We start from the raw sequence: 70,041 nt of genomic DNA on the forward strand, positions 1-70,041 counted from the left end.
TCTTTCGCAACATCGACCAATATACAACTTCCGTCAACCGGATTTCTGAAGGTTATGCCCAAACCGATCATACCGTCCGACCGGTGATCGATGGTTACGCATGAGAAAGTAGCCACCAGGTGCACCACCACCAATCAGACAGGAAGTGTTCAATAAAAATGCGACCGATTGTATAAATGTTTCCAAAAAATCGTCCAACAACCGTATCGCGTTTTCTTCAAGACGTCTATACTTAGTAGCTCTTCCGATGGAATGACGTTTGAGTTTTGAATTAATTGTTTTTTTTATTTCGTTTTATAGAAACAATGTCGATATACAAGTTTAATTTATATATCCTGGTACCGGTGTTTGGTATTTAAAGATCAGCCTTGAGGTGATCGGATACTTGAACCACAGAGTTGATTTTGATGCACGATACGGTTCACGAGCGTAAGGGATGTGTAGTTGATTGATCTGATTAGAAGGAAATATTTGACGAGTGATTTTGTAATGCTTCCTGAATTTAGAATGGTAACACGGTAAACAACATACAACAATGTGCGCCCAAAATGGTTAACCAGTGGAATGGATTGTTACTCGTTGTGATGGTGCATGAAATGTTCTTTTTCAACTGCAAAGACACTGATCTTTCCACGAAACAGACGCATAAAAGTCGTCAAATCGTCTCAATCAATTCTGCACGCGTGTCGTCGGTCAACTAGCGCCTTTCTTATGACGGGATCAACTCTCATTCTGCATCGATCGAGACGAGACGGGTTTGAAAGAACTGCTCCAAACTACTACTTCACATGCTTTTAATTATTGCGAGAATGAATTTAAACTGCTATATTGGAAACTGCTACTCAGATTCCGTCCAAAATTCGACAATTGGAATGTTGTGGTATTATAATCGGACAATTGCAACTAAAACAAAACTTGTTAAATTATTTATTTATTTTACAATTTTAATTTATTTTACAATACATTGTAATAATTTATATTTTTAAATTTTAATTAATGGACGAAATTGATCATGTACAGAGCATTTCTAGTTCAAGTGCTTGTACACAGCTGTGAAACATGAATTCTGGTGCGGACTGGATTCGATCGAAAGATACCAAGAAGAATTTATGATACTGCATGTTGTGAAAGTGTCGCCTTACTCACGAGTTGTATGAACTTGTAATCTAAGTTCTAAGGCGTTCTTAATGGGATAAATAAGTAAAACTATTATAATCATAGCTTAGAATACATCGAAACTAATGCCATTTATTAGACGACATCCCATAGTCTTGTACCTCGTTATAAGGTCTGTGACAATAGTAGTACCATCTACAATAAGTAACTAGAAAAGTAGGAACAATAAGGGAAAGGAAATTCAAAAATATTTACAACAGTGGACAATAGCGAAATCAGGGAACAGACACGTCGAGCTCACTGTAAAAGCAATGGCATGCCCGTAAAAAAAATTGTTTCGCTCAAGTTCAGACGTGGAGTCGCTTATCGCTCTAACTCCGTCGAGTAGTTCAGTTATCGCTCAAACTACGACCTAGAGTTCATTTTTCAATCAGTCAGAACGTGGAGTTCTGTGATCATTCAAACTTCGGCATGGAGTTTCACCCAGTTGTTACATTATCTCCTCAGATATCAAATATATATAGTTATATAATCTGAATCTGCTGGTGAAGATCAAAGAAGTGGTCAAGGTGTGGACCGTACTCAGCAATAAGGAGGACTAATAAAGGTCAATAGCGCTGAAGATTTACGGATCTGAACCACAGTTTCTCTATAAGCAGTAATTAGGTTGACTATCTCTCTATTGTCTTCATTAATTTAAAAAAAATGGAAAACTATTTAATGATGATTACATATGACAATTAACATATTTCCAATAATCTCATTCGATCAAGACTCAGACATTATTTCTTGTTAATAATTGTTTTTATCAACATAAATTAAATAAAAACCAAGACAACAAACACATATACTAACTGTACTAAGTGTGATTCTGCACTTTTTTACAATCCCTTTTAACCTATTCGGTAAAACACTTCGCCGTCGGGGAATACCATACTATCTTCACAAACAGCGTTGAGGATCACTTCGGAAAGATTTCACTGGCGGCAATATTTATTCGGTACGTTCCAAACAAACATCGTCCCACACTTCTTGTTCAAGAACGTCACCACAATTTGCAATCTCAGTCCCGGTCAATTATCTCACCGTCGCCCTGCACGAAACTCTACACGGTTATGCAAATCGCACTACTACTTGAGGATCGCTTGCTGACCTCATCGCACTTGACAGACTGATAGTAAACATCGCCGACCAACGGTAGCGATTCGCCAGCAATCAGCACAAGTAATAATTCACCGAAATCAACACAAATGACAAATATGCCATAATTCCAGCTTCCATTGGGGGGATGGTTTATCAAAGGTTTCCTGCTGCGCAATCGGGAGCAGCCACTATCAGTTGCAAAGATGCGTGTACCACGATCAGTTGGTTCCCTGTCAATCCTGCCGTTGTTACTGGTGTTGGGTATTTGTTTGGGGCCTGTGCTTGGTGCTTCGCGGTGTACCCGAGTGTACGACAGTAATGTACAGTGTGGTTTGCCCGTGTTGCATCCTTCCGGTCTGCCGAAACATTCCTCCGAAGCGTTGCGTGGTGAATTTCCCTGGCATGTAGCGATCTTCCAGATTGAGTACCGCTTCCCGGTGTACAGTTGTGGAGGATCACTCATCAGCAACCGGTTCCTGCTTACCGCGGCTCATTGTGTGGTTAATCCGAATAATGGTTACACACTGAGCCCGGACAACTTCCTGCTACAGCTGGGTTACCATGAGTTAGGTTTGCCAGTGGAAGGATGTAGCCAGGAGATGGGTGTGAAACGGGTGTACGTGCATCCGGAGTTCCGTACCGGTACCTATCGTCATGATTTAGCCATTATCGAACTGGAACGACCGGTACAATTGAACGACCGCGTGCTCCCGGTGTGTCTAGATACGGAGGAAGAAGATCCGGCCTCTTTTTACAGGCAGATGGGCAAAGTTCCCGGTTGGGGCTATACTGAGTTTGATGAAGTGTCCACCCATTTACGCATGACCGAAGTGCCGACCGTCAACTACACGCGCTGTCTCGCTAGCAATACACAGGTGTTCTCCAACACAATCTACGACGGGATGTTCTGCGCTGGGTACGCAAATGGAACGAACGTGTGCAATGGTGATTCTGGCGGTGGGTTCGTCACCTATCGCAACGCACGTTGGGAGCTGCAAGGGATCGTGTCCTTTACCGCTTTGCGTGACACAGAAATGGCCGTCTGTGATACGCAGCAGTACGCTGCGTTTGTGAAGCTGCGCTACTATAGAGGCTGGATCGGAAGTGTGCTGGAAGGTAGCTGGCAGTGGTCTAAAAGTGACAAGTTGGTGCAATTAGACGACTTTGCCTCTGCCGAGAAACCGACGGAGATGCCTACCGACTGTGGCAAGCGCAAGATCAACAAGATACCACTGATCGTGAACGGTGTGCGTAGTATGGCTGGCGAGTGGCCCTGGCATGCGGCCATCTTTGTGGTGTCGAAACGTTCGCGTGACTATCTCTGCGGTGGGACGCTCATCAGTCAGCGGTACATCTTGACGGCGGCCAGCTGTGTCGCCGATTGGCACCACCGGAAGCGACCGTACATCGTGCAGCTGGGTCAGCACCAACTGTGGGAAAGTTCACTGACTGGTCGGGAAGTGCGCGTACTGGACATTGAAACCAGCGACGATAGCACGATGGCCCTGTTGAAGTTAGAGGTGGATGTACAGTTCGATGACTACATACAACCTATATGTCTGCCTGCTGGACAGCAAAACACTACAAACGATGAACTGCGGATCGGTACGAACGGGCTTATTGTGGGCTATGGTCAAACGGATCCCGACGGCTATCCGTCCGACCTCCTGCAGGCTACACTGATGCCCATCGTTGACAGCGGACTGTGTGCGATCTATCGCATCTTTGACAAGCGCGAGGCTCACAAGATGTTTTGTGCCGGACATGGCAACGGTAAGAACCGTGGTCTCCCAAATGCGAATCACTTCTTCTAATTGCATTTCCCTCCAGGTACTAATGCGTGTCGCGGTGACCAAGGCGGTGGGTTCTACGAAGAGTCGCAACAGGGCATCTGGACACTAACTGGCGTGATCGGTAAGATCAATGTGTATCGCAAGCGGTGTGATCCGTACGGGTATGTCGGAATGGCCAACGTGCTACACTATCTCGAGTGGATACTGGAACGACTGCGAAGTGCCTTGGCTGGGTCATCCGACACCATCGAGGTAGTGTCTCCGAAATCCAAGGAAAACTCGAAGGGTTGTCGACGTAAGCATCACCATCATCATCACCATGGATCGCACGAGCATGGCACCGTCACCAGTAGACCTCACAGGCAAAAGGGTGGTTCAGGAGAAAGTGGTTCTAGCGAGAACAGTAACGAAAGTCGCGAACCCTCCATTACTTCGGCCGTCAAGAACGTGATGCAGGCGAAGGTGGATTTGGTGAAGGACATACATGGTGTGGCGAGTTCCAAAATTAAGAAGATATTTGGTTGAATAAATTCGAATCATCGGGCATTTCTCTGCAGAAGCTTAATAAGATATCATTTCTCTTTACAATTCTATCAGATCTTTTCCCATGATATGTCTTGTGTGAAAAGAATTATTTCATCTATCTTTTCTGTTAGTGACCCTCTTTATCAATGCCACAAACCACAAACAGCTACAAGAGCTGGAATGATGGGATTCTTCGTGTTTGGCAGTACTTCCAACGCAAACGCAAACAACCCAAAATGAGGCTATCAATACAAAGTGCAAATTGTAAAATCTCTACCGTCCTGCTCTGCCTTGTTTAAACAAAAATCTGCTTCAACGCTAAACAAATAAACGCAAAACCCACACGCCCGGGGATGAGCTACAGAATCTCCAAAGCGGGAACTCCAGCAAAGCCAAACACAATTACGGGTCGTTAACTCGGTCGGCTTTTGTTTTCGTTCGTTCGTTATGTTTTGGTGTGCGCATTTGAAGTGTTCCGGTCCGTACCACTAATACGTGCACGCGACCGACAGAACCGAACGTACACAGTGCGGCAGGTGCCTCCACAAATCGGTTACAATAAAGATGGCCGCTGAGCCAGGTTTTAAAGTGGGAAAACGCAGGTAGTTGGTTCTGAATTACCAAATCACCTCTTCCTGCCAAACGTTGCTGTTATTTCAACGGGTGAGAAAAATGGCTCGGATTACCGCGCTAGTAGTACGACGGCTAAGTAGACAAATTCCCACCACCACCAGATCATCATTAAGCAACGCAACGAGCCAGTGGCAAGTTATGTTCCTGTCCAAAACGGAACAGATGTTTAGTGGGTCATGAAGTAATTGAGAGATTAGCGATGACTTAAGCATTCGGCTAAGTTAGCCATATTTTGGGTCCAGCACGCAGTGGCAGTGGATTAATGTCAGCTGTTTGGAGAATGTAATTTCGAAACATCACCTGCCCAAAATCAATGCCTCTATACAGTGACCTAGTAAAGGACGGCTAAAGATCGTGATCATAAAAAGAAATGAATTATGCTCAGCACGGCGAACAAGTTCTGGCCAGCCCAAGACGCTCTGTCCGCTTGATCCCATCTGTAACTCTTAATTGTTACCATTAATTTGATAACTTTCATACCTCTCACACGGATACCCGTTAGGATGATCAGTCATCTCTCGGCTAAAGGCTCCACGGTGGAATTCATTGAGCTCATTTTTTTTATTAGTTGTCTGCTAATGAATGTCACCCGTCGTGACGTTCAAACACGGTTCCGTGCCCGAATGGGCTTGGGTGTACTGTTTTACGACCGTGAGGAGAGAGCGATAATCGTTGAGAAGAATTTTATAATGCTGGGCTACCACTCGTCTTCACTGATTTTTTTTTTTTCGTTTTGGTTCCCCTTCCTAACCTAACTTCATCGTTACCAAGGTTCAACCGTGACCTCTTGGAGCCTTCCTTTATTGCTACGTTTGATGAATGTTGTTGCTGCATTCTCCCTGCCTTAGAGCTGCTTAGAACGAGAGCTTTTGATATCATAATTAAAACATACCGACCCCAAATTAGTTAATGAACCGCACGAATTTCTGCACCAGGTTTCCTGCCGTAAACGTTTCACTTTTGGGGAGGGGGCTTTTCGAAACGTGTCTGCTTTGGGTGGAAGCTCATCCGGGAAACCTGTTTTCCGCATCGCAACGAATCCGTTCCAGGTCCGTGCGTGGTTCGTGGCTCTTTTCTAGATTCCCCCATCCGTCCAATGAAACCTCCAAAAACTGCAAAAAAAATAAAACAATCTACGCACACTAACGGTACCCACCGGTGGATATTTTGAGCAACTTTTGCATCTCGCGACAGGTTTCATGTCGTTCCCAGCGGGCAGTGAGTAGTGACGAGCAGGGCAGAATTTGGGTTGGGTCACCGAAAGTGACGCGCAAAATACGTAGAATGCTTGCTGAAATGGGCCTACAAATGGTAAGCAAAACAGCGCCGCTCTTGTCGCCGCTGAACGGCATAACGACACCGCAAGCCTACGGCACACCAAAAACCTTTAGCTCGCGCGCGAGAGTGAGAGATTCCTGCCGGCAGATTGCTAAAGGTTGATGGTGAAAAGAAGAAAATATCACCCCACCCGGTTCGCTACACCGTTTGATATTTAAATCATGCGCCAATTGAGCGATCGTTCGGTCTTATGGCACCTTCCACTGCGACTTGTGTGTGTTTGCTTTTTCCACTTCTTGTTTCTCTGCCACAATGCCGGCAGTGGCCTTTTACACGCTCACTCTTCGCGGTTGAGTTGGCATTTAGCCACACAGCGAGGAGGTCTGATCGATTCAGGAAGGATGGTACGATGGCAGAGCAGGACACCCCACGTTCCGGGTCGGTTCATGTAGCCGCCCGGAGGACAACCGCATCTGGTACCGTCGCTCGATAATGATTAATTGCAATGTACCCCGCCATCGTGTAGGAAGTATTACATTTCATTACTCAATCGATTTGGTTGTGTGAAAATGACCCGGCGACAGGTTTTTGCTTTTCCGATTTGCTTTCCACCAATCGATCCGCGCCCCCGGGTCAGATGGCTGGGATGGCGTTTTGAAAAGGCGTTAGAAATGTGTCGTTGTACGGGAGGTTGCGAACTTCAGTCAGTCCCCGGCATCTCGATTGCGCAAGATTTGCACCGTAGCGTTAATTAGGAAACATTAGCAATATCTGTGTTTGCAACGGTTCTCTCATCTACTGGCGTTTGGCATAAACCTGTTAGCATGTACAAGCTTCAGATATTAAGTAATACCCTTTCATATGCTTCTTTGCCCAATGAAGATGTCATAGAGCTTTCTGCACGATTTTAAGCTTCTACTTTTGGACACTTTAGAAAATTGAATTTAAACATCACATCGCAGAAATGGAATTAAAAGTTTACTGAAACAGAGTCAACCCATTTCTGACACGCCCTATTGTTAACCGTTACACACCGGGTCTGCTCAAAATTCAGGTATCGCAGCGTAGAGTTAACGACTTCCAGAATTCATCCGCGCAAACAGCATCATCCGTCGACATGAAAAACAAATCATGAATCGTGTCAACATTTTCCCCGTCTCTACCCTTTTGCACCGGCGGGAACAGTTTCCCACAGTGACCATCCGAAGCTGAGAACGGATGAGGCGATAAACAAGATGAAACACCAAAAAAAAGGGGGAGAAGAGAATGAAATGTATGCATATGTATGTAACGGCTCCACGGTGACCTGCAGTGAGATGGGGGTACCGTGCCCGGTAGTATCGCAACAGTCGCTTTTTTGTATGTGGATGTCGGAAAACCTGTTCTCCTTATTTTGTGAGGGCTTGTTTTTCGGCTTTTAGTCATCGAGACTGACGGCGAGAGCGATTGTCCGTGTTCTGCAATGGTTGTTGACCCAATTTCTAGCCGCCATTCTCGTCGCTCGGATATTTAGTTGAATGCTTGCGTTGCTGCTTAATGCTGTTGGCTTTCTTATCATACACTTCAAACCGGCCACATGGACAATCGCCATTCCAATGATGCCGGCAAACTGAAAGGTGCCGTTACTCATTTGGGAAGCAGTTTCAGGTGCGGTTATGATAAATATGCTGCATGATTTTTCATCTTACATTCTCCCTCGCTTTATGCGTGGCGTTGCCCTTTTCTGTACACCCAAAACGTGGTGTACAGATGGCGCTAGATAAGTCGCCTGAATACCTACTTCACAAATTGTCCCACTCTTTCTCAAAACAAATAAATCAACATGTACAAAATTTAACTTTCTCGGTCTTCTATTGACTTGCAGGCACTTCGAATATCTTTGCCGTAAAATCTTCCGATGTGGAGAGGATAATGTTTCGCACCCTATCGTACACAACATCCTGGATGTCGTTCGTATGGCCGTCGAGAGTGAATCGTTTCGCACCGCTCCGGAAATCCCAGGCCTTGATCAAACCGCCAAGCGTACCAGCGCATATTGCATGATCTTTTAACCAGACCATCCTGCAAAAGGTAAACAGGGAACAGATGAGTATTAGCAGGTGGTTACCGATTAATAGTAGGCTTTTCCTTACCTTGTAATACCGGTAGGTTCTTCATCCACACACTCGACCCGTTTTGTCTGTCTTGCCACGTCCCAGATCGTAACCTTGCCCTGTAGCGTACCGGTTGCAGCGACTTTGATTTCAAATCCAGGATAATCAACCAGCACTGCCTCCAGCAGTGCATCGTTCGGTCCTGTTAGCATTCCCAGCACACCGTTCGTTCCCATAACGTACGAACTACCATCTTCCGCTCCGGTTACAAACAGTTGATTTTCCTGATCGATTGATAGCGTAATTATGTTCGCCTTGTGTCCAACGGTAGCATCCACTTCCATGACTGTTGTGCCCGATTTCAAATCCCACAGCTTAAAGTGTCCATTGCCATACCCAACTGCAAGCTTTTTTCCATCATGTGTCAGTTCTGCCGCTTCCGTTTTGTGATCCTGCCCCGGCAGTACTTTACAATCACCAGACGGTATACGCCAGACGTACACCTCACCCGAATCACATCCCGCCAGCAGCACATGTGCGGCGTTGTGCCATCGCATCCAGCACAAGTCGCCCACATTGAATTCCCATACTTTGCGATAGTTTTGCTGCACTTTAAACACCTGAATGTAACCGGCTATGTCGGCGGAGGCGACAAACACACCGTCGTAGCTAAATCCGACAGCCACCACTGAATCGGTATGATTCGTCACCTCGAATTGTACCTCGCCGGTGCGAATGTTCCACACGTACGCCTTATCGTCCTCGCCGCCAGTTACCGCCAGATCTTCCGTTGGATGAAGTGCTCCACAGAACACGGTGGCGGTATGCTTTGTGAATGTTAGCTTCGCATCATCCCGATCGCACGTTCTGAAGGAAACCGCACCTTCGTCACCCTCTTTCGCTTCTTCTTCGTCGTCTTCGTCAACTGAAACGCACGTACAATGAATCATTTAGCAACCAGATTGATGTAATGTTCCATGCAAATAATTAGCTTACGATTTGATTCTGCCTCCCAAGCGTCGAGCACTTCATCAGCGTCACCAAGTAAAATCACTTCTTCCTCATCCTCATGCTCCAGCAAATGTTCATCCATTGGCGATCGTGGCGGGGTATTTTCACGCATTTTAAAATACGCACTTTTTTAAAATAAACTACCGGAAAACACTCACGGCAAAGGCTGTTGTAACCAGAAAATTACACGATCGTAATTCCGCTGACTGCCATGTGGTTCGGGAGAGCAAAAACAATAACATCCAAAGAACGGAATTTCCAAACGCGCAGGTATAAACGCGACCATCGTATTTTGCCGGTTGTCGGATGTCGAACATCGTGTTTCGAACATTCCGTCGGAGTGGCGTAACGGTTTTCGAACATGTCGGAAATGTCTTCAAATATTTGAATTGTGTGTATTTGTAAAAATTGTTCCATAAAATGCTTCTTTGTAACGTAATGTCGAACGTAATTAGTAATTAAAAACATGTTACACGTCAAGATTCACTCATGTGTACTATCTATAACTCTACTAAGTTTGGTAATTGAATTCATGGTTTTTACTAACATAAAACTAAAAAAACATGATTCTCCTACCATTATGAGGCCCATTCGTTGAATATATGCAAACTGCTAGGCAAGGTACATTACTACTCCATAATGAAATTACACGAAGCAAAATTGCATTGGTCGAACTGTTTACGCCATAAATTATGTTGCATTTTCGGTGCACATGCTTGGAGAAACTGTTGCTGCTGCGCACACACCAATCATCCCGTTCACACGCGTACCCAACCGTTCGGGCACTGTCGTGCCGTTTCGCTTCTACTGCCGGTATGTTTTCATCCGTACACCCCTTGTACCAATACTTGTACCGCCGGCAGCATAAAATCAGCATAGTTTGCATTATGCGAAGCCAAGTCTGGCGGTATCGGGTGCCGCTAGTTCGCCACGCCAGTGTGTGAGTACCACCGTACCGAACCACATGTGCTCGGGGTTTTTTAGCTGCGTCGACGTGCGCATGGAGTGTCGTGGGGCAAACGTGTGCGTTTCATTCGGTGCCGTTTCGAATTCGTGCCGGGGGTTGTGGTTGGACGTGTTGCTAGCGCACTGCTTAGAATGCGAATCGGTCTCCGGTGCTGTACGCCATTCTGATGCTTCCGCTGTAGACTAATTCCTTCGGTTTTGTTTTTTGTATTATTCTTTTTCGCCCCACTGTTTCGTTCCGGTTCGTTTATGTTGTGCCGTTAAAACGTGTTAATCGACACAGTGGTCCGCGAGTGATCGGCACGGCGGCCGAGATTTTCGGTAGTGAAAAATTTGTTCGCCAGCATTACGTGCATATCCCATATACGTTCAACGTCAGCATCGTTCCGCGTAAAAACGCAGCACCGTACCAGCACCAATACCACACACCAACAACAAAAAATCCCCCTTTTTCCGACACGTTTGGCCGGTGATAGCGCAAGCGGCAAGAATAGGTAAAGTTGCGTGAGAAAAGTGAAATTTATCCCGCCCGTCGGTGATGTGTACACGTGGATACCCACCGCCGGGGGTGTATGGAATCGATAAAACGGCTGTTGGGTGTCGGTTGTTTTTACCGGACTTTACCGATTGACTGCTTTTGATGCAGTTTAGTTTTTGCAGTTCACGTGGCGAGCAATTGTATCGATAAGTTTCTCTTTATCGGTGGTTCGAAAGTTGAAAAAAAAACTTGTTCGAATTGCCCATTGCAACAACAACATGAACACTAGGTCGATACTACTACAGTTGGAATGGAACTAATAAGTAAGATCGCCCCGCGTATGGTTGGTAATTGTGAAATCATTATAAATTCCCCGTTTGCTGCGTCAACAGAAAACCCGGACAAAGAATTTGTTTATTCAGAATCGGATGAGGTTCTTGAGCCGTTCGCTGTCACTTGGGGTGGGAAGAGCGGATACAGACACGAATTGCAATGCGGTGCAGTGGAACCGTGCCCATTAGAACCCTTTCCTAATCGATTTTCCCAACTGTGATTCATACGGACGGTATAGCACTGCAGTGCAATAGGAGCACCGAAGGGTCATATGCTTTTCCTGAAGCGACGAAAGACGCTACGTCCGCTACGTGCGGAAACGGAATCGTTTTTCGTACACCGTTTGTGCGACATCAGCATTGGCCTGAATTGCCACCGGGAAGCCTTTTAAGTTTGACACAGTTCTCACAGCCGCGTGTTGAGTAGAGTTGTTTTTTTTTGTGTCAGGTTTTGTTTTTTTTCAATTTTTAAAACAAAAAAACAACAAACTGCGATGCATGTTGCGATAAACCATTCCTAACCGGTGGCTCAGTATGCTACCTTTAAAGAGCTACCAGCTGCCGCTAATCAGCTCTTATTTGTCCTCGCTAATGGACTGAAGTGGTTCGTATATGATGAGCGTGACGTTCGCTTGAATTCGCATTGAAAGACACCTTTGTCCGATGGTGTATTTCCGTGCCGGTCAAAAGCAAATACCGCCACCATGCGAGTTCTCCAGTTTTGGTGTTCCGTATTCATTCCTGCCCGTAATTGCTAAAGTGCGGCAGATCGCGAAGACGTTTGAAATAGTTTGCGGTACTGCGCATTGGATTATTTGCTTAGCAATGACAGTGTACAAGCGTGTTTCCACATCCCGGGCAAATCCCTGCACTGCCAGACCTTAGTAGCTGTACTTATGACCCAGGCTTAAGGGTCTCCCGGCCAACGAAATGGGTGTTTGGCTATGATTTTTTTTTTGCTCTCTCCACAATCGTCCACCGGGCGAGCTTCCCGAAGACGTTCGATGCCTGCGGAGCTGTGAACGAGAATAGTGTGAACGGATGATTTATAGTGCGACACCCGGCAAGTGGATGTGATTTTGATTGAATTATCCGGCTTAATGGATGGCGTTTGTTTGGTGGGTTTGTTGATTTCTTCGTACCGTATGCGCAACGGACAGACGAGGGCTAAACACATACGCTGCCCATGGAAGGGAGGAGAGTGCGAGACGGGGTAAAACGATTTTATAGGCGTAGATAAAGGATAACGTGGCATTAGAATAGCGAAGGGACACTACACCTATGCCTCGGTGGGTAATGCAAAGAGTTTCTAAGTATTTGATACGATTTAAGGAGTCGATCGGAAGAGTTATAACATGAAAAAAATTATGCGAAATATTACATGAAGTATTTCAGCTATTTATGTTTCATTCCCAAGAAGATGAATACATATGGTAGCCTTTCTAAATAAAAGTGACTTATTCGCTTAAATACGATTATAGGACCATTAAACATCACCATTACAACGAATGTAGAGAGAAATACGAAAAAAATCGCCTAACAACCTGTAGACGGTCGGAAAAGTTTCTAAAAATAGTGGATTGCATGCTTTCAGGCGCTGATAATCCATGCCATCGTAACCTTACGGTTTATTTGGTACAGTTCATTTGACCCTGTTCGAACTTTGACTTTCGTTCTAAGAAGCGACTTTGAAACAGAAGTTCGTACTCACCTTTTTACGTATGTTACATATTTTATTAAAAAACCTGGAATATTAGTCGTTTTGAAGGGGAAATACTAACAGGGCTATGAATGTCAAATAATATCAGGGAAATATTTAGGAAAAAAACATTTTGCTATTTAGCGATGTTACGCTATTTAGGAGTTTTAAGCCATGCTCTTCTCTTCAGCACCAGCAGAGTTACTGGATGTTTAAACAGCTTATACTCAAAACTTAAAAGGCAATATATTTTTTTTAAATTGTGAACATCATTTTGTAGAGGATAATCATCAACGATGCAACAAAGCCGTAGTTTTAAATTAATTTACATAAGCACAATCATTTCCCGAGATACGCGACACTAAATATGCAAATGCGGATGCGGATATGCGAATTTTAAAATTTTGGCAAGTTGTAATTTTATATTTTCACTTTAGTATTTTCCAAATTTATAATTTTTCAAAAAAAAAATTACAGTGCAACTCTTTACCAACAATGAGAGGAACTCTCGTTTCGGTTTCGGATAGGTTGAAATTTCTTTCGCTCCTAAACAGCTATGAGGTTCCGCCACACGCTGTGTACATTCCTAAACAGCTTAAGAGCTCTGCACACATTTGTTACCACATAGCGTTGTTCTGGGTATAATTGGTCAAATAACAAACAAGAAAGTGCCCAAAAGATGCCTTTCCGCCTTAATCCACCTGTTCAAAGTCGCTCCTACCGTTGCGATTCGCTGCAACACGTAACGGTGCGGTTTCCAAACATGGAAAGCATAAAAATGAGTAACGGGTTCTGCAACAAATTGCAACCAGGATGGGCTCAAAACTGCAGTTAATCAACACTCGAACACTGAAAACACTCTTCCCGATGGAGTATACTTCTTGATCAGTGTGTGTTGCCCTGTGCCGCGCGTTTACTTTACACACTATTAAGAAGTAACAGCACGCGTGCCGCGGTGAAGGTAAAAGGAAAAAAAAATAAATAAAACCTTGTTAAACAAACACAGCATCTACCAACACCGTTAAAGCCCGCCGTACGCATTTCGGGATTCGACCCGACAGCCATTTTTGGCATCCACGATCACGAGCGATCGAAACCATTCCGTGCTTATCGCCGCATTGTCATGCTCATCTTGCGTGTGTACTACCGGAAAAAGAAGATTTAATTCGGGCATTGATGAGGTAGACGATCGGACAGAAGAGAAAGACCCAACCAGTGGCACAGTGCAATCTTCGCAGTAGGCTTAACCATACTGAGCGGAATACAAGCTTACTTTACGGCAGGTTATTAGAATTTTATGGGTGAAATAGCAAAACAACAAACCCGGATTCTTTCTTATCATCTTACCTCTTTGTGCTTTCCGTTACAGCTCTGAATACACACGCCGTCAATATTATTGCATCAGCACGTACGGCATTCTTTCTTCCCCCGTTTGGCGTTCATTACCATTTGGGAAGAACGCCAAATAAGCCGAACTTACGCACAGCGGGTGCCGATCCCAGTCGGGCAGCCCATCATGTTGCTTCGTGCGCACAGCATAAACCCGGTGCTCGTAGATAGAAACATTCGCATGCCATAAGTCGCACAACCTTCACGCGGTGCCTTGGAACTGCTATGGTGCCTTCTATCTGGTTAGTGTGCTGATAGTGCCCTGTAGTGTAACAGTGTACGGTGGTGAAAGTGTTAGCTCGTAGCATATCTCCAAAATCGTTATCAGTACGTGTAGCCGAACACTATCGAACGTTTGCGTGAACGTGTACGATCTCGGGTGTACACAAGCGAACCGAAAACGTACACCAGGACGACGATGGCGAAAGTCGGTGATGTGGACAACCGGCCGGTCCAGCAGGGCTTCCGGCGTGAAAGTGACGAGGGTGCGGTAGCGGTCAAGGATGGAAACGGTGACGGTGGTATTGAGATGAAGAAGGAGCTCGGGCTGATGGATGGTGTGGCGATCATAGTGGGTGTGATTGTTGGTGCCGGTATCTTCGTGTCGCCGAAGGGTGTACTGCTGTACTCCGGCTCGATCGGTGTTGCCATCATCGTGTGGATATTGTCCGGTGTGCTCAGTATGGTGGGTGCACTATGTTACGCGGAACTAGGTAATGTATATTGGAATATTTTTCTTCGTCTAGAATTCTTAACTAAGTGTAATGCTCCGAGCGGGGTTCCGACATTAGTTAACCTGCCAAATGACTCTGGTTCGTGCTCTGTGGTTATCAAAGTTAAATTAAACGTTTGATGTACATGCCGGGCCAGCACCTGCTGGAAGTTGGAGAGCGCGAAGAAAGAAGAAGCGGAAGTTCTGATAAGAGTCGTCATAAACGAGAACAGAACAGATCTAGAAAGTTTGATTTACAGTTTTTTTAACTCCAGAATTATAGAGCTTTTTAAGCGTTTCCCATTGATGATCACTTGGCAAACAATTTCGAAGTCCAGGTTTATGTTTTAATTCGTTTTTGGCGTTCATCCTACAGAAAAGTTAGCTAACTTCATGCATCAACCAGTTCGAATCAATATGACTGGCAGTTCTAGTGTTAAAGTTTACATTTATTGATTGTTGGTTGTTGATGGTCGTACAAGAAGAGTTTTAAGAAACTCAAAAAATTGAGGTAAAATAATGTAATATTTTACTTTAAGATGCAACGTGATGCAGTGTTCAAGATATGAAAAGATTTGTGAGATTATTTACTCTGTATCTCAGCTATTCCCATTTTGAGTAACATGCTGTGCTAACATATTCCCAGAATGTATGGCCAGACAGTATTATAAGGAATTTTTACGTTGATTTGTTCGCCGTTGAATTCCTTAAAATATGGCCTCGATAAATTATGTGTGCATGCAAACCCGTATTACCTACCGTCCTCTTCTTGCCCAATTCCAATGCAGTTGCACAAAACCGGTTTATTCCATTTTCGGGCGTACTTCGCGCATCCCTGTACATCATTTGCGGAACCAATTTCGGGGGAAATATAAAACATGTTCCATTCCTACCTCACCTCATCACTCATCAACCTCTATCTGCTATCTACCAGGCACGATGATACCGAAGTCTGGCGGTGATTATGCGTACATTGGCGAAGCGTTCGGACCACTGCCCGCGTTTCTGTACCTCTGGGTGGCACTGTTGATCCTCGTCCCAGCTGGAAATGCCATCACCGCGATCACATTCGCCCAGTATCTGCTGCAGCCACTGTGGCCCACCTGCGAACCACCGTACGAATCGGTGCGACTGCTGGCCGCTGTCATAACCTGTAAGTGTTGTTAAATTTCGTTATCTGTGCATTTTTCGTTCCTTGCAACGTGGCGTACTGCGCGGTTTTTTGTTTATCGTATGCTTTCCAACATTTACCCCGCAGGTCTGCTAACCGCCATTAACTGTCGCAATGTAAAATGGGTCGCCAGAGTGACGGAGACGTTCACTGGGATGAAGGTGTTGGCACTGCTGGTAATTACTGGGGCCGGTGTGTGGCATCTGATGAGCGGGAATACGGAGCTGCTCGAGGCCCCGTTTGCCAACTCGAAGATTCAGCCAGGATTCATTGCGGTCGCGTTCTACAATGGGCTGTTTTCATACTCGGGTTGGAATTATCTGAACTTTGTCACGGAAGAGCTGAAGGATCCCTACCGGTAAGAGGGATCAGCACCTTCATTGCCCTGTCGCCAACACTTCACTCATTGTGATGTATGTTTTGCTTTCAAACAGAAATTTACCCCGTGCCATCTGTATCAGCATGCCGGTCGTCACCATCATCTATGTCATCACAAACATTGCGTACTTTGCCGTGCTCCCACCAGACGAGATGCTTTCATCGCAAGCCGTTGCGGTAAGAATGCAGTTCATGCGAACTGGCACGATTCTCAATATTTCTTTACATCCTGACATTTTTTTCCTTCTCGTGTCCATATTGCAGGTTACATTTGCGGAGAAAATGCTAAGCTTTATGGCGTGGACGATGCCACTGTTCGTGGCCTGCTCCACGTTTGGATCGCTAAACGGTGCCATCTTTGCCTCGTCGCGGCTCTTCTTTGTGGGTGCACGCAACGGACACCTTCCGGCGGCACTTTCACTGATCAACATCAACTGCTTAACCCCAATTCCATCATTGCTTTTCTTGGTATGGAACACCCGTCAAGATCTTTGCCACCTAGGACACACAAACCTCATAGGTACTCTCTTTATTTGTAGTGTGCCCTCACGCTATTACTGCTGTTCATCAGGGATGTGTTTGCGATCATCAACTACGTCAGCTATGTGGAGATCCTGTTCATCTTCATTTCGGTAGCAGGTCTCCTGCGGTTACGGCAGAAAGCTCCTGATGCTCACCGACCCATAAAGGTATGTGCGTCCACATAGGAAGCAGTAGCATCGTTCTCTTTAATCACCTCTTTATGATGTACTGTTTCAGGTTTCGCTGATCGTACCGGTTGTGTTTCTGCTGACGGCTGGATTTTTGGTCATATTCTCCGTTTTCGAGTCACCAATGGAGGTGGGCATCGGGACAGTAGTCATCCTGTTGGGGATTCCCGTGTACTACGTTACGATTGGCAAGCCCTGGGGTTGGCTGACAAGGAAATCCCAATCGTTCAATCGGTTCTGCTCCAAACTGTTCCTATGCATGCCCAACAGCGAAAAGCTAGACTAACAACGTGCTACGAAGCGAAAGTGACGGTGGAATATTTAAAAGCACAACTATCGGTAGCGATCATCGAAGCCTAGGGATATAAGAAATCATCCTGATCAGGACGGTACGGCGAATGTATCAAGCTCAAATTAATCTCAACGAACACTACTGCTCTTGTCGATTCTCCTTTGCTCACATATCAACAGTACTGTGTATATAGACAATACGACCAGGAATAGTAAATGTAGAACGAGGAAGAATGTTGCTAGCACGGAAACAAAAACAAAACCCAATTGCCTTCACTCTACCGCCTATTTCCATCATGATAGGTGCTATCGACAACTCATCGATTTCATAGGTGTCACATTAAGCGTATAAGAAGCGTAAGCACAAAGGCCTTGCTAATGTCGTTTGATAGTCAGATCTCTATCCAAGAGATGTCCTTTCGATTTTCCTTCGGAACGTCTCGTTCTGTTTATGCTTTAAAATTACAATTAGCCCAACAGTGAATCAAAAAAATGCAAACAGATTTTTTTATGGAAGAACAAAAAAAAAGAATGGTTTCAATTATGTGTACAGTTAAATGAAGCGAGCAGGCTGCAGGAGTACTAAATGTAATAGTTAAGGAATATTTATCTCATTTATTAAAGCCGCCTCCATTGTATGCCTCTGCTAACAACTGGTGAAGTTGAACGATTCCCATTCTGCTTCAATCATTACAATTATTAGTGTGATTCATGTTCCAATTCAAGAGCATTGCTCTAGCTTCAATTGTATTCCATGCTGAGCGTTGCTACACAACAAAACAAGACGTAACAGAATAACGAAGACTGTTATCGACTATATTGAATAAGGGATTTTATACAATATATTTCGATTTGTAAGTGATTTGTAATTTACACCAATAAAAAACCATCGCTAGTATCGAATCGAATGCTTCTGGTAGAAGCTATCACATTGTCACAAGCACATAAGTTCTGCAATATTTAGAGCCTATAGGACGTAGGAAACATCATAGCTCATAGTAATGTTTTCGTAAAAATTAATCTCGGTAACAATCTTTCGACGCTTAGCTTGTAACAGTCGATAGGAACTTGAAGATGCGCGATCGTACGGATTGTGTATCATTAGGGGCATCTTCTTGCCCGGTTCCATTTCGTATGTGGCACTATCGAGATAAACCTTTCGATCGGTACCTTCCTCAGAAACACTAATGATCGCGACTTTGTTTCGTTCGGACAGTAGTATTATAAACGGACCATAGCACTTCCCGCATTGCACCTCTCCATCACCATCGATGTCTGACACGTCCGTGCAGCAATTGAGTAGCCATTTCGTTGTGCCGGTTGTTATTTCACAGCAGGGACAGTGCCGCTCAAAACCGCTCGGTTCCACAATCCACGTATGCTCGAACTTGACCATTTTGGAGATGGTGTAGATTTTTTCCATTGCTCATCAATGTAGACCCGAATGCTGTTCAATGAATGGATCGAATGGAACTATGTATGCTGCAGCTGCTTCTACCTCCAGAGCTCTGTACAGTTTTGTCTATAGCACAGCTCCAAAACTGATAAGATAGTAGGAAACAGTGTAGCGATACTATTATACCTGATTGTGTTAATCTTATCATTTTTACAATCTTTCACGCAACTGGTCGATTGAACCTTTAATAGAAATTCCAATAAAATTCGTTAAAGCAAGCATACTGCACAAAGCGACTACACATCACCGAGTAGCGCACCTTTCCGTTCCACAAATGCTTCTTCAGGTTCAAACAGGCCTTCCCGTAATTGGTAGTAGCAGGGCGTGCAATCCCAAATCGCACACCTTTTGCCCATAATTAACTCAGCATCAATCTGTGTCTAGCGGGCGCTGGGCAACACTTCAATCCCCATTACAGAGTTTATGCGCGGACCGTTCTGCCGGCTACAAAGCCGGTCGGTGCCGCCACACCATACGAATACTAATTGAATCCATCCGGCACGGGTAGATTGGTTGGTATGTACGCCTACCGCTGGCGATTTTGATCATCACCGAGATGGTATCGTACCGACCGTGACCAACGGTGACGTCGACTGTGTCACACACAACTTTGTCACGCCAGTAGCCGTAGTGCGTGAGGTGAGGTGCCGGTGTGCAGTGTGTGCTGTTACTGTTCGATGGGAGGGTTTGGTTTGGGATGTAGCATCGCTCAGTTCAGACATTTGTGTCTGCCGGGAATTGTTCGACATAGAATTCGCCAGTACCTGATGACGAAGCGAGAACTCCAACATGGACGATGGTGAGTACGCTGGATACATACTGATGCTCTTTACGTCCAGAGTGCTGTGTCTACCTTCGATCTACCAACGTGGCTAGTGCATGTCTACGTCACAGTCTCCCGTGTCCATAGTCGTCCGGAAAGGATTTATGAAATTGTATCAAATTGACTTAATCAAATCATATCGCGTACGGGGTGTGCATTTGTTAAGACGCGCACAGCACAACGAAAGGGTGGACAGCCGTAAATGCGTAATCACTACCGGAATCAGGAATTGGCAAACCACTTCTAGATGGATTTCGCCTTCGGGCAACCATTGGCCATCAACCTTCAACGGCGTTGTTCCAATTTTCAGTGTCACGAACACGCGGGAGCCGTTGTGCGAGCCACTTGTACCACTTATCGAGCGTATGGCACAGGCGTGAGAAACGGCAGTGGCCACATTTTTGATGCATCCTGAGGAGCAGCCCCGTTCGGGGCATGACCTCCGAACGGAATATACGAGAGATCGTTGATTTGTTTTGCAGTGCAGCACCACGAACGGCAGGTATCAAATATGTTGACGCTCTTACTTGCGCTTGCATCACAACAAACCTCCAACTTACCAACGCAGAAGCTAAAAGTGCAACCGGAAGGTTGAAGTGTCGTGCTGCACGGTGCGATAAGCTTAAATCACCTTTCCATCGTGCCTTGCACGTTGGGGATGTTGGAGAGCTTGTGTCCACAGTGAGCGCTGTGTACTTTTGTCGGGTTTTTTTTTTGTATGCTGTGCAGGCAGAGGTGCATCACTCATCTATTATCGTAGTTTGCTACCAGTATCATTATCTTGAAAGCTTCGTTTATTATCGAAATTGCATGACATATTTATTTTCCTAATTGCTAACCATTTTTTTTTTCAAACATCCCTTGATCTTCTTAACACCTCGACCATGCCGTGTAAACTTCTGTTTAAATTTTAGTGAACTGTCAATCTGACGTCCACGTGTGGTTAATGGAAATGGACGTTATTTAGTAAAACAATTCTTTTCTTTGGTCTTTAGTCAACTAAGGGTATCTATGTTTAGTTACTCTTTCCATATGCTCTTTTCATTTACTTTCATTATTTATTTACTTTCCGTTTTGGTGAATTGTTTTCCATTTTGCATTGTTTCTGTTTTCAGTGTAAACGTTTTTCCCCCTGCTTTCATAAGCCGGTGGTCCATTTCCTGGTCCGCAAAATAGCAAACTCCACTTAGAGAAAACACCAACCACAAACGCATGACAAAACAGTGCGGTGCACACGAGCGAACAAATCGTCTTCACTGCGCAAAACCAGTTTCACAATGTGCAATGTGCTTTTGTTGTTTTCCTTCAAAACAGCCGCCGGTGGTGTGAAGGTGAAATAAAAGCATCCGACATTACGAGCATAATTTCAACACCCGAAAAAGGGCAATTTGTGCTGATTGCAAACCTGAACCACGGCACACTGGCGAAACGTTGCCCGAGCTGCGCCGCGCTCATTCGGTTTGGCAACCCGGCCGTATCGCGCGCAGGTGACGGCAAACGATGATCGAGGTGTGATGCCCGTCGAACGGACAGAGATCGGCAGTCGGCCCCGGAAGCTGTGCACAAAAGATTCTTCGTGTCTCTCATCTAGTCGCGCGGTGCGAGAGCTTCGCAGGCCATGGTTCGAAAGCTCTCAGCGCATGGTAGCGAGCGCGTGATCAAACTGCTGATCGTGCACGCTCTTGTGGTACAGGTTTGCGGCGCTCTCGCGAACGGTCGCAGTTTGAACGTGTGTATAGGTGGCCGGAATGGGTGGGGGACACACACAGTGTGGCAAGGACTGGATGGAGCGAACCAAAACCGGACGGGTTTATCCCGCGAAACTCGCTCCGTTTATCTCAGTAGCAATAATGTCGTTGGCTTGATCGAGTGTCCGTTCGTGTCGCTGTTACCGTGGAGGGAGCCTGTACACATAGCGGTGGCATTTAAGCATCGAAGTACTGAAGACGGCTGCCCAGTTAGGTGGCACTTTCGGTTTTTGTTTTCTAGGGAGTGGAGACTTCCCCACTGACGGTTTATTTGTTTATATCAATAATCTCGGTTCGGGGTGTTACGGTTCCAGTTACGGTTGCTCCATTTTTGTTTTGCTTGTTTTGCTAAGAATAGTTGTGTGCGACCCCTCCAACGGCTGTGTGGTGCACCTGTGGAAGAGTACGCTGTACCATAAACGAGTACAGCACAAAAGTACGCTTCACGCTTTGTGACGCATCCGTGGCGTCCGGAAGTAGTGAGGCGAACAACAACGACAAAAAGTTACAATACAAAAGCACAACTCTCCCTCCCGTACCCACCCCCCTTCCAATAGGAGTGGGTTTGCAGTGACAACCAAATTGTCAACCTCATTAAAGCGTAACCCACCGTACCGGTGTGGTGTGTTTTGTGCGTGGCGTTTAGATCCGCAACCGACGGGCGTTTTCGGCAGTTCCAAAAGCCCCGTGCCCGGTGCACGAAAAGTGAAGGGAAACGGACGCTAACGTTAGGCGCAGATGCCACAAAGTGGAATGTGAATCAGAGGGTCGTGCCGAGGAGCGCGCGAGTTCGGCCAAATATTTTCTACGCAAAGAAGCCAACAGACACGGTGCGATACGCTGCAACAGGTTGCAACACATTCTCCTGCGTGGTGCAGAGTGAAGAATCGAAATCGAACTGCTACATAAGAATGACCTCGCCGAAGATGTTGGGCTTCTTGCCATCGGGCGCAATGTTATTGCTGGTGGTCGTGTCTGCAAACCTTGGCAGCATCCGGGAGGTGGTGAGCGACCCGGTGACGGAATTACCGGCAACATCGTCAATGCCACCAGCTATGCCGGTGGCGTACAACGAAAACAAGTTTCTTAAATATCTGTTCAACAAGTACGGCAGCAAGGGAGTGATCTCGTTCGAGGTGAGTCCCAGGGTAGCTGGATGTTGATGGCAGGCAGCAATTCGAAAGGCTCCGCAAGCCGTGTGCGCCCTTGATGATTATGATGATGATGATGAAGGGTGTTATTAGACGACGTTGAATCGCACACCGATTCTTACGTACCAATGCGACCAAGATGCTAAGATGGTCAAAATATTGCATTAGTATCTCCATAAATCTCCGTCCACTGACAGGTTTACAGAGGGTAAACAGTGGCGTCATAATACACGCCGTCTGCGTTTGCGTCTTCACTTCCTATCTAGCTGTTTGCTGACACGATCGTCACGACGATAGTGGAAGACAGTTTATAACCCAGAAATGAAACTTTACAGCCCACCTAAATGCATCCCACAACACTGACCGTCGTTTCCTTCCCGTTATCTTCCCACCCACCCTGTACATTTGCTGACAGGGTTTAGAGCATCTGATGCATAGCCTTGGACTCGGCGGTATAGATTTTACCGGTTCGCACACCCTGAAGGAGCATCGCCCGGATGGGTACGATTTCGGTGACTACGATATTTATGGTGGCGTGAGTCAACACGGGCACGACCACGACCATCATCATCACGATCATGATGGTGATGGGGCCGAGACACCGGTACCACCGGTGATAACGTTCGCCAGCGCACCAGTGATCCCCGGCGATCATCGGCCCCAGCCCGACCAGCGTCCAACGGAGCATAAGCATGAGGCGGAACAGCATCCAGCCAATACCGGTGTCCGCACAGCACCGCGCACCGGTACTGCAAACAGTACCATCCCGCGATCGGTCACCACGGTGGCACAGGATAGCAAGGCGTCCGGCGCAGATGATGATCACGTGTGGCAGGAAATTATCTTTAAAGACATGCACGATCCCAGGCATCGCCATCCGCGGAACAAAAGTAAGTCGTAGTATCCCGTTTGTTAGAACAGCAACTAACTAGCGGAAACAGCACCGGAGCTGGTATTAGGAGCTGCCCTATAAAGATAGGGATGTAACATTGCTCTGCAAAAGCAAAGCGCTCTAAGTATGCAAAAAAAGAGCCCCTCTGTGGTTGACTTGGTATTTAGGTCAATCCCTCGGAATGATGTGTGCCGTAGGATATTGAAGAACCACTCAGTAGATGATGAGAAGCGATTAAACCTAAACGGCGGTTGTCAATTGACGCTCTCTCTGTCCGTAGACGAACTCACTTCAATGTTTGGTCATTTCGTCTACCTACGCGCGGTGTTTAAGCGGTACCGTGATCTTGTGCTAATGTGGCTAATAAGTAGAACTAGATGGATGTCTGGACCGAAGCACGTAGCCGCTGGCCACTGTTGATACCATCCCTGATAAGCCGGAGAACCGCTCGAGTGGTTGGTGTTGTTGCGAATTGCCAACGAATGTCAAAATCTTTGCCTTGCCAGCCCAAAACAGCATTTCGCTGGGTAAGATCTCGATAGCTAACCGCTTGCCGTTGTATGCACAGTTGTTTAACAGATTTATTTCGGGTTTCTGTTGCGTGTACGTGTGCAGTTATGAATAACTTAATTATGAAGCACGTTGTTATCATGCCCACTTACATTGTAGTGTGAACACAGCACACAGAACACCGTGGCGATATTTATACAACCTGCTGTAAAACAATCCAAGACGGATGTCCAACAATGCACCACAAAATAATGCATAATGGGTTAGACATAATGCACCACGGTCCAGATTTGTGATCATACAAGGTCCACCAAGTTCAGTGAACGGATCGGGTCGCACGATCGTTTTCGGCATTTGCTTGCTGGTGGATGCTGATTTTTTTTTTCTATCGATACTTTCTTTTCCGGCTTTCTCTTTCGGCGCAAGATACATTTTTGCATCTTCCCAATTGAGTTGATCATGGACGATTTGCTATGACGGGCGTTTGACACATCCAAAGCAAAAGGGTTCACAACAAGGATTAGGCGTGATGGTTTTTTTTTACCTCTTCGGTGATCCAATAGTCCGGCCCCTTTTAATACAAATTTGTGTGTATACTGCTGCAGTAAATTCCAAGAGAACTTCTCGTTCGCATTCTTGGTAGGAATTCCACGCTGTCCACATTCCTGACCGTGTGATGCTCGTCACGCAAAGAATGTTTCTTATTGCCTATGCAAACCACACTCGCTTGCCGCTCGCAGTAACGGAAAGCTCTAGCCATCGGATAGAGAAATTCGTATGCAAAACACATCCCGTTTCATTCGCGTATGGCAGAAAAATTGATGGCGTGCAGAATGTATCGGCAGTGAATGGGGATTTTTTGTTGGGATGGGAAATATCCCATATAATGTTATTACTATAAATAGTTTTTTATTTAGCCTAGGCACAGGAGCTCTTTTCTGATAGAAAGGCATCCGTAGACAAGTAAAGCATTTAAATATCGGGGAACATTTTGAAAGTGCCTAGTAGTTACCACCGTTACCAACGTGTAGCACCGTATACAGTAGTGATGAGATTTTCGATCCGAACGTGCTCGGTTCGTTCCGTTCCTGCTATAGGACGATCGAATCGAGGTGCATAAAAATTAACAAAACAAGTTTTTTTTTTATGCACCTGCATGTTGTTCGTCTTGCGAAGGTTATAACGTTAACGGTTACAGGCAGATACGCTTGTATAGCGGATCGTTCTAGTCCAGGAAAGAACCTTGTTTCTCGAATTTCCGCGTATGTCGAAACTCGGTGCAAAATCCTTTTTTTTTACTTCCTTTTTTCACTTTCAGGCAACTTTTTATTTGACACAAAGACAAGTTTTATTTGACAAAGGACAGCATTTACAAACAATTTTTCACCTTTTTGCCAATATTTCCTCCACAACTGTCTATTTTCCAAACATCGCGTACCTTCGAATCCGCAATATATTGATATTGAGGCTATATTCTGTAATGATGTGATGTGGAACTGACTTTTTCTAAGATTGGACAGAACTACGGAAAAGATTATCTCTTAAGGGACAAACTACATTTCTAAAGCATTCCTACGGCTGTAGTGAACGGTTGTAGTTGCGATTGATTCGAAAATTTTATATTTTGAATTTTTTTTCAAGCTCACACAATTATGACATATTTTGTATTTCCTTATTTTCCATGTTCACTCTCATGGGCATAACAATTTCATGGGTAAAACATATTTATTCACTTCAGCTAGGTTGTTAAAAATTCATCTTCTGTTCAATGAATTTTTGTTCATATATCTGTAAGAAAAAAAAAGGTCGATAGTAGTTGCGAAGAATTCATAGTAGCATATTTACACCCGAAACTTTTTTGTAAACCAAAAACTGTACTAATGAATTTTTCTAATGTTTTGAATTATTGCATGTTCTTATGTATAAAGTGGATTCAACGAACCTACTCCGTTCTGTTTCGAAATAAAATTGAACATTCCCATCACTACCATGCAGCAAACAACTAGCCTTAATGCTTATTTTTATTTGAAAGTAATCTGCATTATATATGCAGATGCCTGTAAATTAACCCAAACAGTAATTTTAACAACTGTTCTTAATTCATTCATTTTTATGTTTGTGAATTTTTATGTTCATGTTTTGGCCATATTCTTTTCTAAGATTTAAACCTCAAGTGATATAATAATTGATAAGGCCTACCGTTTCTAGTAAAAAAATATTCACTTACTAACCTCCTTATCCGGCGCTACAACCGCTTCGCGATCTTGGCCTGCTGCAGGAATCCTCTAAACCACGCGCGTATTGAGTGCCTTCGTAGGTCACGAAATGTGTCGTCCGGTGTCATTCTCGTGACGTGATCAGCCCATCGCAGCTTGGCGAGTCTGATCCGCTGTACATCAGTGGGTTCACAGCCGTACAGTTCATAGAGCTCGTCATTGTAGCGGCTCTTCCATTGTCCTTTCACACATACGGGGTCAAAAATCCTTCTGAGCATCTCTCCTTTCGACAGTTTTGGACCAAGTCCATGTCATAGAGGCGTATGTGAGTGCTGACACCATATAGGTTCTATGTAGTCCCAGCTTCGTTCGTCGCGACCGGTGTTTTGAGTGGAGAAGTTTCCTCAGACTGTACTATGACCGGTTGGCAGCCAGCACCCTAGCGCGTAATTGAACAGCCATTTTATTGTCGGTGCTGACTTTTGACCCAAGATGGGTGAAGTTTTGGACGACTTCGACAGTACGCTCACCTATTATTAGTACGTCACCCCTGCGTAAGTTAGGATTTGTTAGCAGTTAGCCAAAAAAAACTACTTACTTTTACTTAAAGTTTAAAATATAAAACAGGTCTTTTAGTAAATTTTTACCACTACATGAGACTAGCCGAGTTGAAATTTGATCTATTACCTTCAGCCAGTGTTCTAAAAAAAACTAAGTATCAATTATACTTGGTGCCATCTAAAGTACCTAGAAGTACCTAAACACAACGCAAGTGTGCCATTACTATACTCTTGCAACCGGATCTGAGGGCTTGCAGAAATTTACAATATTTATTCTGTGTAGGATCGCATGAAATCAGTAACTGTTTGTGTGGAAAACAATAATCATCTCCAGCGCACGTGGCCCGTTTTGCGAATTGTTGTACCGCGTTTAACTATCGTTTAAGTCACCGGGTGAAATAGCGGTACCATGCCCGTAGGTGCGATCGTGTATGTGTCGCTTGGGACGGCAAAGGCAAATGAGCGATGGAAAGCAATAAAACCGGAGTAGATAAAATAAAATTCTCCATTCTCTCCACCGGGTCTGGGTTGTTTACAATCCATTGCGCTAGGCGCAAAAGCGCTAAGAAGTTGGGAGCGAGGAAACAAAACAAAATATTAAAAAAAAACACACGGTTGAAGATGATGTTTCCCCTTACCGTGCGTATTATGGCGGTTTTGGCTTCACGAAACCGGTTTCATGATTTAATGTAGCGAGGTTTGTGGTAAACCCAACGTTTGACCGTCGGCATCCCGGCATTGTGCAAACAACGGGTCTGCCGCACTCCGGCAAATAATTCCCCGTTTCGTTCAAGTCTTCTGAAGTGATTATTTTCTCATTTCGCATTAGCATTAGGATTGTGGGGGATAGGTGAAAGGTTTCTGAGGAGGGAAGTGTATTTTCGTCGAGTGTATATTCACCCGGAAGAATATGCAAATCGTTGATTGGAAAACAGTTTTTGCTACATTTTTGTTTTTCGTCAAATAAGGCCATCAAGTCGCCGAAAATGTGCTCTCGAATAAACCGATTTTGCTGAGCAATAGTGAGAGGATATGTTAACCCATTTACATCCCAGGGGTACGCAATGCGAATCTGAATAGCATGAAACGGTGTAATCCTTCCTGAAATGATCCAAAACGGGGGGCAAGAACAATATTTTCATTTGGCCATCTTCAGAACTCGAGATATCTCAGGAAGGAAAATTTAATTTTTCCATACAAATATATAAACTTTTGCTTTGTTTTTTTAATCTTTTTGAATTTTGTTTCAAAATAAAAAAAACAAGCTGGGTTGGGCTGGATAATATTTAGTTAAATAAAAATAGTATTTTTGCGTGTGATATTTTATCCGCTGCGATATAATGGATGGTTGGTTGGTTATGGTTGACTTTACTATTTGAATGGCTTGAGTTAACTTGAGCTTGAGCATAACAAATAAGCTAATAATCATCTATTTTGCTTGCGAGCTATAAGAGTGAGGCAAGAAATTGATAATTGATGTTAATAGCTCTCCTATTCCGTTTCATAATTCCCTGCTAGATGTGCCCTTCTGTTTGTCGCCGATGTCTATCGTCCATCTGGTGATGGAGGAGCCGCTACTTGCCAAACATCACAACATCCGGAAGGCAAGATCCCTTTCACCCGCGCATCCCGTTGCAACGCCGGCAGACGACGAGGTGGATCCCGATGCCCGCATCGAAATTACACCGTCCGAGTTCAAGGATCTTTGTCCGGCATTTTTGGTACAGCTGGATCAGCGCGCCTGTTCCCAAAAGCTGCACAAGGAAGCCAATCCACAACGGGAGAAGAAAGCATTTTCGCAAGGTTTGTTAATGCCGGCTGTGGAACCATGTGATTCCCAATTGCGCGTGGGAGCTCTGTTCTAACCCGGACTTCACTGCTCTTTTTGTCCAACAGCATGGATCTACGCCTCCGCCTGTGTGCTGATCATTTCGCTGTGCGGTCTGGTAGGAGTGGCGATGGTACCGCTCGCTAAATCCATCGCGTACGATGACATATTGCGATTTCTCATCGCGCTCGGCGTAGGAACGCTATGCGGGGATGCACTGATGCATCTGTTACCGCATGCACTGCTGCCACATGACGATGGTGATCATCATGACCATCCACACGACGCGCTCGATCACCACGACGGGCATGATCATTTGGCGGAAACTCGCGCCATGTGGTTGTGTCTGTGTGCGTTCGGGACGGCAGTCTTCATGTACAGCCTGGAGATGATATTGCCGCTGTTTCGGGCCGGGGATGAACATTCACACCACGGCCATTCGCATGCGCACACGCAAAGCTCGAATCGAGTGGAACCGAGAACGGTGCAACAGTCGCAGCACACTAACAATCATCACGCACCCAACCATCGGAGTGATGACATCGAGCTGGATATGGCGGACGGCACGAAAGATAAGGAAGCCAAAATGATGCTAGAGAAGAAGAGCTCCCGCAAACCGATGGCAGCGGTTGCGTTTATGGTTATACTGGGCGACGGTCTGCATAACATAACGGACGGTTTGGCGATCGGAGCAGCCTTTGCTGTCGATCCGGTTACGGGGCTGGCCACCTCGTTCGCTATCCTCTGCCATGAGCTGCCGCACGAGCTCGGAGACTTTGCGCTACTGCTGCAAACCGGTGTTAGTATTAGGAGGGCAATATTCCTCAACATTGTTTCCTCAGTTCTCAGCTTCATCGGTAAGTTGTTGGACGTTGGCGTGGCGAGTAAAATTGTTGGGAAACAAAGTAATTTAACATTTCTTTTGTACATCGCACAGGCATGGCCCTCGGATTGCTACTGACGGGTCTTCACGAATCGGTCGTCAGCTGGATATATGCGGGAACGGCTGGCACATTCCTGTACATTGCACTGTCCGATCTGGTGCCGGAGATGCGCAACGATGTAGCGAAAAGCGAGAAAAAGTTGAAGGTGATTTTGATTCAGCTCACAGGCTTAACTTTAGGAGCTATCATCATGTTGTTGATTGCGTTGAACGAGACAGGTCTTCGGAAGTTGTTTGATTAGTAGGATTGTATTAGATTCAGTATTGTAAATAGCGTTAGAAGAAATAGATTGTACTGTTTTTTTAATTAGTGAGTGATACATTGTTTGAACGCCCGCTTAAACAAAGTGGATATCAAAATAAGAAAGAACTCCTTGCTGAGCCTCATCAATTGAGTTACCGATTACAGGGTCGTATTATGTAGTTATATAGTGAAATGAAATAAATTAAATTAAACAATTTTAAAGTTTGTGAATGATTTTTTCGAGTTCAAACCGTACGTGATCCCCTGCAAACTGTAAATTTCGCAGTTTGAATTTAGTAACGCATCGTAACGCACAGCTGTCAAACTGGTTGTCAAATCAGCTGTCGGGGCTGTTTATTTACATTCCGATGCGTGTGCTGATCAGCTGTATTTCGAATTGCTAGAGATAAAATTCCTTCATTATGTTGGATAAAGTGAAGCACATTATTTTAGTACTATCCGGTAAGGGTGGTGTAGGAAAATCTACCGTCAGCACACAACTTGCCTTAGCTTTGGCGGAAGCAGATCACAAGGTAAGTCACACGAATAAGCACAAGCTTTCTTATCAGCTTGCCCTATGCCTATAAGCCCTAACTAAGTTCTGTGCATCTTTTTCCCCATCGCCATAGGTTGGCCTTCTCGATATAGACCTATGTGGACCCTCTGTGCCCTACCTGTTGGGGCTTGAAGATCAAGATGTGCACCAGTGTGATGATGGCTGGGTGCCGGTGTACACCAGTGCCGAGAAAAAGCTGGCCGTCATGTCCATCGGTTTTTTGCTCAAGAACCGTTCCGATGCCGTCATCTGGCGGGGACCGAAAAAGACTGCCATGATAAAGCAATTTCTGGAGGACGTGAATTGGGACGAATTGGATTATCTTATCATTGATACACCACCGGGAACATCCGACGAGCACATCACCGTGATGGAATGTTTGAAAACAGTCAACACAGACGGTGCGATTATAGTGACTACACCGCAAGAGATGGCCCTGGAAGACGTGCGCAAGGAGGTAACGTTCTGCAAGAAGACGGGCATTCACATTCTAGGGATAGTCGAGAATATGAGCGGTTTCGTGTGTCCCAACTGTTCAGAATGCACTAACATATTCTCGTCCGGTGGTGGACATTCGTTGGCGGAATTGGCAAAGGTACCACATCTTGGCACGCTGCCAATCGATCCGCGTGTCGGTGAACTCGCTGGTACGGGTAAGTCGTGCGTAAAGGAGCTGCCCAACTGTACCACCACCGAGGTGCTGCAGAAGATTGTTCGAACGATAACGGTTGGAGCAGAATAAAATTGTTGTAAAAAGTTGGAACTTTCGTCTATTTAAAGTGCATTAAAAATATGTTTAGATATGATCGCGCACAGTAACTTTGTGATAGTAGTGTGGCGCTATTTCGGTGAGCCAATGCTGCTGGATGACGGTGATATCCTTCATGAACAGCTTGGTTGTGTGAATCAATTCGCAGAATACCACCCACTGTGGTTGCTGTTCGGTGTACAGTGCGGACAGCGGATGAATGCTTAGTTCGGTGTTGCCACGTACCGTCCTGTAGACACCCGAATGGTGTAGGTAGGCAGCGTACGGGAAAAAGCCTGCCACGATGCACCGGCAAATCGTTTCCACATTGCCATGGCACGATCGAAGCGGAACGTTTAGCTCCCGTTCCAACATTCCCGCCAGCTGGGTTTTAATTTCGTGTGCCCGCTTAAGGTTACGGTAGATGAGAAAGTTGCGACCACAAAATTCTTTCGTTCGTCCTGCTTCCACAAAGGCACAGTACACGTTAAGTAGTGTGATCAAATCACCCTCAGCTACCTCAAAGTTGCGCTTGGCAATGCGTCCCCTTATGGCAGCCTGTCCACCGGCCGGCTTCGAAAACACGGATTGCACCTGCAGCAAGGCGATAATGATGAGAACTTCCTCGGAGCAACCCATTTCACCAGCCTTATACAGCATCTTGGCCATCATCGGTGGTATGGACATTTCCGCGAGAAAGTATCCTACCGGGGAAGTAAGTGATCCGTCCGTATCGAGAGCTTCCAGAGCATACAGCGTTTCCAGGCATGCGAGCAAATTCTTCGCAGGTGGCGCTGAAGGAAATGTAAAGCGCAGAATATTGTCTATACCGAGCGCTTTCAAGAACAACACCGTGCTGCATAGATCCGACCGACGCATTTCGGGAGGTGTATGGTCTGGTAGTTTTTCCCACGCGTCCTCCGTGTACAGGCGGTACACCTTTCCGCTCCGGATACGTCCGGCTCGTCCAGCGCGCTGTTCTGCGGCCGCTTTGCTTACTGGTACCACAACCAAACTGTCCGTGGTGCTATCTGCCGAATACCATTTCAGCTTCACGTATCCACAGTCGATAACTGCAAACAAACAAGATGAGGACCGTTATAAAGGACAACACATTCGAAACACTTTGGAAACTTACCATACACAATCCCCGGGATAGTAACGGACGTTTCCGCGATATTCGTGGCCAGTACAATTTTCCGGACACCCTTCGGTGCGGTAAAGAACACCTTCAGCTGATCTGCGTTTGGCAGCGTTCCGTACATAGGCAGTATCTGCATGTCTTCCTTGCCACCCATCTCTAGATGCTCCTTCAGTAAGTCTACCGCACGCAGTACCTCCTCCTGACCGGTAAGAAACGCCAACACGTCACCCTTCGGTTCGGTACGATGAATTTTCATGACCGTGCTAACCGTTTCCTTCACATAATCCGGACACGGTTCCTGCAGGTAGAAAATGTCCTGCGGATACATACGGCCCTCCACCGTAAGTATCACGGCTGTATCTTTACCCGCTTTCGGCTTGAGGTTAAAGAAATCTCGAAACAACTCCGCATCTACGGTGGCCGATGAAATGATGATCTTCAGACCGGAACGCTTCCGGGCAATCTTTTTGAGCAGTCCCAGGGCGGTATCGGTTAGCGTGCTCCGTTCGTGCGCTTCGTCTACCATGATGACGGCGTACTGCGTCAGCAACGGATCGGCCAACATCTCACGCAACAGAATACCTTCAGTCATGTACTTGATTTTCGTCTGCTCGGGATCACATTTTGAGATGAAGCGGATGGACACACCTACCGACTCGCCGCACAGTTCACCCCGTTCCGTGGCGACACGGTCGGCGAGCGTAATGGCCGATATGCGGCGGGGTTCGGTAATACCGATCAATCCCTTCGTGTGCCATCCAAACTCGTACAGATACTAGAATGGAAAGATATTAAGTTGAGAATGAGAAATATTAAGTCAAATAATTTCTTTAGAGCTTCATTTTAATACGAAACGTTTACTAAAACCAAAATAGACGATCCAAACAGCAAAGCGTAATTAATTTTACAGGATAGAAGTTGTATGGTGTCATTCTCGTAACATGACTAGCTCGTTTAAGTATTTCGCACCTCAAGCTCACGGCGGCTCGGTGGTGTATTGGTAGCGGGGCCGGTCTTTGCACGACAGGACCGGAATCCCATTCGGACCAATTGTCCGTACGCTGTTCAAGACTATCTAGCTTACGAACAAATAGAGTTAAAGAAAACCAGAAACGACCTCTCTAGAGCTCTTTGAGGTGTGCCGAAAAGAAGAAGAACCTCACACAAATAGGTTTTTGGGTAACGATGGTAAAAAAAACATCAATAAACAAAAACAGGAGTTTATTAAAATATTTTCCTTTCTTTTGTTGGTTTAGGCAGCTCATAACAGGAAATGTATTCTATTATTATTTGGTCCCACCGTATTCTAATCTTTCGCTAATATTATTTTTTGTTTATCGGATATCTTGTGATAAGATACAAGCTAGAAGCTGTTCCTCTTTAGTGGTCTTCTCTGTTGCATTTGGCCCATATTTTTGAGATACTTAAAACACACATAAAGAATTCGTATATTGTTCGCTATGTTCACCTGAAATTCTGCAATAACTTCTCGCAAATGCTTCTGCTACAAAACATCACAATTTGTATAAAATAAATTCAAAAATTTCCCAATAATTTCATCAAAATTTTTAAAAAAGTCGTACACTAACACACTTACAAACAGCTGGACAATCTTGTGTATCTTTATTGTTGTGGTTTGCTTTCCGAGTTGATGATAGCATTCACAGTCGAATTCGGCTACAACAGCACGCAATCAACAATCTAATATATATGTATAGACATATTCATATAAATAAACCACCATCTCTCGCTCTTTCTCCTTCTTTCTCGAATATATATATACGCTTGTTATATGTTCGCTTCACGCTCGTTATATGTAGGTTCCTGTGGCAAGAACGCAAAATGACACATCTCACTCCATTTAGTCGTTAAAGGTTAAGATTGTTTGTCCCCGCGAGGGATACAAATAGCACTTAATGTCCAGTGAAGGGAGGAATCGGAAGGACGATACAGGGTAGGGAACTTATTAATGATTTTGTTGATTAGTGCACAACACGTTAAAGTAAACACGCACACATTTCAGTTGCGTTTTCATTTGCTAAGTAGCGTGCTGCATCATTTATCCAGCGTTCATGGGTAATGGATTTGGCCGAGCAGTACGTACAAAGTGAAAACACACCTAATACCGCGGTGTCCCGTTTTAGGGATGTTTCGTTACTTACAACAATAACAAAAGAGAAAAAAAAGGATTTTTGCTTATAAATCTATTCCATATCCTGCTTTTTTTAAAGGGAAAGCGATAAAAGAGTACCAAAGGGGTTTTACTACATGCTGAGAAAAGGGCGGTTTTGTTTGGGGATAGTTTGCTAATCTCTGTACAACGAATTAATAGAAACGCTCCGTTCAATATAGATAGACTTCCGCTCCTGTCTGCTGATATTACAACACTGTACACAAGTAGAAAACATGTTTGTGGTATTAAAATACAGTTAACGTACTAGAATATATGTATAAAGGATCGTAATAATCATGAAGGCTGTTCAGTGTCGTTTCTTTCACACAGTTTCTAATAGAGTTTCTTATCTCACTGCCACCTGCTCTTTGCGCTGTGCAATCTCTATACTCTGCCCTAAACAAAACGATTTTCCGCTATTCGCACTTGTTTTACACGCGTGTTAGTAGTGGTTCACCCTATCACTGCACAACATACATAATATAGATATACAACGATTCTCATATAAACAATTACCACCACTCTCAACTGATGATTGTAAAACGGCTCTTACTATGTTCGAGCGTTTCCTCTCCTAAGGCTTAAGATATTAAGGTTTTATAGTTTCAGCTTCCGTTAAAAGAAGGGAGTGTCTAACACATTCACAATAATACGGTAAAACACACGACAGCATAGATGGTGTGATGTTCTGTTGTTTTTTTTTTCCTTCCGGCAAACTACTTGGAAAAGCCGAACCCGAACGGTTGGAGACATTGCGATTTGCGTTTTGTATGAGGTGTGTTTTTTTCACGGACATGCTGCAATGGTGACCACAGAGAGTATGAACGGCTGTTTAAACCGGCGGGACGGAAAGCGCGGATATGTCTGCACGGCGGCTTAGCGCAATCACAACGAGGTATTGTTCACCGTTAGCGACTTGTAGATAAAGTTCTGCACACCGAGCAGATGCATCTCGGCAACGCTGATGATCACCAGCAGCGCTACGTACCCGGCGTACTGGATCATCCGCAGGTACTCCCACAGTTTATCACAGAAGATGCTTAGCAGCAGAAAGTGGAGCAGCGCGTGCACGTTGAAGATGCGCCACAGCCAGGCAATGAAGAAGAACCCGGTCGACCGGAACACCGATTCCTGGTGCAGGTACTGGGCCGGCGTTACATTCTCCCGCTCGAGCATATCCTGGTAGATGGCGATGTACCGGTTCCATCCGGTCGAGCTAAGCAACAGCATGCCGGTGTAGCACAATACCTTGCGGGCAACCTTTTTGGTCGTTACTTTCACCTTATAAATTACACCCGATTCGGAACTTTTCGATTCCGACACCGGTATGATTGACTGGAGCTGAGTGTAGCCGCGCCGGGGTGGATTGTTCTTCAGAAACACGAACACACCGATCATTAGTGCAATACAACCGAGCCCATCACAAATACCATCGATGTAGTACCCGGCCGATCCAATATCTGAACGCTCCCCCCGGATATGTTTCTTTGCCCGTGCCACATGCCCGTCCAAATCGTCCAGAAACGTGCGGAACTGGAACAGCACCACACCGATTCGTCGATATCCCAGCGAATCCGACGCTATCATTCGGCCGGCCGCAATCGCAACGAACACGTGGAAAAACGAGATCATGTTGGGCGTCACCAGATCACCCTTGGAAAACCCAGCCACATTGTCCACGATCGTAGCGATCGGAGCGAACAGATAGTGGTTCGTGTGGTCCAGCATCATCGCCTTCACGGTAACGTCGCACAGCGGATTTAGATCGCAGTTTACCCAGGCCACATCCTCGTAGCGCACGATGTGCCGGTTTAGCTGCAGCGGCATCGAGGACGATGGTGCCAGTACGGGCGATGTAACCGTACTGGCATGGCTACCACCCGGTACCGGTTTCAGTAGCGTGCTGTTGGCGGCCATCAGGAATGGATCGGTATCCCGGATCGGGTAGTCCTGGATGCGTATGTATAGATTCACATCCATCCAGGCGAAGAACGCTATCAGCAGAAACAACAGGGACAGCAATATTTTGCTGACCTGCGAGCTCGGACCAACCATGATTATCGAATGGAGTTGGCAAGAATATCGCTGATTATTAGCACTGGAGTAGCTTTTCTAACAACAAATATTTTTCTCTATGTATTTGATGATGTATATAACGCGCTCTACATATGGAGTCGATAACAACTTAGCACAATTTGCTCGATTTGTGAACCTTCTTGCGAAAAAAAAAAACACGTTCCACGAACACGAAGAAGAAGTTACCGAGTGAACCGTCACGATCAACAGCGACAGACCAACTGCAGCACTGACCATCCAAACACGGACCACAGACAGTACAGGTATCTGGATAGGGGGACTACTACTACTAATACCACTACAAACTACTACTCCGTGTTCGTTCCGTTCGGTCGCTGGCTCGCGCGCGCTCTTATTGTACCGTCCTTCCGAACCGCGTGTACGTGCGTGCAGGGCGTGGAGGATGCCAAAGGTTCGTTGCGCCTTTTGTGCAGCCTTCTACCACACAGCGACGAACTGAAACGAAACAGAGAAACGGGAATAAATGAAACGGTCTGACTGTCGTCTCGGGAAGGTCCCTTTTTGCCGACGGAGATTGTCAGGGATGCCAATAGGCTGAAAGTGCTTTCCACATTGAACTTCGAACGACACTGTTTGAATTGGGAGGCATAAGGATTCTTTTTACTTGCGGAAAGTTTTGGATGTTTGTAGCGAGAAAAAGTTTCCTAATTTCAAATTATTCCACGTAAAACATTACGAATGCATTCGTCACATTACAGTGAAGTTGAAAATGAAGCTGTGCGATTAACATAGTTCATTATTAATATAATAGTTATGTATTAAGTGCGCAAAGAAGTTTGTTTCTTTGAAAGAGCTGCTAGACGATGTGAAATGTTTAATAGGTTTTTCTTTAATTTGACAAAACACAAACCAACACTTTATATCAACATATTAAGATTTGGCAGTTTGAGCATAGTGCATCCACTTTAAAACAAAATATTTTTTATGTTTTTAAAGTATATTATAAAAACTATTTTTCAAATCGTGCTAAGTAATTATTTAACCACTCTAGACAAAGTACACAGCAATGATATCTAAATTGTATCACATTCAAATTTTCCGACGAAATATGCTTTTGGTTTGAACAGCTCATAATACATAATTTCGATCTAGTCTCACAAAAAAAAACAGATTAAATTAAATAATCCAATGAACGATGTAAACAATAATTATTTACATCATGCAGATCTAAAAATTAGAATTAATTTTAGCTTTTAAAAAAGTCCTTCAATGTGATGAAGAATGAAGAGTTTATCTTTATTGACACTGGAAGAAATCATTTATTAACGAACCATGCTCAGTGCATGCATTCGTGTTTGAATGGTTCTCCTGTACAAATCATATGAAGAAACATATAAATAATACATTATTTACGTTTATTTCCATCATGCTTTCGTGATATCCAGCTCTCCATAAAGAACCGGGACCGGCAGTGATAGAATCTGTAAAATTTGCTTCAAAAACAAAACACGGAACAATCTATAATTCATCGTTCAATACCCCTACACAACAGGGACCAGACCAGGCACATACACAAAAGAACTTCCTGGTACGATAGAACGACCATTCGAAACCGAAAGTCACGAACGATGGAAATGCAATTTGCATAAGTGAGACATTGTGTGGACAAGGGAAAAAATCTCCCCTTTGGCATGTCCCAACCGGACCCCTTCCAGAGTCGGATGGCGTCATTTAGGTTGGTCGCGAGTTCCGTTGATCCTTTAACAGTCCAACCTCGGTCGTACGAGTCCTTGACATCGGGCCGTATCGCGATGCACAAATTGTACATTGCCGATCGTAACCAGAGGACCACCGCAACGCAGCGAAACGGAAGGAAGAAACATCGGTGACACAATTGTGTAGCCTTTCTGCCAGCGAGCGACCCGCGTATAACTCGAGTGGGAAATGTCACATTATCAAGGTAATATCACTAAACTGCCAATCCTTTTGACTTGACAAGTGTTCGAAATGGGGCGTAGGTTATAGCTTTGGGAACGGGATTTCCTCTTGTATAGAATTTTACCGCCCAGTGCAAACATCACCACAAAACCTATGCGCGATGACTATGTAGGACGAATGCAAAACATATAGAAGGGGTACGCTAGAGCTTTGCCGACACTATGGCTTGTTCTGTTTCCTTTGCTACGTTCCCATTCATTCGTACATTCGATCCTGTGGGAATGGGTTGTATTAATAATGCACAAGGCAAGTTGAACGATGGCGAACGAGAATGGGGGTTTTCTCTGCCTGCCATATATCGTTTCCGACCTACAAGTAAAACGGAAAACAAAAATAGAAATAAATTGCTTAACCGAGCGGAAAAAGATTGGGCTTCCGCTTAAGGGTGAATTAGTCGTTTTTTTCAAAACTGTTTTTTTTTCTTCTCTTGACAGAAATAATACTTCATAATGAATAGGAAATATGCTCCACAAGGATAAAATTTATCATAACTTAGCGAATTTGTGACTTTTTTCTGTATCGTCCGCCAAAACAGACACCTGAAATTTCCCTGTAGTATTGCAACAACAAAAAGATCACCAAAAGCACTTTCACTGATTGTGTTCGCTTGCTGGCAAAAAAGAAAAACTTTCGTATCCAAACAAGCGTATCGCCTGTGGTGTGTTTGGTTTTGTTTTCCAATACTATCAAGTTCCATTTCAAATTCACATCTTAAGCGTTCACAAATTTGCTTCGCCTGAATAAAATAGGCAAGAAATCTCTGAGCAGCGCGTATTCAACAGCGTGCTTTTAAAGGTGCTTTTATACGATTGTCTCTTTCATTTGCAACAATATTTTTGTGTTAAATTTTACTGTTGGAATTTAAAAAAAAAATCTTCTTAAAAATCCTTAATATTGCGTCTTACAAATTTGTGAAATCCGTTGGGATAGAAGACTCAAAATACTACTAAGTAGGTGATAATTTTGATAACAAAGGGGTTTACAATAAGAATTTTACAATCAACGTCTAATGATTGTTCGCATATTTTTAGGTTAACATATTTTTTTTTGTTAGAACGGCCTGGCCTTATCTATTTATTTACCACGTAGCCTTGCTACGGGGGTTGATCCGGATGGGATTTTGGTCTGGTCTGTTCGTGTGTTCCGGCCGGTGGTGTTTAGGTACCGGCGCCGGTCCTCACACGACAGGAACAGCCCAAAATCCCACCCGGACCAATCCCCCGTATGTTAATTAAGTCTAGTAAAACAGATATGGCAGGCATGGCCTAGAAAGTCGTTACGCCAAGAAGAGAGAGCAACGTTTTACTTTAGACACAATTCATATTGTGGTTATTAAATTCGCGGAAACTGACCTTAAAACCTAAATTACATATATCAAATAGATCTTTGTATGTCAATCGCTACTTTTGTCTGAACAGCACGCTATCTCTATCTAGATACAAATAAAAAATTGTACCAACCCTGCTTTATTGGTTTATTGCTTTATTTATTACACAATATCCTTTCTTTAAACAACCTGGCCATATAACTCAACATCAAATCACGGCGATCATTTTTTGTCAAATATTTTAGGTATTCATTTATGCCATAATAATTCATAGTGTCGTTGGTTTAACTATGTTTAAACTCTTGCTTTATCTATTTTGGTAATATTATCATTTTTTGTTCCCTTACTGATTAGGACCTAACGACTATTTAACAGACGAGTATCGTGTATTGAGTCCAGAATCGTTATAGAATAACCACCAATTTTAAGGTAGTACATAAAAAAATCCAACAGCAAGAACACTTGCAAGAAATACAACATAATTTGCAAATTTTTCAGTACATAAATAACTTAATGAATGAAAAATTATGTTCATATTATCACTAAAAATAACCAATAGATGACAAAAAAAAACCTTTCAACAACTAGGACAGTTGTGTCTTCGCACGGTCTTCGATGAAACTTTTTCCTGGAAAAAATTGGAAATTAAAAATTTTCCTGGTGAAACTTTAAACTCGTTTAACCCCACCTTAGCGATAAGTTTTGATAAACGGGGTATTGAAGCAAAACGTTATCCTCGACCCCGTTCAAAATCAACAAGAGCTTTCAATAGTATCATCACTAGTAACTTTGTTTGTACCCTAAATGTCGTCTGTCCCCGAAATTCGCATGGATATGAATTAGATCAAACAGGAGAAATAAAACAATACAAATGAAGTATGGCAACCATCCAATATGTGTGATCCGGTAAGTCTAACGCAGTGCTTACTGATTCTATGGTATGTGCGTGTCAGGTTGTCCTGTAGAGAGCGAGCAAAAGAACTTTTCGTTGTTATCCATACAAGCCCGAAAGATCCTTCCGATTTTGCTCATAAATGTTGCACACTAAAGCCCACCGTGTATCACAAGAATATTCTATGGCGCAGTTCGGTACCATACGATTCTGAGTAGCGGTGGGTTTATTTGGGGTTTGTTGTGTTATGTCCTTCTCCTTTTCCTACACCTGCATACAGGATGGTCCTCTGGCGTCATAAACTGTTGATAGTAGCACCATAAATAGTTTAGATCCGTCCCGATAGACAAACCAAACAGTGTGGCCCGTTTTAAGGTGCCACAATTATGGACGCCAACGATTTTCACTGTCGCAGTTATGCTAGGGATGAATGAATCGAATAAAACTTTTGGGTGGCCAAACGGACAAAGAAACTAGACCAAACAGTGGCTCCGACGGATGGTTGCCAAACGGTTCTAAATATAGAAGTCGGCCTCATTAGTGCCCATTTTACGATGTTAGACACATTCCTATCGTTAGGATAGATAGATGAATGATTTAGTGTCGCGTGTACCCTTTCTAGGAAGTCCTTCGGGTGCTACGGGGTGATTTACAAGAGAGTAATTTTGTTTGTTTTTCATTACTTCGGAATCAGCATACAATCCCACGTCAACATTCCATTAAAAAGAAACAATTGGAAAATACGCATTTCCATGATGCATGATTCGTCGGTTGATAAACGTAATGAAATTAAATTGGGTAGTGGCTATCAAGATATCAAGGAATTATTGTAATTTTGATCAGTCATGCCATGCTAACCACGCAGGAAAGTATCCAATCACTAATTATATAATTAATTGTGGTGAACTGTGAATTGTAGTTCGTTTTAACAACTCAAGAAATTCCCAAGTCTTCCTTAATTAGCCGATTATTGAAAAATACATTGCATACTGCCAGGAGCACACGCCCAAGACAGGGCGCAAAAACTCTCCGAACATAATTATTCACACAAAATACAGTATTCTAAAATGCGCTTTATGTGAAGAAATGTTTATTATTGCAGAAGTTCATCAGCTCATCGCAACGGGCTGACAAAAATAATTACCAGATTCGCCTACGGTAAATGGCAATTTAAGCTAACGAACAAATATGCCATTCACACGCAACCCACACTGATGCCCTATTCACGTGAGACCGTATGCATCAACGGTAATTTCGAATGCAATTTGAAATTGCCTCCGGCTTTAAGATTCGGAGAGTCTAAATATCTCCGAGTACACATGACTTTATCATCGTTCAGCTGTAGGCACGATATCACTGCATACCGAGGGGAGGTTAGAGAAATTAAATGTGATTGTTTCTAGGCGGCAGGGAAACAGCATACGGCTGCGGGGAAATTATCGCACTCAATAGCGTGGTTTCGTTCCAGTTTGCAAATCATCATCGCGTCAAACATTCTGACCTTAACATGGAACCCTCTCCGGGTTTCCGGGCACATGGAGTTAGATCACTTTCGTACTGGTGTGCGGCGATTTTGTACGATCGAATAGCGCCATTCCGGGCGATGATAAGAATCGATTCACGTTTCACAAAATGGGGACGTACGGTAGGAATGCAATGCACAATTTTCGAAAGGCACAAACGAGTTGGAATCTTGGGGTGCTGTATTTCACACGATATTGCTTATCTACTGCTAGTGATTCATTCGTTATCAAAGCACAACGGAACTGTATTGGTATATAAGCTCTACTGGGTCCAACGGTCGGTTGGCATCGAATCTTTGTTCCGATCGCGAGATCATCTTCTATTGGTTTTATTTACGTGTCGCCGGCGTGGTTTAAACGGTGGCGTGGCTTACCTGCGGTACTTGTGTGCTTTTGCCGGATCCGGTTTCACCGACCAACACGAGCGTTTGATAGTGCTCGAGACAGTACAGAATCTGGTCACGGTACTGACGTATCGGTAGACGTTCGCGCTGCGCTGCAAGATTAAGCGACTGGTGGGCGTTGAAGACGAACGACGTTACGTGATCATCCGCTGGTGCCGCGTCGCGTTCCGATGCAAACGATTCGTCATCTGATGTAGCGCCACCGGAACCGGCACCATAGACATTTATGAACCATGAAACGAAAAATAACATCGAAAAGCATGTTAGTGTATGATGAACACGATCGTGGCAAAAACATTTTGTAAATTATAAACAATACGCACTAACTAACGGATGCGGTTATGAAGCTATCCGCGGCCGCGATCGGAACATACAAAAGCGCGAAACTAATTCAATTACAATATACCGCCTGTCTGGGCTCTCGCACTAGAACGTGGTGCTCGCGGCACTGAACAACACTAACACGGCTGAGCGATGTTGTACGGGTGAGAACGATCCGCGAACCAGCAGCTACACATTGCCCATTTCACGCATATAGTCTCATCGCGCGTTTACTCTGTGTTCTGTGATAATGCTGATAAGCGGATGGCACGATTGGCCAATACACTCGTATCGCAAAGTTCAACGACAATGCCACGACGCTAACAGACGTTCAGAGCCGTTTGGTGGAGGCCAAAGTTATGGCCACACCTTGTGGTACCATTATCCACCCCAAAAAGGGTCGTGTGTGTTTAAATTTTGATAAACTAAACCAATCAAATGTACCTGCCTGCTAGAGGATTAATCGATTGCTAGGAATGACGCGTGGGGTTTGACTCAGGACAGAACCAAGGGAGTAAAGCTTATCAGCGTCAGTTTTATTCAAGCGATCGTTTGTGCACACTCATCACACGCAACGTTTAGATAACGGGTGTGAGAATGACTTACACATTTTTTTTCTAGAATGTGAAATGTGTTCCTCTCCATGCGCACGATAAACACTGGTCGCGATCGTACGTACGTTGCCGTGAGAAGAATGGCGATCATTAATATTCCGTACCATTCACGCTTGATTTGTGTACAAAGTATGCGCATACGGTGCCAAGCGCAAAGCGATACGCGTGCGTCGTATCGACCATAGGGTGATCGCCATTTTACGGAGAGGTAGAACCAGTGACCCTTCGTGCTTTAGTCGATTGGGGTGATCGATGGAAAAGGTTTCTCACGTTACTTGGTACAAAGCTGCGACTGTCTAGAATTGATTCACAAAGGTTATTGAATGATATCTCAGCAGGCCAAGATTGCTTGAGGTTTTTTTTTCTACTAGTGGATCTCGCCACTAGATACAGTGAAGGCACAGTTCGTATACTTATCAGTTAGCGAAGCTGTTGAAAATCGTTACTATGCTGGTGGTGGAAATTGCTTCCTAAAGGCATGTAAACTCAATTAGCTTTTCACATGAACGTGCGAACGAGTGAGTGAGACGCAATGCCCCTAGAGCAGTGTGTGGTGTGTGAAGCGATGATGGTAGGTTTGCTAATTATTGCCATATGTTGGAAGCATATTGCGGTACCCATCGTGCAATGGCCGCTCTATGCTTAATGCTTACCCGGTTTGAGGAATTTTGGAAAGCGGCTCGCACTCATAATCCACCAAGATGCGAGCAGTGTTTTGCCGTTCTGTTGTGCAGATGGCAAGGCTTCGAAGTACCCGAGAATGCCGAGTGCGTTGTTGATGTTTTGCTGGTTGCTATAGAAGCTCAGAAGCGTCCTGTAGCGTTCCAAATTTACCGATGACTCAGAAGACGTAGAAGGTGGTGGCAGACAAATCTATTACGGCTCATTACGGGGCCAACTGGACACACTTTTAACCTTGGTTCTGGGTAGAGTAGGGTAGGTCGTTTCGGATGAGAGCGAATGTTTATTTTCGCCGACGAATCACTATCGATGATGTCACGCGACAGTTATGTTCGCGGGTCATGTACGAGGTGTCATGAAGAACAAACCGAATTGCACTTGCTTGCACACATATACACACACACACCAATTTCGTGCGGGAACGGTTCACTTCGCTACTCAAGGCGAAACGGAACCGGCCACCAGCAACAAGAAGTTCTGCTGTTGGTTTTTTATCTTTTTCGTTTGTAGGTCAGCGGGATTTTCTTCGCGATTCGATTTCGTTCCTTCTCTTTTGCGTTGCTTTAAATGAAAGGGTGGTTTTGAACTCGCGTTCTTGAGCGGACACAAACACACTAGTATCCATAGGGGTTAAATGTTGTTCACTTGGCTGATGTAGATGCACATCCGCTTGCGTTATGCGTAAATGTGTTACCCTTTAGCGGATCATTCCACTAACAGCAAATGTTCGCCACTGCCGGCTGGAGTAAATGGTTTTCACGCATGGATCACCATCAAACGGTTGGCAAATGGTGCGGATTCGTTTGCGGACGGCTTTCCTTGTGCGTTCGTCGGGTCGATAAGCTTCACTGCCACTTCAAAACACACCTGATGGCGTTGGAGTAGGCATGTTGTGTACACTTTGGGGGAGATGTGATTAAATTCCACTTTTCCTCACCGCTCAGACCGAATTCTTCATCACAAACGGGATGTCGAGCGCGTTGACAACAACTTAAGCCTATTTTAACAAGAAATAGAGCGGTATTAATAAATCCAAAAACTGGATATCACACGGAAATTGTAAGCGTACAACGCACGAAGTAACCAAAAACGCGAACTGAAATTAAGAAAAAATGATAAAACAACACCAGATGCCGAATGACAGCTCGCGTACGGTGTGTATGATAGAAGGTTGAAAGGTTGAAATGGGATCAACCCTCTTGCTCGTTTATTTATGATTAAAACACAATTTTCCGACAATTTTAGGACTGTAAAATTGGTGAGGTAACGACTATAATATTTTTTAACTCATACTGTCTCTAAAAGAAAAGAAAGAGAACGTTGGAAAGGGTGAGAAATATGAAACGTACACCGGCTTCGAAAAGGCCTTTTCGGCGATTGCGCTGACAGCTGTTGATTTGTTTACATTGCGTAGCACAATCAACAAATCCCGTCTTGGCGTGTGTTTTTCTTCCGAATGCCGCGATAAATTCCGGAACTCCGGCATATTTCACGCAAGTATACAATTTTATCATGTCCGATGAAGTGGATCCGGTGGAGCAAATGCTGAAGCGTACCGGTTGTCTAAACCTTCACCACAAAGTGCAGGTAAGTCTCTGGTTCTGGTTGTAACCGTTGTACATAGTTAATAGACATGATGTGTATTCTTCAGGAGTGCATTGCCGAAACTGGCGACTGGCGGCTCTGTCAGGACGTAGTTAAAGATTTCAAACTGTGCATGCAAGATTACACAGCACAGCAGCGGGCAAAGTATAGCGAGAAATGAACGCATTCCGCAGATTGTTTGCCCCGAACAGCGGTGGTAGTTCCGCCATGAAAATGGTGCTGGTGGTACGGTCGGATTTGGGTTTGAAGAAGGGCAAAATTGCATCCCAGTGTGCCCACGCGGCTGTACTTTGCTGCATGCGGGCCTCAACCGGAGGGCCTGGTAAGAACAAACTTGAACTATGGTTAATGCAGGGCCAACCAAAGATTGTGCTAAGGGTAGACAGTTTGCAGGAGATGCATTTATTGACGGAACGTGCCGATGCGATTGGGGTTATTGCCGAGATAGTGCGAGATGCCGGTAGAACACAGGTGGCAAGTGGAACAGAAACTGTACTGGGATTAGGTCCAGATCGCAGTGAGGCAATAGATTCGTTAGTAAGCAGTTTGAAATTGCTGTAGATATCTGTAAATGATGAGTTCAACAAGTAGTTTAATCAATTCTACGGTATTAGAAGTTTATTTTAGTATTAGAATATAACTAGTAGCCTGAGTATTACATCCGAATTTGTTATCTAATCTTTTCAATACTTTACTTTACTGGAAGTTGATTGCTTTGTGAAATAAGTATTAAGTTTTACATTTTCTTATTACCAATGCTTTTGATGTGAATGTATCTGGGTGTTTGAATTTGTACTACTTATTCGCTATTTTAAGCATCCGCACAACCTTTATGAGCAGAACTGAAGCCGAAAGATGTGGTTATAATTGTGAGAAAATAGTTCACAATTTGCACAGCACCATAAATTTATCTTGATAGCTTCTCCATAGCTTCTCTGTTGATAAAATGATCTCGTTAGATTTTCGCAATCTTTAAAAATAAGATTGTGTGATCATTGAAAAGTAATTGTATAGTGTTACAACCATGGCATCAATGTTCATAAAACTATACAAAAAGGAATCATGTCAGGATGAATTGTACAACATGGAACAATACCACAATCAGTATTTCATTTTTAAATGGGCATGAATAATGGTCATTGATTTAAAGCTAAAAAAATAGTAACGTATTAAGTTACCCTATTGCTCGTATCTTACTTAAATGATTTAGTCGATCGCTTCATATTCAACAGTTGTATATTGCATCTGATGATTACTTATAATTACTATTCTTTTTCCTAGTTTGCAATTGTTGTTGCTTTAATCACACATTCCACACATATCGCGTAACGGTGCAATGACTTTCGCTTTTACAATTCCTTCGGCGCATTCTATGACCTAGGTCTAGAAGAGGCTGGGGAGTGAGTGCGTGACGGAAGCCGTCGCAAAAAGAACGCTTTAAAAGAGGACCAAAGAACGAGCGAGAGTGAAAGAAAACAAGCATTAAATTAACGTTAATCCGCATCCGATGAGGGACAATTGTAAGTCGTGTGTGCTTGTGCTAACCACCTATACCACCATCGTCGATGAGCGATGAAGTGCATCAAAAAGGAAAAGGCATATGCGTGCTGCCCTCATGTGTGTCGTGCGACGCAGTTCGCACCCTCGTCACCCAGTCATCCTACTGTGGCCAATGCTCGCCGAGATTCCCACCAATGCGAGGGGGTTGCAAAGAGGTGTAAGCCGCGGAAGTTGTAAGTGGTGGTGTGGGTCGGTCGGACCGCGAGTTGAATGAAGGAAACAATGGCTCACTCCCACCAATACGACTGATATCTTCTGCGTTTTTGTATAGCACTCAAACAACGATATTTAGACGACATGAAGCCAAGGGAACTATTCATATGATCTGGATGCGTTCTAGCGCTGCCAGCAAGCCACAGTGAACGGAGAGGATTTTCATAGTGGGCAATTAAAACATACTAATTTAATTTAATATTGTAAACTACACAAGCATAAAGAAATTGACGAGCACCGAGTTAGTTAGGCTAAGGGTATTAGAAACGTTTAAGATTAAACAATTTTTACGTAGCTTTTTGCATTCATGAATCTTTGAAGAGTCATCAATCATTGAAGATTCATGAATCTTAAGGACAAGGATTTAGAATAATACGTTCAGATTCATGATTCTGAGATTCCTAAATAGATCATTGAGTATTCTTGATCTTCGAGGATCGTAATTCTCCAGGATAGATTCAGAGAGATTTATGCTGTTAAATTATTCAGCTTATAAATTTTTAAATCTGAATTATTTTTAAACAACATTATTCACAGCAAATTCGATAGAAAATTGAGTCATTGAAAAGTAGATCATTGAACATTTTGATCTTATTTTATCATTTATTGATAACATAACATAACAAAAAAAGTCCATTCCATCCAATTTTAACAAAAAAAAAAAAATTAATTAAAATACGCACCCGATCGTCCCATAGTGCAGATGATGTGTGCGCGCGCGACACCAACCCACATCGCCGGGACGGATTGCTTCCGCGACGAAAACAGTTGATCTTTGTCTGCTAGCGTGGTCGTGACATCTCGCAGCGGGTGGACGATAGTTGAATGTTCCGCTCCGGTTACGTCGGTGTTCAGTTGCGCAGATCGCGCACACAGTGAAACGATTCTGTTGTTCTGCAGTACAGTTGATCGAGAACGGAGCAGCGCGATCGTTAAAAGGAACGGTTAAAATCTTCCCAAAAGAAGGTGTTGTGTATATATCTCGGTGTGTTCTAAGCTCCGGTAATGGTGGTTATCTCTGAATGACATATGGTTCTTGTGATAAGATTAAACTAAACACGCTGTGGTAGTTGAGACCGTAGACCGAACTTTAGCGGTGAAGTGGTTGTTTTTGGGGGACATACTGGAGGGAAAACCAAAAGAACAGAGTCATCGGATGAAATAAAGGGAATTGAAAAAGGTAATAGAACGGTTTGGGTTTTAGTTTCGTTGAACCATTCGATTGGGACGGAATGTGTTTGTGTGTCGAGTGTGTTTGATTTGATAACCCGTTCTGTACGGTTCGGAGAGATTGGATATTGCACTCGTGAGTAGTGGTTTGTCTGTTTAGTAAACAATACCTCTGTAGATTTTCAACAAGGGCCCACGAGGAAGGGCAGAATCCAACAGAAGAGGCTACATAACAATTCGCTTAGCTTGGGTTGTACATATTTTCATCAAATTGGTGCCTAAAGTGTTGCTAATATGGTATTCTCGCCGTAGGTGGCACTAAGTGTTCGACTGGGAGAACTGGGGCGCGCTCCGTACGTATTAGGCCAAGGTGACCGACTGAGTCGATGAGTGGTCGGAGAAACTGAAACGCAAATATATAGTAGCAGCTCAAATAAAGTTCTCCAGCTTTTCAACCACGATGTAATTGAAACCGGCTCTGTTCCAATCCCCGACAGCAGCCGCATACATGCCGAGCATGATGCATTGCATCGGTGGAAGGTTTACGGTCCAATGGCCGCACCATGCGACAGGCGCCCCCGAGATATGTGTCGACGGTTGCATTGTTTACAAGCCCATCAAGCTTATCTGTTAAGCTTGTCTCTTCCCGTTCATTTGCACAGTACGAGCAATGTTTCTTGATGCGATAATCGTTATCTGCCGGTTTGTGGAAGGAAGCTGGTTCCAAATGTAGGTCCAGCCTGATACTGTCGCGCCAAAGTCCACTAACGCGGCAGATGATCTCCGCGAACCCAAAAGATGATCTTTCAGCGTTGCGGTCGATGTGGCATAGCGGCATCGTACCCCTAACCTTTCGCGACATACAACAGTCGGCCAATCAGGCACGTCCGGTGGACTTTGCGCCGGTTCGGCTGATCGACGAACATCTTCCAGCCGCAGCGACGACACCGAGACGCTAACGATGGTGCGCAATACGTCCAATATACTACAGTCCTGCCATCATGCTGCCTTGATCAGCTGTTATGATCGTGCTTTGGCCCACGGGGGCCCACGGGGGCAGCAAGCAAAGGCAGTGAATTTTCCCCCCTTTTTTGTGTGGCACCTACGCCATTCCAAGCGGGCACGTGTGACATTCCCACCGAGGTCTTCAACGCCCTGAACTTGACGTACGGTCCGCTGTTCGGTGCGATAATCAATTGCAAAGTCATTTAACCTTCCACCAACCTGGTGCGCTGGTGACTGGTGCTTAATTAAATTCCCGGCACAGCCGACAAGCGTGCGAGGTCTGCGCGTCGGGAAGCAACTGCATGTTTTAGATTCGTACTATTTGACGCTTGTATTTACATACGCGCTAATAGGGCGTGCAATGCCAGAAATGGTTAATCGGACGAATGAATGGGTGGCACTGTTGGTGGTAGTATTCGATCATTACCACGATTACGCCCCGGGATAATGTTTATTTGCCCAACCGGGCACAACCACTTTGGCCACTTGAAGTGAGTATGCATTTTGATTAGGCACAATTGATTAGAGCTAAGAAGACGAGTGGTGTAGAACTTGCGAGGAAATCCGAAGGAGCATGATAACGCAAAGTTAGCGCAGTATTGATGCATACTTTGCATGGGCATAGTGTGAATTTAGTCACGTTTGGGTATTGTGTGGGGTATACGAAAACCATAACCCATGTTGACCCGAAGCTAATAAACAATAAGCTAATTAATAAATAATCTTTTCTTGCATTCCTAGATACTCAAAATTTTTCTTGAATTATTTTTTATTAATTATTTTTGTATATCATTTTTATTTTTAGATCTTTCACCGAGGAATCAAAATTGTCGCCTAATTGAGACACATCCATCCGGCAACTACAGCTGGACGTTATTTCCCTCGCCCCTGGAGGTGATATTTTGCCAGGAAGCGAGTTTAGCAGGACGCAGCAATTGGAGCCGGGAGCAAATCATCCACGCCGAATAATCACACCATTGTACCGGTACCGGTGTCGCAAACCATCGGCAAAATGCTGGTCGCGTTGAATTTGAAACAGAAATTTCTGACACTATGCGGCATCACAGCTGCCGCCGTAGCCGCGTCATTAGTGATCGGACAAAGATTGATACCGCAGTCGATACTGACCGGTATCGTTTTTTACCTCATTTCCGGCGATAGACCGTCGGCCGTGTACGCCACCATCGTGTCGCTGCCGCGAGACCTACGGTAAGGGTAGTGGTGGAGGGGCAGGGCGCAACTTTTGTTCTAGCATTAAGAAGATGATGCATCCATTCCATCCGACAGCATCTAGAAGGTCCACTGTTGCGCTAGACTGCTGGTACTGCTGCACTTTGCCACACAAACGGCTGATGATGATTTATGTCACCGTTGAAGCGCTCGCATGGTGATTGTTTCTAAGTAGCGATAACACGTTCTAATGCGCCGCGGCAGTACCGGGGGACATTTGGGACGCAACTTTGATTCAATTCTCTCGCGCTACCGTCCAACGGTGAAATTGCACATCGCAGCACTAGTGCAGCCGGTTTCCATTCCTAATGACGTACCCGTTGGTGTGAGGGAAGAATGTTCATACGTAATATCTCGCGTATGTGTGTGTGTGTTTGCATGAGTGGGAGGGGAGATCAATTTCTCCGGGGCTATCACTAACCTAGTATCCGTGCCAGTGGTAACACTCGTTAAATCATGCCAAATTACAGTCGGTCGCGTAGGTTATCTCATGCAAACAGCCGGTAGTTGAATTGTAAGCAGGGCTTATCTTTCGCAACGCACGGGAAACGAATGTCGGTTATGATACCCTTCAATCAGGTTTTAATTCACCAGTTATCTTAGTATGTAAATTTTACGCAGATCAAACGCAACTAGTGATCATTTTGAGAAGTAAGGGAAGTATTAACGTAGTTAGATGTGGTTCTACATTTTGTAACAATCGTAAATATTTGCGTATCTTGTAATACTGGTTGGTCTGTTAAGAACACGTGATCCTTCCGGAAGTTACACGCAACAGCTCATAAGCTGTTGTGATCTTTAAAATAATTGCCAAAAATAATTGAAAAATTATTTTATTATTTTAATTATTAATAAAAAACACTTATGTTGTTTTATGTTTGTGTGGGCCGTTGGTGTATTGGCTGCGCCGACGGTCTTCACACGACAGGACTGGTTCAAAATCCCATCCGGACCAATTCGCCGTACGCTATACTGTGACAATCCAGCTACGGGTAAATAAAGTCTAAAAAAGCCAGAAATGGCGTAGACCTCTTGAGGTTGTTGTACCGATAAAGAAGATGATGTTGTTTTCAGATGCACTGCAGAATAATAATAATAATAAAAAAATAATTTTCGTTGTTTTCTACGTCGAAAATTCGTCATTTCGTCAAAAATTATATAATGTCAAAATTATGTGAAAAAGGTACAATAATTTGGTTGAAGAATAGATTCAGAATATACTATAATAGAAGATACTTGATGATTCAGATTAAAAAAAAAAAGTTATGATAAAACTATAAAATTGGCTGCACAAAACATCGAAAAAGATATAAGAAAATGAGTTAACAACAGGACTGTAAATTTCTGATGGTTGAAATTGACCGTAAGTGTAATACGTTTGTTTATTTGTAATTTAAGCATCATTGCTAGAAGATCGTCACACGATTTTCTCACAATATGCGTCGCGTGCCGCAAATTGGCTTTAATGATCGCGTTGCTGAGATTATTTGTGAAAACATTCATGTAACGTTAAAGCGAGTGTGAATCGCACCTTAACAATTATCGTATTTTTTTTTGTAGTACGTACAATATAGAAGAATTTAGCAGGTTTATTTTGTTTTGTTTTTTTTAATAGTTTCATTTATATTTCTTCCACAGGACAGCAGTTATCTTTCTGAAGCTGAATGTAAGCCTTTACCGATACGAACGCGCTGGTGCGACGGTGGTACAAATCTTCGAGAGTGTCGTTGCGCGCCACCCGAACAAGGTAGCGTTCCTGATGGACGATGGTCAGCTCACGTTCGCACAGGTGAAGCAGCTAGCCGACCGTATTGCGGCCCACTTTTACGCCAAGGGTTTCCGGAAGGGGGACACGATTGCTCTGCTGATGGAGACCCGGCTCGAGTATCCTTGCATCTGGCTCGGTCTGTCGAAGGTTGGCATCGTGACGGCGCTGATCAATTCGAACCTGCGGAAGGAAACGCTGCGTCACTCGATAACGGTGGCTAATTCGAAGGCAATCATCGTGAGCTCGGAGCTGGCCGGAGGTAAGTGATAATAGAAACTGTCAATCAATCATCTTGGCAAAGGCATCCCTGTCTTGTGTATCTGGTATGCCAGTCCGGCTTGCGGACCCTGCTTGTCTTAGCAATTTGTCCGGTTCGGTTCGAGGTAGGATTGAATTCTTGTTTTACCGATTCATCTCGGTTCGCTGCACATGCCGCAACATTCGTCGGGCGTAGAACGTTTTCCTTCGGTACATTTTCCCACATGGAGTAGATAAGGAAGAAACACGGAACCCTACAAACTGGTTTGAACGAAACATGCCTGTTCAGTCTTGTTGAAAGGGTTTTGTTTGTTTTTTTTTGCGTTTGAATCTATTGAAATGAGAGAAATGGGGTTCCAATACCTGTGCCTAAAAATTGCTACACGTACTCGAAAGCCCGTCAACATTACCGTACTAGCAGGACTAGTGATCGGAGCCATTTTGCGGTCATCAATCGTATACTCGTCAGCATTTCGGAGCAAACCGGACAGGCATGTTGTATTGGTAATCGAACGAGTTTTTGTTTCGGTTTTCCATATCTCTCCTAGCGAAAAGATAGCTTTCACCGGAAACCTACGCAGGACAGAGTTTCCGGTGTCCAATTGGATGTTTTTTGTCCTCTTTCGTTATGACGAATGCATGAGACATGATCAAAATTGAGCTTTTGAGCGATTTTTTAATTAAAAGTGAAGAGCAATTGGCTTCCTTGATGAAGTTAGTGGAAATGAGCAGCAATTGTGGGAAGTTGTAGTTGTAGTTGTAGTTGTGGGAAAAGCTATAATTGCATATCAGTACGGGGTTGATTGAACTAATCAGCCGGAAGAAATGCAAATTTGGTACAAATCGCTTGAAGCTAAACATGCATGCATGTTAGATTTTTGATTGATTGGTGGTATTTTTGTGGTGAGTTAGAATTAACCCTGACATGCTTCTAGACATCACTAAACATAGTTATATATCACGTGGTTTATAATAGAAAAGTTTACATAATTTGAAAAACTGACTAAGCCACATAAGCTTGTGCAACGTGTTTCGATAAGTTTGGCTAATGTTAAATCTGGTTTTAATAATTACGACGTTTTTTGTGTGTTTAGACAAATATCGACTGGATACGAAAAATGCCGTTTATTTACCACTACAATCTGTTGCATAAGTATTAGTTTATTTGAGAAATATTAGTTTTGATCTACGACGTCAAAAGAATTTTTTGAGGGAATTTGAAAATGGTAATTTCTTTCTATTTTTTAACTTGACCTTAAAAAATGATGGCCTGGTTTTTTATTTTATGGTCTGTATTGGAAATCTTAGAATAATTATGTCATAATTGTTCGAAAAATTTATTACGTTATATGTGGAATATAACAAACAACAAACTTGGTATCAACAATAGACCAAGATGTGAGTCCATTTTTTTCAGATTCTTTATATATACTTCACATAGCTTTCTTTTTGTTATTTATCCGTTTATCGTTCCATTTCTCGGTTTACACAGGAAATAGGCAGAACAATTCCTATACGTAATGATTCAGTTAAATTATAGAAACTGCTTTGTGACCGACTAGTAACTTGTGTAGAACCCGGATCTCAAAAAGAGATCATAAATGAAAGGAAACCATTGAAAGTATTGAAATCCACATAGAACATTTTCGTAGCCTTTTAGCATCGATAAAAATTGATAACTATTAGATACAGAGTAGTGAAGCACCTTTTTTCATATTCGCTCGATGGCCATAGGTAGTAATTAAGAAATCATAATCCTTCTCCAACCAAATTGTCTGGTTTTTTTTTGTCTTACCAATCACACCTCACACTACCATACGACTTCGGCGACGGAACGAAGTAAAAATCGTTAATATTCCCACTGTCTTTTGCAGCGATCGCCGAAATAAACGAGCAGGAAGGCATAAAAGGCTTACCGGTACATCTATTCCGCACCGACGGTGCCGACACCAGCAGTAGTGACCCATTGCCAGGTAAATGAGTTTTTATTCAATTGCACCCGATCGGATCCTTTGCATGGCACTTTCTCCCACCTTTGCGAAGTCAGGTGGGGTGAGAACCTATGACCCCCTTAGATTTTAACGGTCCACTGTTCCATTCCACCCAGCGGTCGGTTCTGATCCGGATGCTTACGCCCTTTTTAAAGCATTGTCCAATCGTACCGATTCGTTTTCTTTCGCTTCTTTATCTCCCGTATCGTTCATTCATCGGCACAGTACCGTGACCGTAATTCCCTCAAGCACAAACCCACCTATAGAAATGTGTGTTGGGAGGGTAGGAAAATAGCGAAGATGGTGGCAGCAGCATTTAAGAATATTCCACCGAGTCATTCTCCCATCTCGTTCGCCAAACCAATCTCGATGTGTAGTGAGCGGTGTGGAAAGCGAATCACCCGCTTCTGGGCAAGACACAGAGAGAACGATCCTGTCCGAAACCTCTGCTGTTTTCCCATAAATTGCACACATCTCGATTCCGATGATGTATATTCGTACGGTACCATTCGTAGCCAGTCGCTGTTTCTTCAAGCGGGCGCTACCTTGTGTTCCATGGGAAACTCCACTAGCCGGCGCACCATCCTTCCTATTGTATCCTTCGCACAGTCTCGCACACACACATGCCTTTGCGTCCATCCCGGTTACCCACCGATCTCACCTCTCCTGGAATGATTGGTCTGGTTGGTTAGCTGGCGTCGTTTGCACGAAGTTTTATCACCCGACACCGGTTTGCCAACGCATGCTTACTCCCCCAATCCCCAAACCCAACGAACGAACGACCGGCGTGAAAGGTGTGAATCGCTCCGGGTAGTTGTGTATGCGCGTGTGTGTGTGTGTGTGCACACCGAGTTGGTTAACGGTGGTCTCACATGTGACCGAGAACGACGAACAAGCGGGCGAGAGCTTTTAATGCGATACGATATAATTGATAATCATAAATCATCTTCTCACGTGCGCAAAATTTTTCTGTTTTAGATGCCGAAGATTTAAGGCTCAGCGTGGATAGTGGCAGCAGTAGCTCAAACGTAGATTTAAGCGGTATCCCGAATGATATATCACCGAAAGATAAATTGGTTTACATCTATACGTCCGGCACGACCGGTATGCCGAAGGCGGCCGTCATCACCAACCTGAGGTGAGTGCTTACTGTCCACGGTGCTTTAGTATTCTGGCGAGTCATTTGTTTGGGCTCTTATTTAGCACATCATTTGTTCACTCTTTTGTGAGGATTCTTTAGTGTTTGGAATTGTAGCAACGCATATGTAAAGCATTAACTTTTTTCCGTATCCTTTTTTAATGTAATATTTTTTTTTATATTTATTTTAATTATGACGGATCTTTGCTATATTATCCAATGTAGTTTACATTAAATTTATTACTTCGATTTGATTAACGTTTTATGACATGTTAATTTTTTTTTATATTTGGTAGCTTTTTTTCGCAATTTTATCGTTTTTCCCTTAAAAATACCATATCCGTTGTTTAATTAATTATTATTACTTGAAGAGTATTGTTGACCTTTGGCTAACTTTTCAGGGGCTTTCTTTGCCCGTTTCACAATGTTAAAGCTAGCTTCTATTGTTCTCACCTCCGCTCATACATTTTTACCATCATTCGTGCGCTTTATGCTCCCAGCCCGTATAGTGTCAATCTTTCTTTTCACCTTCATTGTTACGCACCATCATCGTCAAAGTGTTGGTGAACAGAGAGCAAAAAAGTATTATAACAAACAAAACAACTGCTGGTAACTGGTGCTTCCCTTTTCAAGGTACACATTCATGGCCCTCGGATGCTATTACATGCTGAGCTTCCGCGATGACGATATCATTTATAATTCATTGCCACTGTACCATTCGGCCGGCGGTATGATCGGTGTCGGTAGCGTGCTGCTGTGCGGTGTGACAGCGGCTTTACGCAAGAAGTTCTCCGCCTCGAACTTCTGGACGGACTGTATCCGGTACAAGTGCACGGTAAGCAATCGCGCGACTGATCTTGTGTGGTGTCGACCAAAAAAAGGGACATCTTAAAAGTTTTCTGTTTTTACTTTCCCTTTCAACTGCCACATGGCGTGTGCATGGTTTTGGGTGTGTGCTTGATTTTGGGTGTGCTTTTAGGTGGCCCAATATATCGGTGAAATATGTCGCTTCGTACTGATGACACCACAGAAACCAACGGACACACAGCACAGCGTGCGACTCATGTTTGGCAATGGTTTGCGGCCCCAGATTTGGCCCCAGTTTGTGTCGCGCTTCAACATTAAGCAAATCGGAGAATTTTACGGTTCAACGGAAGGTAACTCGAACTTATGTAAGTATTTGCCGCGGAATAGATGAATCAATTAAGTGAAAAAAGCTAACCGCGTTACTCATATCGTTTTTTTTAGTAAACATTGATAACACGATGGGAGCCGTTGGTTTCGTTCCCAACTTTGCCAAAGCTATATACCCCGTAACGTTGATAAGGTATTGTGTTAATATCCACTTGGAATTGCTATTGAATTTCTTTGTATAAACAATTCAATTTCCTTGTTTTAGGTGTGATGAAGAGACGGGTGAAATTATCCGTGGCCCGAATGGTTTCTGTATAAAGTGTAAACCGGGCGAGCCGGGCGTGTTTGTTGGTAAAATCAACCCCAAGAAAGCGTTGAATTCGTTCGTTGGGTACGCAGATAAAGCTGCGTCGGAGAAGAAGGTCCTGCACGACGTGTTTCGCAAGGGAGACATTTTCTTCAACTCGGGTGATATTTTGGTTCAAGATCTGCTCGGAAATTATTATTTCAAGGACCGAACGGGCGATACGTTCAGGTATGGGAATGGTGTCAGGTTTAAGCTAATGTTAAACAATCAATGTACATTGTTCTTCGCTGATCGTTTTAGATGGCGTGGTGAGAATGTTGCCACATCAGAGGTAGAAGGTGTTATCACCACGATTGTGGGCTTAAAAGATTGTGCCGTTTACGGTGTAGATGTGAGTAAATGATTAATCGGGTAAAAAGATTGCAGAAGAACTATAACGTTAACACCTTTCCATACAGATCCCCGAAACTGAAGGTAAAGCCGGTATGGCCGCGATCGTTGACCCGGAGGGTAAGGTAGATATGGAGCAATTGGCTGCTGGAATTCGGGCCAGTCTGCCTGCCTACGCAAGGCCGCTATTTATACGTGTGCTCTCCGAAGTGCCGATGACGACAACGTTCAAGCTAAAGAAGCGAGACCTCCAGGTGGACGGTTACGATCTGAACAAGATTAAGGATCCAATTTACTTCCTGCAAAGCAATGGCACCTATCGATTGTTTACGGCGGAAGATCACGAAACTATAAGCAGTGGTAAAGCGAGACTATGAGCAAACAGCCGTACGGCGCAGGCTAGCGGCAAGGATGTGTGAAGCGCTAGCAATTCCATTAAAAGTTGTTTACGTAGAAGTCTTGTTGTAGGTATGTTAGTATTTGTTGTTTAATTTTTCATGTACGATCATCCAAAACCAAAAAATAAGTAAAAAATGACTGAAATTACTAACTGAAAATACTGATGTCTAAGCAAGCTACACAATCTCGATGGAGGCAGTTGATGCGACCATCTTTTTATGGTACGAACATTGCATTTGTAATCTGCTCTCGATATAGCAAATACTAAGAAATCTTAATCAGTAGACAATAAATTAGGATTCTATATCACTACGCGGACTATGTGTAGAAAGGATAATGTACCGTGTTCAGTTAAAAAATGGACTAATTTTTAATCCATCTTTGCTTCGGCGGAAGACCATCAGCTGATTGTCGATCCGTAAATGTACTTTGCTTCAGGACTTGCGGAGATCAGGAAGTTGGTCACAAGGTGTCTTCCGAAAATTGCCGCTTTTATTACGTAAGTATTGTTGGTGATACTTGTTATCTTGGGATTTCACTGTTGACAGTCGATTGTTACGGTCACAAAAAAGCTTAACCAAAAGCCGAATTTATCCGCCCAAGGTTCTGGCCAGCTGGAGCTAGATCTCCTGGTAGAGCTGCATTTTGCTTTTGCTTTTTTTAATACACACGTTAGTAAGTTTGTGGCACGTTTGTAATTTGTCAAATGTTGAATCAATATTGAGAAAAAAGTGGTAAGAAGCGTTCTTCTTTTCTGATTAATACGTATACCATTTTTGTGAGACCTCAAAACATGAAGCAGCAACATATTTGTGTTTCACTTTTAATGCAGTGAGCATTCTAATCATTGGTGCAACTGAAACAAAAAGCTGCATTTTAAACACACGCAGTGGATAAAGGTCAGATCGCGCTGTGTGTGAATTAGTGATAAAAGATAAGAAAAAAAATCTCAGCAAACGAAAAGCCAAAAAAAAAAAACGGACAAACGAAGCAGAAATTATCAAATAGAGATGCATAATTTTCAATATTTTATCTACCAACAATCAACACACACACTCGCGTGATAGGCTCATTTTCAGCTGCAACCATTTCACATGTTTGCATGTCAGTTGGGTGTAGCGTTTTTGTAGCGTCGCACCAGCATGACGAAATGCAAATTTTGCCATACAGCCATCACCTTGCCACGGCCTGCCACCTGCCAATGGTAAAACAAAACAAATCGAACCCGGGCTCGTGGAGTCGCGCACCGGCTGTGGCCGTGGTGAGGGTGGGTGGCGGGGTAGAGGGAAGGAGGGGGGGGAGTTTGGCGAGCGAAAAATTAAATGTTTAATATGAGTGCGCGAAGAAGAAAATAAACGCTAATGTTTGTATTAATTTATTTTCGACATAGCAAATTCCCGGCCTGGGGGAAATTCCAGCAGGGCGAGGGTGAGGAGTAAATGTGTGAAAATAGGCTGCAAATTTTGCCCACTTTACTCTAGTTTGTTTTTCGTGGCAAATAGATAGCTAAAAGAATGGAAGAGAAAAAAAGCCCTCCGCAGCACGCGGGATGTGTTGGGGATTTAATTTCCATAAAATTCAATTTAGCACTTTTCGATTTGCTTTGGCAACCCGAAGCCGTGGGATGCATGTCGCGATGCATGTACCAAAAACGGTACCTTCCCCCCTTATTCCACGTATGGCACCACCTATCCCTTCACTTAGGCTAGCTGTTTGGTGGATAATTGTGGAGTAACGATGGTATGGTTTGGTGGGAGGAGGGAATTCTGTTTGAACTGGGAAGGGATAGCGCTACAAACACACACTCGATATGCTAAAGTGACCGGACACAAAAGGCCGCTTGCATGCTTTCCGCGCAAACAAGTGTGCACATACAAGAACACACGCACACACTCGGGCGCGGACCCTAAATGTGAACCGCGATGTGAACGCTGCGAGGTGTCCTGGTAGTGTTTATGCAAATTTGGTGTTGCTATTGTCATAACAAATACTTATCGTCGCATAACCAATTAGCGATGCGAACTGCACCAACCGTGGAACGGTGGTTTGCAGTCGTCGCCGAGTGTAGAGGGGCACGACCGTGGAACGGGCATCTAACGGGAATTAAATTGCTTTTCTGCACTATCACTCAATGGGGTACGGCGAAGCATTACGGGCGATAGAGGACGGTAGCGAAAGAGAGGACTGTCAAAATGTATGATTCACGATACGGCGCTATTAAAAGCGCACGCAGGCGGAAGTTGGAACAGACTGTGTGGCCACGAGTACGGTGTGGCGGTTATGATTGAACAAATCAGAATGTTATCGACAGATTAGGGGAAGCCTAAAAATGGATAGAAGCAATGTCACCCTTATGTGCGTGTTTGCGTGTGTGTGTGTGCGTTTAGCTTAGGAAAACTATTTCCAAGATTGATGGGGGTACTTCGGTGTTGCTGTGTTTGGGAATGTTTAGCGATCATAGATCGCACACATAACGGCGCGGTTTCGGGGGTGGTGGGCCACGGTGTGTGTGGTCGTGTGCTCTTCGATAAAAGTGTTGATCGTTAGTTTAATGGCACAGACGGTGGCTTTGTACTATCGATGAATATTTACATTACTTAACATCATTGCGTACACGTTGATGGTGGAGCCGCATGGTGAAATGGTTGAAAGCCACTGGGCGCCTCCACCAGTAAGGCAGCAACGCACCACGGCGGTTAGTAGCTGAGAATTAAACCCTCAGTGAGCAAAAAAATATAAATCTAAGTATCTTAGACATTTTAGTTATAGAACTTTTTTGCCAAATCCAAGATAGATTCTCTTGCTGCGGATTGATATTGATCAAGGAAAGCCAAAAATAGCAAACGCAGTACCACGAGTACGAAGAAAACATTAAATAAAATATGAAAGAAAACAAAAATTTAGAGTGCTTCGGAATATCTATATGGACACCTGTTATACGATTTAATGAAACGTTATTTATTTAAAATTTAATTTATCCTTAAACGATACAAAAAAACAATTGTAAAATAGTGTATTAGGTATCGTGTATCGTGTGTTATAAGTCGTTGCTTGAGTTATTGCAAACACGGGGTTTTATAAACTAAATAACTAAATTGATATTTGGAAAAAATATGCTTTTCATAAAAAAAATAATTTAAAAACGTGCAAGAATCTAAGTTCATAAATTTGCTGACATATAAAAATTTTTTTTTTATTGCTACTTAACGTTATTTTAATACTTTTATGTATTGTTCGCGCAGCGATGAAAAACTGATCGAATTAATAGGCTTAGATCAGTTTCGTTCTGTTCCTACCAAATGTCAGTATATGAGTGCCAGGTGGCACTCAACTGAAACATCATAAATATCGGTTTTTAACTAATAAAAAATTTAGTTTGGCTACTTTATTCGGGCAATTTTCTAACGTCGCGGATTTTAATTCCTTTTAATTAAAATATTCGAATTCGTTTAAAAATTGGTGTCCTCTCTCGTGGAGCTATTTCGTTAAACTAATTGCTGCGCTGTTCCTAGCAAGTACAAGTGACCTCGCTTGACCCTTACTTTAATTAATGACGTGAACTAACCGTAGCTGGTTCTCTCGCTCTAATTTGGGTTTCAGTTTATTTTAGTTTCATTCAGTTTAGAATTGGAGCACCACCTAGTGATAGATTCCGCACGCCGATAATCCGTGATCGGTTGTTTATTGCTGGACCCATGACAACGGGTGATCATAACAAAGAGTTGTCATCGGTTTCTCATTGCAAACGTGCCAACATCGGTAACAAAATATTAACTGAATTGTCCATTTTATAAGAATTTTTTTTGATATTTTGATCATTCACATTTATTTGGTATTCTTACGAGCTATGCGAATTATCCGTTCCTTACGATCCTTATTATAATACCAACCAAACTATGCGTATCCATATACTCCATACGCCATTCATGCATATCCCGACAAATATTTTCAAATTACCCTTCAGGCGCATCCCCAAAATAAAGAAAGAATAAATTAACCCCACAGCTTATACACACAGGCCAATTTGGCACAAAAACACCAGCACGATTTATTGGAAGAACCAAAACATATTATTCGATCTTAGGCTTAGTAATGGAATGCAATCATCACCTGCCAAACATGTTCCTGCATAATTTTCCAACAAATTGCATATATTTATGATATGCTCGATATTATCATAATATGTTATTATAGCTAATATTGTGTTGATGTAATAATATTTATATACCTTAAAATATATTTTATGAAAACAAAGAATCTCTGAGAATTCAAGCCCCTCTGGAAAAGAGATTCTGTTTCAGTCGTTCAGTTCAAAGATTTAACCAAATTCATAAATCTAAACTAGATACTAAATATTATTTGGCATGTTTCAAATGCGGAATAAAACTACAAAGTAAAATAAAACTGTGCAGAAATTTAAAATATACTAACATTATACAATATTATTGTGTTTCTGTTAGGTAGTGCACATTAAACATTGCAAGTATAATTTTTCTTCTACAAAATGTTGCGTTGATTCACTAATTCACCCCACTATTGTCGACGGCGTAGGCTTGCACTACATTCGAGTGGAAGATTTTCGTCCGAACCGAGCGCATCATTCTACACTTCAGGTGCATGAATTATAAATTGCCCCGGGAGTGCACTAAGCGCGACGTGCAACTGTCAGCGAATCGATGGATTTCACATTTTGGTTCACTGTACGAATGACACTCGTTACATCGGGGATGCCACAAACTGAGCCGCTACACATCACACCACCCTAAAGTACAAATTTCACAACCGGCACCGATGGAAATCTATCTTCTAAGCGTCAAAATTTTGTAAAAATGAATTTATGACACATTTCACATCGAAATGAAACGAGGACGAGGCCTCGACCGCGGGAGCGCTTTGCAATCCTAACCTCGCACAAACGCCCATCCGTGCGGCTAAATCACGTGAAATGGAATCTCCAAACACTCGCACCCCTACTCACACGTACACCCACACAAACACAGTTAGACATTTTCAACATGAAAGGCGAAAAAGTTGCAATGGAGCTCCGCATCCGTAATTGTCTCCCCGTCCTCGCCATCCAGTTGTGCGCGTTTGCCATGTTTTCGTTGCACTAATGGATTTGAGTTTGCGATAAGTAAAAGCGATGGAACACAAAAACACATGTTTTTATCAAAATGACAGATGTTTGAATTGAATCTCTGCCCGTGATGCGCTCTCGGGTGGAATGTAGGACATACACGCACAGGCGGGAGCTAACTGAAGCTGAACGGATGATAATGAATGGACGCGGGTGGCAACATTGAAGTGGTTTCGGTAGGCAAGCTGCGCTAGTGGGACATGTGTGTCTACAGCCGGCCGGTTGCACACGGATGCTGGAACGATTTTACGCAAACATATTTTAGGGCTGATGAGGATGTCTCAAATTCGTCATCAGCGTGATTACGGTGATGAGGCGAAAGCGCCCAAAAATCGGAGTGTTTACAGCGGTGGTAGCATCAGCAGAACCGGTCATGCTGGAAATGGATTTTATTACAAATTAATTTCGACACGATGGAAATGCTTGTCCGACCACGCACACTTGGTGCCGAGCACTCGTCACTGCGCAAAAGAGTTGGGTGAATGTTAGGCTAAACGAATCTAGATGAGAATTTCTTTCGGTCGTCACTGGACGATTGATCAGTAATTGACAGGATAGTTGAAGCACTACTGCAGTTTAGTTTTTAAAGGCAAAGTTTGTGAAAAGTTCTTTAGCCATCACAAATGATTTGATTCGAATCCAGTTAGGAAGTCAATCAATATTACATTTATCGTAATAAAACTCACTGTGATGAAGATATATTGCAATGGAGAACCTTTTTAACTGGTGAACTTCTTATACTTCTGTAATTGTTGTGAATTTGTTAAAAAAATTATTGCTTTTTTATTGCCTTAATTTAAAACTTAACAAAGCTGGTCTTATCATGTTCCCTTTCTATGATCGCCGTTCTCTTTTCAATGGTAATTCCACAACTTGTGCATTTGGACAAGCGGTTGCGGATGTTTCCTACATCCATCCGTTTCTGGCATGTTTGCTTTGAAAATACATCCCCATACACGAACTTGCCGTACAGCGACACAGTTGCAGAACGACCTTTGATGCGATAATCATTGGAAATTGTTTAGCCGTATGTTTATCTATCTTCGCAGCAGGTTTCGCAACAACAGTACCGACAACACACCCAAGTACACCGGCTGGTGGCTGGTGGGTTTTGTATTTATAATCGCAACATATGCGCCAAAGTGTATGCAAACATCACTGCGTCGAGCATTTGGCCCGGAGCGGAATGTGTCCCTTCCCGAGGGCGAGCTACCTGCGGGGAGCTATAAGCTCGGGTGGCATGTATGAGTATGTCCAAGAATCGATGGCCTCCTTTTACACACGATGAAGGATTAGAAAAGTGCCTTTTTTATAACTTATAAACCGTTGTTTTTATTTGCAAAATCATGAAAAGACATGATCATAAACTACTTAAATAAATGTAAAATAAATGGCATAACTTAAATGTACTGGAAATATCTCAATTGAAACTGATATTTGCCAATAATACGCAACACTGAAACATCCAAACAGTGGACGCAAAACCCGTAAATAGTTAATTGGCACATACATAGTTCAATTTCATATTATTTTCTCTGAGAAATTAAAATAATTTAATGATTATATAGAATGGTATTTATTCATTTCATGCATTTACTCAATAATCGTTCAAATTTGTGAAGGGAACTGTTTTTTTTTTGGGAAGTTTGATCGAATTATGTGCAGAAATAAATTAATGGGTAAAAATGGCGATTTCTCAACGATGAGCAATCCGAGAACAGTTGTACCATCCGGCGGCCAGCTCTATCTATAGCTCCACTCAGCTGTCAGGATGAGGATATTTGATTTTTGCTTCTGTCGAAAACAGTGGTACAGCAACGGCAATCTTCCCGAAATAGAGAGAAAGAACGGGCGCACAACCACAACTAAAGGAAGAAAAAAATAAATCCATTGTTGGTCGGATTAGTACCGCCGGTACGTGTCGGAGCCAGAGCTACAGCTTCCTTGGGAACCACTTTCCGCCCATCACCTGTAAGCAAAACTCAATTTTCACCAGGCTCTCCATTCTGCCCACTTACCTGTACGATGGGAAGACGTCCCGTGTTGAGTGATCCCTGGTACTTGTACCAGGACTACCCTCTTGCTGTTCCGGTGTTTCCAACCAGCCACGTGGATGAAGGTGAAAACTTTGAAACGCTGAACCTGACGTAACGACAACATGGGTTACGTCCGACCCTCAACCGCATGTCGCTCCCCCATGTTCGCATGCTGGAATGGCACGGCCTTCCCCAGACCGTCGGTGCAGAACAGTAGTCCTGCATTTGGCATCCGCTTATCTCGAGTCGAGAACTAAATAATAAGATAACACATTTTGCCAAGTTGGGCACGTTTTCTCAACTTCGGCATCAATTCCACTTTTCACCACAGCAAGTGGACGGCTAGGAAAACGGCAAGGAACTCTTCGCTGCACACGCTGTATTGGGCAGGGTTCGTGTGCTAATAATCGTTGGTCGAGTTGAACCGGTGGAATCATTCACCTTCGTCTCACGCATTACTGTTCGGCTAATCACAACTTTGCAACCGGTTCTTCGAAGCTACATCCATCCTGTAATATTCACAAATCTTAAATTCATGCACGACACCTAGTTCTTACCACACAGTGTCTTCCTCTTAATAACGTTTTGTTTGGGTTAGGATTTAAAAGCTGTTTAGAACAAACGAAAAAATAAAAAAAAAACCGGCCAATTTATATTCCACCCGAGCATATGTCAGTCGCACCTGACACCGGTTTCGCTTTCTTATTGGCGCCTCCGTTCTGGGGGTAGTTTTGAGGGTAGCTCAGCAACCGTTCTACGTGGAGTTGAGTTCCGTGGGTTTTTCTTTCATTGCGTCAGCATAGAGCAACTTTGGAGAATAAAACTAGCGGACTGATCGCGTACTTCAATGCTATGCAGACAGTTCTTTGGTGGATGTTACTACCAAAAGGCACCTTCTGTCATCTGGACGCAAGTATCTGATGGCATAACTGTTTTTTTTCTTTCTCGCGCTCTCTCTCTCTCTCTCCAGCTCACCCCGATACGTTGGGTCATGTTGTCAAAAATGGTCCAAAGCTCCATCAGGCAGTAAAAACCAAATATTCCAAACTGACTGCAGCAGACGGCGAAGCAAGGCAGCAGCAGCATGTGGCGCATCGTTATTGGAAGTGGCACAGATGTAATTAATGATTTTCGATTTCCATAAATATTTTACACCGCACACCGGATGGTCGGAACAGGTTTGCTGGCATGGTTTAGAGTGAGAGGGAGAGAGAGAGGAGGGAGAGCGACGAGTGTGCTAACATTTTCTGACTGCAGTTGAACTTGGAGCAATCGAAGTTGGCGTCGCAGCAAGTACCGTGCAAAACTGCAGTTGATGGAGGTGTACGGCGTGATTCGTGTAAGTGACAAGTTGATCATTTTTCAATTTGATGGTTTTTCTTCGCACTGCATTGCACGAAGGTTATGTTTAATTGAGAAACGTGAAAAGCTAAGTAAAAGTTGATATTTATTTTGATATTTTTATAAACTGAAAAAAGGTACATCCGTCTCGTAGTCGATGTCGTTAAGCTGTGACTATGAATGGTAAAAAAAGATATAAAAATAATGTTTGCATACCTTTAGGCGTAGGGATACGAAGGTAATTTATTGATCCATTGGTAATAATTACAGCAGCCGAACATTATAATTTAGCTAAATACTAAATTTTATTTGATTTACTGCTGCTTTTTATGTAACACATTACACTAATCAAAACAAATATTAGGCTAAAATTTAGAATGAAAATTACACAATACATCTCGTTCTACCAAGTGTTGATAGTTCTATTTTAGTTCCGTTTCTTCTCGTTTACCTCGGATTGAAATGATGATCATTGTAAACGCTAACAATCTATCGATTTTAATCAATATTTTAAAACAGTATTTCAGCACTTTGTCGAAACTTGATCCGACAATATTGAAACCTAAACGATTGTAACGACCGTCTGCCGTTGAATAGTTTTAGGTATGCAACCGGTAAAGGTTGACCGGTTTTACAATAACCCCATCTGCTGTCCTCTGTTTTTCGCAACTTTCCACACCTGCAATGCTTCATTGCAGTAGTTTATACGGAATAAATTCCAAGCCGTACCGTATAACCCGTAAAACGCCGACCCGGTCGAAACTTTACTTAATTGAATTTTAAAGAAAATTTATTTCGTCCCACTCCGCCAATAACGCATTCACCCAATGGTGGCGTGATTTGGGACCGTTGAGTCTGCCGGCAGGTCCAGAACACTCCTGGCCGAGAAGTTCATTCGAGTTGCAGCTGATTTGTACCGTGCGGAAAAGGAGGAAGTTTCAAGTAATTCTTCACCCGTGCAGCGGATAGACTTCTTAACCAGTACAGTGCTGCTCAAGCGCAAGCAGTGTGTTTCGACAGTGAAGGTATTAGAAAGTGTGCGGACAAAAAAAATCATAATAAAGTAATGCTTAAAGAACGAAAGAGAGAGAGAAAGAGAGAGAGAGAGAGAGAGAGAGAGAGAGAGAGTGAGAGAGAGGGGGTGTGGAATCGATCACAGTTTTGGAAAATCTACCATGAACCATGGATAAGCATAAAACATGGCATGAGGGTTCTGAAATTGAAAATGCATCATGAAAGATCGATTGGAAATTAAGTTTCTGACTTAAATGGAAAGAAATGGAGATTTAATTTTATTGACAGATGTTTACAAGAAGAAATAAACAGTGCATTTTGTATAATTTAGTGAAATGTGCGATTCAAAATTGTTATTATACAACAGTTTATGTGTTTTATTATTATTCATAAACATGAGATGATGCTTATAAGTAGTTTTACCGGTATTGTTTTATGTTAATGTTGCTTTATGCTTTATTCATTATCGATTGACTGCAAAGAATTCGCTTGATTCGTCCCCCCAGGACCAGCCCAAGGTTGGATTGAAAAATCCCGAATTGCGGCTAGACAAATCAATCAACAGCACAATTATGTGTATGATTTTCCCCGCAATATTAACTCTGCAGCTCTACCATGCCGCTTTCTTATAGCAAAAACCCCATGCAAACATAACCACATCGACACGCTACAGCCAATGCAAAAAAAAAAGAAAACTCCACCAAGCGCACAGGATGTGATGGCTTCCGACCGGCAAGCTTTTGACATTATTAATTTTCAATAAAATCAATTACCGAACACATCAGCCACAGAGCAGATCGGAGACTGGTGTATTTACGAAATGTAATTATGTGCCGGAGATTTCCGTTACAACACGAACCCCGTGTGCCTTTGTGTGCGGCACGGCACAGGGCAGTGCATCGGTGCGCACGGGCTTTTTTATGTATCATTATTTTGTGTACGCTGGCATCACGATCGCCACCATGCCAGACCCCCAGTAATGTATTTTCCACGTGGCCCTTACCGTATTTGTACCTGCGTTTCGGACGGAAGCGAACCGAAGCTGACGCTGGGTTTCGTTTTATGCTTGCAAAAGAATTCTGTCGCTGACATTGTGACAACTATGGCCAGTTGAAACTGGGCTCCGGTGCCCAAGGGCTGCGCTAGTGGTGCCCCATAGGAGTGGAACGGTTTCCTTTTCATCGTGGCGTGTGCTGTTTGCGAGTATTTTTGTGTGCAAGATGATTGCAGAGCGTTCGGAGCTGAAATTGATTTCAGACAAAGTGTAAATGGGGCCGTTTAGCATAAACTTCACGAGCATGTGAATGTGTTTGAATGAAGGTAGCTTTGGGGGAAAGTAGATTCAGTGTACTGAGTCTGTTTCGATAAACATAACACATGTGTCGATGAATACTACAGCGTGAGATAAAATAATTCTATCCAAAAATCATAATTTAAATCATATCGACCAACTCCAAAGTGATTTGCTCAGATGCATGAAGTGAATTTAATCATATTTCAACACACTTTTTGAAAAACACTTTTGTAACAATAAAAATTGTAACAAGTAGACTAATAAACGATCACAGTAAGCCTAGCTAGTTGTCGAAATTTTAACATTTACGTGGGAGTCATTCCTCCTCGATATGCTTCCTATTTGTACAATTTGTAACCTTTGGCTGATCGAAGGTATTATCGCCTTAAGATGTGGCCACCTGTACCACGAAACCTGCATCGCGAAGTTTGGCAAAAAATCCATAATACCTTGCTGGAAACTGGGAAGCAGACAGTTGATGAAGTGTAACGAATACTGGCGATCGCCTGCTGCAGGCAGACAAGGTGGACGACCGACACGTCGG

General features: G+C 43.6%; 10 protein-coding genes across 10 annotated transcripts; 6 read left to right on the forward strand and 4 right to left on the reverse strand.

The window, feature by feature from the left end:
- The first annotated feature begins 2,402 nt into the window (after positions 1-2,402).
- On the forward strand, positions 2,403-4,577 carry LOC128718853 (transmembrane protease serine 9-like). The gene is made up of 2 exons (XM_053812469.1): positions 2,403-4,032; positions 4,090-4,577. The coding sequence occupies exons 1-2, from the start codon at positions 2,463-2,465 to the stop codon at positions 4,575-4,577; spliced, it is 2,058 nt and encodes a 685-aa protein (XP_053668444.1). The 5' UTR covers positions 2,403-2,462.
- A 3,761-nt stretch (positions 4,578-8,338) lies between these two features.
- LOC128707997 (angio-associated migratory cell protein) lies at positions 8,339-9,704 on the reverse strand. The gene is made up of 3 exons (XM_053802952.1): positions 9,578-9,704; positions 8,621-9,506; positions 8,339-8,549 (listed from the first exon to the last, which is right to left on the reverse strand). The coding sequence occupies exons 1-3, from the start codon at positions 9,702-9,704 to the stop codon at positions 8,339-8,341; spliced, it is 1,224 nt and encodes a 407-aa protein (XP_053658927.1).
- Positions 9,705-14,874: 5,170 nt separating this feature from the next.
- Positions 14,875-17,713, forward strand: LOC128719344 (Y+L amino acid transporter 2). The gene is made up of 7 exons (XM_053812967.1): positions 14,875-15,169; positions 16,103-16,321; positions 16,427-16,697; positions 16,774-16,894; positions 16,982-17,185; positions 17,257-17,406; positions 17,477-17,713. Exons 1-7 carry the CDS (start codon positions 14,875-14,877, stop codon positions 17,711-17,713), a joined length of 1,497 nt encoding a protein of 498 aa, XP_053668942.1.
- A 972-nt stretch (positions 17,714-18,685) lies between these two features.
- Positions 18,686-19,141, reverse strand: LOC128709405 (uncharacterized). The gene has a single exon (XM_053804401.1). The coding sequence runs from the start codon at positions 19,139-19,141 to the stop codon at positions 18,686-18,688; it is 456 nt and encodes a 151-aa protein (XP_053660376.1).
- A 3,557-nt stretch (positions 19,142-22,698) lies between these two features.
- Positions 22,699-30,087, forward strand: LOC128707915 (zinc transporter ZIP6). Its single transcript, XM_053802873.1, has 5 exons — positions 22,699-22,881; positions 23,312-23,786; positions 28,593-28,877; positions 28,971-29,759; positions 29,840-30,087. The coding sequence occupies exons 1-5, from the start codon at positions 22,699-22,701 to the stop codon at positions 30,085-30,087; spliced, it is 1,980 nt and encodes a 659-aa protein (XP_053658848.1).
- A 424-nt stretch (positions 30,088-30,511) lies between these two features.
- On the forward strand, positions 30,512-31,387 carry LOC128707812 (cytosolic Fe-S cluster assembly factor NUBP2 homolog). The gene is made up of 2 exons (XM_053802770.1): positions 30,512-30,622; positions 30,719-31,387. The coding sequence occupies exons 1-2, from the start codon at positions 30,512-30,514 to the stop codon at positions 31,385-31,387; spliced, it is 780 nt and encodes a 259-aa protein (XP_053658745.1).
- Positions 31,388-31,441: 54 nt separating this feature from the next.
- Positions 31,442-44,516, reverse strand: LOC128719736 (probable ATP-dependent RNA helicase DHX35). Its single transcript, XM_053813366.1, has 4 exons — positions 44,480-44,516; positions 42,862-43,079; positions 32,532-33,312; positions 31,442-32,466 (listed from the first exon to the last, which is right to left on the reverse strand). The coding sequence occupies exons 1-4, from the start codon at positions 44,514-44,516 to the stop codon at positions 31,442-31,444; spliced, it is 2,061 nt and encodes a 686-aa protein (XP_053669341.1).
- LOC128719738 (ceramide phosphoethanolamine synthase) lies at positions 35,592-36,765 on the reverse strand. Its single transcript, XM_053813367.1, has one exon. The coding sequence runs from the start codon at positions 36,763-36,765 to the stop codon at positions 35,596-35,598; it is 1,170 nt and encodes a 389-aa protein (XP_053669342.1). The 3' UTR covers positions 35,592-35,595.
- Positions 44,517-46,268: 1,752 nt separating the features above from the next.
- LOC128707512 (uncharacterized) lies at positions 46,269-46,673 on the forward strand. The gene has a single exon (XM_053802468.1). The coding sequence runs from the start codon at positions 46,269-46,271 to the stop codon at positions 46,671-46,673; it is 405 nt and encodes a 134-aa protein (XP_053658443.1).
- Positions 46,674-51,072: 4,399 nt separating this feature from the next.
- Positions 51,073-58,653, forward strand: LOC128709439 (long-chain fatty acid transport protein 4). Its single transcript, XM_053804436.1, has 10 exons — positions 51,073-51,269; positions 52,929-53,317; positions 55,191-55,289; positions 56,286-56,445; positions 57,079-57,280; positions 57,425-57,617; positions 57,694-57,772; positions 57,845-58,114; positions 58,187-58,277; positions 58,345-58,653. Exons 1-10 carry the CDS (start codon positions 51,073-51,075, stop codon positions 58,651-58,653), a joined length of 1,989 nt encoding a protein of 662 aa, XP_053660411.1.
- Positions 58,654-70,041: the final 11,388 nt, after the last annotated feature.

Source organism: Anopheles marshallii, chromosome 2 (genome assembly GCF_943734725.1).
Source record: "Anopheles marshallii chromosome 2, idAnoMarsDA_429_01, whole genome shotgun sequence".
Lineage (NCBI taxonomy): Eukaryota > Metazoa > Arthropoda > Insecta > Diptera > Culicidae > Anopheles > Anopheles marshallii.

Excerpts from the sequence above, each read along its gene's own strand:
- LOC128719738 (XM_053813367.1), bottom strand. The coding sequence starts at position 36,765 with ATGGTTGGTCCGAGCTCGCAGGTCAGCAAAATATTGCTGTCCCTGTTG.
- LOC128718853 (XM_053812469.1), top strand. The coding sequence starts at position 2,463 with ATGCGTGTACCACGATCAGTTGGTTCCCTGTCAATCCTGCCGTTGTTA. Across the intron at positions 4,033-4,089 it reads TTGTGCCGGACATGGCAACG|GTACTAATGCGTGTCGCGGT; the intron begins GTAAGAACCGTG and ends ATTTCCCTCCAG.
- LOC128707997 (XM_053802952.1), bottom strand. The coding sequence starts at position 9,704 with ATGCGTGAAAATACCCCGCCACGATCGCCAATGGATGAACATTTGCTG. Across the intron at positions 9,507-9,577 it reads TTGGGAGGCAGAATCAAATC|TTGACGAAGACGACGAAGAA; the intron begins GTAAGCTAATTA and ends CGTGCGTTTCAG. Across the intron at positions 8,550-8,620 it reads GAACCTACCGGTATTACAAG|GATGGTCTGGTTAAAAGATC; the intron begins GTAAGGAAAAGC and ends TACCTTTTGCAG.
- LOC128719736 (XM_053813366.1), bottom strand. The coding sequence starts at position 44,516 with ATGAGTGCGAGCCGCTTTCCAAAATTCCTCAAACCGG. Across the intron at positions 43,080-44,479 it reads TCCAAAATTCCTCAAACCGG|ATGACGAATCGTTTGCATCG; the intron begins GTAAGCATTAAG and ends GCGCTACATCAG. Across the intron at positions 32,467-32,531 it reads TATCCCGGGGATTGTGTATG|TTATCGACTGTGGATACGTG; the intron begins GTAAGTTTCCAA and ends GTTTGTTTGCAG.
- LOC128719344 (XM_053812967.1), top strand. The coding sequence starts at position 14,875 with ATGGCGAAAGTCGGTGATGTGGACAACCGGCCGGTCCAGCAGGGCTTC. Across the intron at positions 16,322-16,426 it reads GCTGGCCGCTGTCATAACCT|GTCTGCTAACCGCCATTAAC; the intron begins GTAAGTGTTGTT and ends TTTACCCCGCAG. Across the intron at positions 17,407-17,476 it reads ATGCTCACCGACCCATAAAG|GTTTCGCTGATCGTACCGGT; the intron begins GTATGTGCGTCC and ends GTACTGTTTCAG.
- LOC128707812 (XM_053802770.1), top strand. The coding sequence starts at position 30,512 with ATGTTGGATAAAGTGAAGCACATTATTTTAGTACTATCCGGTAAGGGT. Across the intron at positions 30,623-30,718 it reads TGGCGGAAGCAGATCACAAG|GTTGGCCTTCTCGATATAGA; the intron begins GTAAGTCACACG and ends CCATCGCCATAG.
- LOC128709405 (XM_053804401.1), bottom strand. The coding sequence starts at position 19,141 with ATGGAAAAAATCTACACCATCTCCAAAATGGTCAAGTTCGAGCATACG.
- LOC128707512 (XM_053802468.1), top strand. The coding sequence starts at position 46,269 with ATGAACGCATTCCGCAGATTGTTTGCCCCGAACAGCGGTGGTAGTTCC.
- LOC128709439 (XM_053804436.1), top strand. The coding sequence starts at position 51,073 with ATGCTGGTCGCGTTGAATTTGAAACAGAAATTTCTGACACTATGCGGC. Across the intron at positions 55,290-56,285 it reads CAGTAGTGACCCATTGCCAG|ATGCCGAAGATTTAAGGCTC; the intron begins GTAAATGAGTTT and ends TTTCTGTTTTAG. Across the intron at positions 56,446-57,078 it reads GCCGTCATCACCAACCTGAG|GTACACATTCATGGCCCTCG; the intron begins GTGAGTGCTTAC and ends TCCCTTTTCAAG.
- LOC128707915 (XM_053802873.1), top strand. The coding sequence starts at position 22,699 with ATGTTATTGCTGGTGGTCGTGTCTGCAAACCTTGGCAGCATCCGGGAG. Across the intron at positions 23,787-28,592 it reads TCGCCATCCGCGGAACAAAA|ATGTGCCCTTCTGTTTGTCG; the intron begins GTAAGTCGTAGT and ends ATTCCCTGCTAG. Across the intron at positions 28,878-28,970 it reads GAAGAAAGCATTTTCGCAAG|CATGGATCTACGCCTCCGCC; the intron begins GTTTGTTAATGC and ends TTTGTCCAACAG.